The 72,089-nt window shown below is 37.2% G+C and overlaps 1 protein-coding gene across 1 annotated transcript; it reads right to left on the bottom strand.

Moving 5' to 3' along the window:
- Window positions 1-18,466: 18,466 nt before the first annotated feature.
- On the bottom strand, window positions 18,467-48,873 carry LOC5570648 (cystathionine beta-synthase). The gene is made up of 5 exons (XM_001659192.2): window positions 48,514-48,873; window positions 20,410-20,516; window positions 19,443-20,343; window positions 19,053-19,381; window positions 18,467-18,991 (listed from the first exon to the last, which is right to left on the bottom strand). Exons 1-5 carry the CDS (start codon window positions 48,687-48,689, stop codon window positions 18,867-18,869), a joined length of 1,638 nt encoding a protein of 545 aa, XP_001659242.1. The 5' UTR covers window positions 48,690-48,873; the 3' UTR covers window positions 18,467-18,866.
- Window positions 48,874-72,089: the final 23,216 nt, after the last annotated feature.

The following is a 72,089-nucleotide window of genomic DNA, read 5'->3' as shown; positions in this document are numbered from 1 at the left end:
CATATTGCAGAAGAGTCAAAGGTTTCTACTACATTAAATTGTTGAGTAGACTCGGAGTGGGAATGTATCGCCAAGAAGATGGTTGTGGCACTATCAGAGTATTGTTGTCGTATGCCTTTAGGGGAATCATTTGCATTGTAAGTTCTAATATTTCCCTTCTTTAGAATTAACTCAATTATGTAAGAGAAATATAACAAAAATGTCATATAGGGAACCGGATAAATTCTTGGCACTTTTCATTCGCTTTGGCAGTGGTTTTTTTTTTAAAGCTACTGATCTCATATTTGGCCAGAATAGGGGCGATCCATTAATTACGTAAGACAATTTTCGGGGTTTTTCAAGCCCCCCTCCCCCCCTCGGTAAGATTTTTTGTATGAAAATAAAAAATAAATTGTATGGCACGTAACAAATCAACATGTTTTTATGCGTAACGTCCATTATGCCTAACGTCCTTATGCCTAAAGTATTTATGTCTAATGTGGTATACTTTTACCATCTATGCTGAAAGGTAGCTGTAAAATTATTTCCAAAGTATTCGGAAAATAAAAAGGGAATGTCCAAATTATATACACTTAACGGTCTGTCCAAATTACTTTGAATACCCTACATGAGAATGTTTCACATAATACGTTTGACATTATAGACGTTTAACATGAAGTGAAATACACAAGTAACCACTAGCCAGGGCTGCCATATATACAGATTTATCTGTATTACACAGATTTTTTTATTCTGACACAGATTCAATTTGTATGGAACACAGATTTTCTTTCAACAATTTTTGTATGGACACAGATTTTTTTGTATGGGACACAGATTTTCTAACATGGTAGATACAGATTTTCTATCAAATCATCTGGCAGCTCTGCCACTAGCCCTCTAATTCTCCTTTTAGAACATAGGGCTGTCCATTAATTACGTAGGACTATTTTCGGAGTTTTGTTTTCAATCACCTGCCCCCCCCCCATGGTAAGATTTTTTGTATGAAAATACAAAATAAATTGCATGGCACTTAAGAAATCTCAAACCCTTACGTAATTATTGTAATGTTAAGAAAGCTAATGCTAGCTGTATAATAGCAAACAGGGTGAATTGAAATGTTATTAGGTTACTTGAGTGGTTGGCTGAATAGCTAAAACATGTCCACCAAATTGCAAACTAAACCTTACATAACAACAATTATATGTGAAATACGTGGACATATGTTGGAAATTGGATCATCTTTGCAAAAAACACCTAGAAAGTCACATTGCTGTCCTCAGTAAATTATGAATAACTCTAAAACGCGTGAAATTAGGGGTATCATGTCTTCGGCAAAGTTTTTCCTTACAAAATTCCTCATCTTTCCGTAAATAGAGTATAATACAAGCGTCAAGTTTGGTACGCAATAGTCAATCTACCTATCTATCTATATAAATGAAAACCCTAATGGACAAGCACAAGAGATCAAAAATCTGTCTTTCATACAGTATTATACAACACATTTACAACTTTTTCGGTTTCCTATATAAAATGGTCAACTTTGGAGGCTTAGATCTGATTTTTTTATGGGCTGATTTGAATGAAACATTCCCATTTTCATTTCATAACTTGAATTAGAACTAACTATAACTTATTAACAACGCATATTTTTAAGTGATTTTTCTAATCACGAGTTCAAAACCAATGGCGGTTTGCCTAAACTGAAATTTTTGATTAACTCTACAAAATTTGAAGAAATAACTTTATGATAGCTTCAGCAAAAATGTAGATTTTCCTTAGCCTAGTGGTTAGAGTCCGCTGAAGGTGTCTGGGTTCGATTCCCGCTGGGTCCAGGATCTTTTCGTAATGGAAATTTCCTTGACTTTCTTGGGCATAGAGTATCATCGTTCCTGCCACACGATATACGAATGCGAAAATGGTAACTTTGGCAAAGAAGAAGAAGAAGAAACAAGTTTGTAATGTTTTCCTATTTCCAGATAAATCGTTTAACCTTTCGGACGTCGCGCGAATTTTTGTAACGCGAGTAGTCGCGCGTTTTACTTTGCTCAACACCCTTGGTTATGTGAGTATCCCAGGAGTCTGACCACTGACTACTTAGAAAGATGACATCTTCGGCAAAGTGGTTCGGTAACTCAAGGACTATCATTGTTCGAGCTATTTGATTCAAAATTTTGCCACTAGGCGGCGCTAGTGAGCATAAAACATTTGTTTTGCAAATATCTCAGGAGTCTGATCACTTAGAAAGATGGCGTCTTTGGCAGAGTTGTTCAGTAGCTCAAAATTTTCTTTGTCCTTGAAGCTAGAGATTTAGTAAAATGATGTCAAGTTCCTGCAGTATCCGCAAAACAAAAATTTCATGCTCACTTGCGCCGCCGGGTGGCAAAATATCCTATTACATGGCTCAAATAATGATAGCCCTGAATGAGCTACTGAACTTTGCCGAAGGCGCTATCTTTCTAAGTGGACAGGCTCCTGACATATCTGCAAATGAAAGTTTCATGCCTAGTGGAAAAATTTTGAATCAACTAGCTCGAGCAATGATAATCCTTAACTTACTAAACAACTTTGCCGAAGACGCCATCCTTCTAAAGATTCTAGCCCATTACCCCGAATTCCATTTCCCCGAATGCCATCACCCCGAATTCCATTACCCCGAATGTACCATTCCCCCGAGTTCCATAACCCCGAATGCTATTTCCCCGAATTTACAATTATCTTGACATGATGATATTGATCACATTTCCCCATGATATTGGAATTTGGGATAATGTCATTCGGGGTGATGGGTCGTTCGGGGTTTTGGAATTCGCGGTAATGGCGTTCGGGTTAATGGCATTCTGGGTAGAATCGCGACTTCCATGTACATTTGTTCTTAAGAAGATTCTTGAGGAATACATTTTGGTTTGGTGACGATAGATATCTTTGTTGTAAAATAATAACATAAATCATTATAATGAAAACTTCAGTGTCTAATGTTAAACTCTGATCTAAGCCTCCAAAGTTGATCATTTTGCATGGATAATCTTGCAAATGTATTCTGTAGTACTGTACAAAGTTGCAAATGTATTGTCCAATACTCTGCCCATAGCTGCAAAACAGTCACATTCGACGTTTTTGACAAATTGGAGTTAATACCATGGAGAGTAGACTGGCCCTTAAACAAAAAAGTTGTAAAAATTAACGGGGCACCCCCTAGATATGAGCCTCTGGGTAAGAAAAACGCTCTCTCAAAATTTCAACTCAATTGGTTTCTCCACCAGCTGGCGCAATCGTTATGAAGTTTATATGGGATATTAGTCTCAAATATATTGAAAATTGACCCTATGTCACTGTTTCGTTCCGTATACTAATTGTTCGCGTTCAAATAAGCCCAGAATGACAAATACACTAGTTGATACCCTAATGAACATAATTGCAGAAGGTTGTATCTGGATTTAATCTCATTTTCATTACTTTTTCAGTTGTTGAAAGTTAGGCTTAGATCAGCACTCCCGTACAGTCACTTATATGTATGCATGCGACATGTGCCTCAGCTCGCCCAGCGTCATAGGTGGCTATGATGCGCTAAGTGGTTACCTCCAAGCTTATGTTGAAGAAATACAAGCAGTATTGCATGATATACTTCAGATGGTTAAAACACCAACTTCATTAATTTTGATCGTGGTACAATCTTCTACAATATTCTTCGCTATTATATCAAGTAGTGTTTTTGACATTCTGGGACCAATTGAACGCGATCATCAATTTTCCTGAACCAAACAGTGGGTGAGGCGCTGGTGCTCATATGTTTGAGCTGAAAATCCCATATTAACTTCAATTCAAATGCGCCAGCTCATGGAACGACCAAATGAGCTGAATTTTTCAGAAAGGCTTCCTCTTACCCCAAGAAATAATCCTGAGGGGTGTCCCGTGGAATCATACAACTTTATTTTTCTCCCATACTGAGCTGGGCCAGTCTAATGGAGAGCCATCAAATGACAAATACTTTCGATCAACTTACTGATTGATTCATTGATTGACTGATTGATTGATGATTAAGTTGATCGAAGGTATTTGTCATTTGATGACTCTCCATGGTATTAACTCCAAAATGTCGAATGTGACTATTTTGCAGTTATAGGCAGTAACTGTACTGACATTACTTTTCAATCACAAAAAATATTCTTAACCCCCTAACAGAACATTTTTTAAGCACCAAATGAATGTATTGTGAGTTCGACTATGCTTAGACCGTTTTTGCCTTTGTTTGATTGAATTCCGATTGAATATCGCATACCTTTAGTGCTGTGCTGCCTCTCGTATTGCGTCCGTTGAGCGTTGAGTGGTATATCGCATGGGATATTGGCTCGTTCGGAGGGGGTTTTGTGGGTGATCTGATCGACTCTATCTTATCAGCGCTCAGTAGTGTTGAGGGTGGCATACCAACGCCAAGACAAGCCCATTGCCACGCCACTGCGCGCCGGTGGTAGAAATGGTTTTAACGGATATGAAGATGGATTAGTTTGTTAACGTTGCTTTGCTAGTGTTTCTTGTGATGTCGTTTGTTTTTCACCAATGTCGGATGATGCAATTCTGCAGCTTTGTGATCTATTCTAGATCATAAAATCTTTTAGATTCCATCGATGAACGTTGAGAAAATTATTCAAAAGTATAATTTTAACAATTGTTAGTTCAATGTTTGGTACCATTAGGGCCTTCCCATGTATTATGATATCGTCCGTGAAATAACGCCAAGTCATGCTGAGAGTGTCTTTCTTCGTTTTCCGTTACTTTCTTCGGATTGAAGCATTATTCACATTCGATTCAAATAATGTTAACTTTGGCAAACAAAACCAGTGATGAGTGAACTGAATAGTATTCCTGAGAAAGCCCTTTGCGACGAATGTCAGATTGGGTTCTGTTTTTCATAATGATTTGAATTGAAATCCAAGTATATCATTAATTCAATTTTTGATCTCTTCAGGTGACTTATTGTCTCTTGAGAGGCCTTTCAATACGACTTTAAAAAAAGTTCAGTTTTCTTGCCATAAGTAAAAAAATAAGCTTTTTCTCTTTGAGATGTTTGAGAAGTAGTTTGCGATGTTTATGAGTTTCCGGCAAAGCGCGGTAGTCTCCTTTCTTTGTGATTTGGAAGGAAACCTGGATTCCCCTAATGGAGTTCAAGTTCTCCTACATCAATCCTCAAAATTCGGAACAACCGACCACGATTGGCGGCAATCTTTGCTTCCTCATTTGAATCAAAGAGCCTGGACTAAAGGCTGCTTCAATTTTATTTCAAAAAATTGTCTAAGGCACCGCACTGATTGCTCATTAAGATGCAATTATCAACATTAACCAATTCAACTTTTGGAGGAAAGCTCACATTCCGGAGAAATGCCACCTTCCTTTCTCTGCCACTTTAAATCATTATTTGTTGTTACAGTCAACTCTCCTTAGTCGGGATGGAAAGGACTATCGAGCTTTAAGGGTTTTTTTTATTAACTATGAAATAGGCGATCACAGTAGCCGTAGCAAATCGAGTTTAAGTTAATCGATTCCATATCTGAGTCTCTTCTGCTGTAACAATTTTGGAACCAATATAGTCAAACTCTAATTCTGAATTAATTACGGGAAAGGAATTTTAATTCAGATATGATAAACAACCATAACTGACGAAATTATTAAGGTTCAATTCCATCTGCTTCGGTAACTCAACCAACGAACTTCTCTGCTGCGTATCTTAGCATGTGTTAATTTCTTCAATTCTGGATATCATAGTGACCTGGCAACATATAAAAGTAGAGTATGCATCGCCCGCTTGGATGCTATCGTAAACCACGAGCAGTTCACATGTTGCCATGGAGGTAATTCACCTGTCCGCGTTGCAGTGGTTGACATCCACAACACCGTGGCAGGAAGGCGGATTTTTTTTAAACAATCTTCGATTGAAGCGCTTCTAAGGGTTTTCTGCTGAGTCACGATGAAACGCCACACCTCCCGGTTGAGCATGTAAATGCACATTGGGTTGCGTTGGGTACACGTTCGCATGGAAGTGGTCGTTCAATGATGAATTTTGGGAGTAAATGTTGTTACCGCGTTGCGGTCGGCGGTGCACTGATACATGTTGTGATTATACAGGTGGCAACCACTGCCAAGGTCATGGTTAATGTATATTTATAGTACAGGGTATTTTAACTGTTTAATAGCATCGAATGTTGAATTAATATGTACTGATATGTGATAGCTTATCTTGTGCTTGACGACGTAACAACAAGAGAATCCAGTTTTTTTTGGCGTTGATAGGAATAGAATGGAGAATTAGGGTACTGATTAGAGTTAATAGTCAATGATAAATCTAAACGATGCTAGATGGAATAGACGTAAAACTGTGCGGTGAAATGGTCATAAGACAGTTTTTTTGAACACTAACTATGAGGCTATAGGAATGGAGGTGAAAGAGTCTCTTCATGTTTTCTGCTGACTCCGGATGATGGTGCAAATATTTTTTTCTCGTGTGCTGTAAAGAAAACACTTTTTATGTTCAGTTGCATAAGTTGTATAATTAGTGCGTTGAAATTCATGCTTCTTTCTTGATTAATTATTGTCTTTTTTATGGTACATACCTATTGAGCTATCACTGAAGGCGTTGATGCTATATCTTTGCACAGTCGGAAAAATAATTCACAGTTGCACAGTGGTCCAGAGCTAGGAAGTAATGGAAGAATTACGCATCCTTATATTTTATTATTTTTTTTTTTCCATGAAAAATGTCGTGGACCATGATTTAAAGTTGCACCTTTAGAGATGCCCAACTTTTTCAAACAATCGGTGTGCGAAACTTTCTCCCTAGTCTTAAACTAGTATTTAGCGATATCTCCGCGAGAAATGATTTGTATGGTGCAGTAAAATGTAAAAATGTGCTTGATCTACTTGAAATAACGTAAAACGGGGTTAACTTGATAGTTTTCCGAAGAAAATTTGATTATTTATGTATACTGTATAATATTTAATATTGAATAGCCCTATAATTTTTCATATAATCAAAAGTTAGATTTATGTGTTTGGGTAACTTTTATAGTGGATATAGAACACATGAAAATTCATATCCAAATTTCTGCTTGCAATCATTGCTGTTGGAACTGGACTGGAAAAGTTTAATTGGGAACGTGGATTAGATGTTATTATTATTATGTTATTATTCTATAAAGATATCAAATTGTTTACAAACATTACCTACACCATTATAATTCTAAACAAATACTTAGAATTAAAAATTAAATTTCTTATCCTTTCAGAAATTTAATTTTTAATTCTAAGTATTTGTTTGTATGCTTGATTGATTTGTATGCTTTGACATTAAGGTGATTATAAAAGGAAGCCAAACTTTGAATTTTCAAGTGCACAAGAATGGAGAATCTGACAGCAGCTCGCGTTGAAAATAAATCAAATTGCTTGCTTGCTGGTGGTGACCAATAGGATACATTTTCAACGCGGAGCGCTGTTTGGTTCTTAAGTCTTGTGCTCTTGAAAATTTGAGGTGTCTTCGTGGCTTCGTTCTATAATCACCTTAATAACAATAATAGGAGCAGGTATCGGTCGTGATTGTTTTATATTATTTTTGTTATGACTATAGCGGTTATGCAACTCAAAGGTAAAGGGAGTCTATAGAAGATTTTTGCAAATGATGGAAATGAATAGGTGGATAGGCGTCATAAGGGAGCGACAAGATTGAAATTTTATTAGCTGGTGAAAATGGAGTAAGCCATTTTAAAGTCAGTAAGCATCGAAGCGTCCTGTATTCTACCTAGCTTCTCTACTGGAGAAGGGTTGGCTCAAAGCTTTGAGCTTTGCTACCAGCAGTGTGGAGACTGGCGGGAAGAGCACACATGATAGAGACAAACAATCTCTGATTACGTGTTAATTCCCAATGTCAGTCATCGATCGATAGAACCGTTGAGCTTTGAGTAAAGGAGCTCCAGTAAAGGAGCTAGGTAGACTACAGGACGCTTCGATGCTTACTGACTTTAAAATGGCTTGCTCTATTTTCACCACCTAATAAAATTTCAATCTTGTCGCTCCCTTGCGACGCGTATCCATCTATTCACTTCCATCATTTGCAAAAATCTTCTATAGACTCCCTTTACCTTTGAGTCGCATGACCGCTATATCCATAACAAAAATAATATTACTTACTTGATACTTAATGGGCTACAATCCGCTACGATGAGTCTACGTCAAATGGATAATTCTTCTCCACTGGACTCGGTCCTGAGCCAATCGCTTCCAGTCGCCCTGAACGTTAAGTGGCCTCAAGTCCTCTTCAACTGCAAAAATCCAACGTGCGCGCCCTACCACGAAGCCGACGGCCTCGTCCGGGTTCTCTACTGAATATTATTTTTGCTTGTCGTTCTTCCGGCATTCGTACCACGTGACCAGCCCAGTGCAGCTTGCCATGTTTTATGAGCTTGATAATATCCACTTCTTTATATACTTGGTACAACTCACGGTTCATGCGACGCCGTCATCATCATTTTATTGTTTACCGCCGAGTATTGTTCGCAACACTTTACGCTTAAAAGTCCAAACGCTTTCTGGTCGACTTCTTTTAACGTCCAGGATTCATGGCCGTATAGAGCAACCGGAAGGATTAGTGTCCTATATAGAGCGGATTTCTTTTTTGGCTGCTGGCTACGGGACTTAAGCTGGTTACGGATCCCGTAAGAAGCCCAATTCGCAGCTGCAAGACGCCTTTTCACCTCGTGGATAACTTCATTATCGCACATCACTAAAGCACCAAGATACACAAATTCTTCCACTACTTCAAATTTTTCACCACCCAACACCACTTCACTACCAACGTCAACGATTAGAACCACGCTGTCTACCAGCGTTATGTACTTTGTTTTGCTGGTGTTGACGGTAAGTCCAATCCTCGCTGTCTCCCTTTTAAAAGGCACGAATACCTATTCTATGCAGGGATGCCAAGTAAATTTTTCAAAAATCTGGAAGATTTTGAAAATTTGTCTGGAAAAGTCTGGATCGTTTATGTCGTACATGGAGAACCTTACAAATTATTTACAAAACCTTACAAATTCATTTAAAATTTTATCTGGATCTTCCAGATTTTTGTAAAATGGGGCCTCAAATATCTGGAATATCCAGACAAATCTGGAAGGTTGGCAACGCTGCTTCTACGGCTCGACGATCAATTCCGATTATATCGATATTGTCCGCCAAACCGAGGAGCATATGCGACCGGGTGACGATGGTACCGCTTCTTTGCACGCTCGCTCTCCTAATAGCTTCTTCAAGAGCAATGTTGAACAAAAGGCTCGAAAGCGCATCTCCTAGCTTCAATCCATCTAAGGTTACGAAGGAGGTTGAAGTCTCTCTCATCCGCAACCCGCACACTTGATTTCGATTGGATAGATTGCACGATTCAGTCTAATCAGTTTCGCCGGAAAACCGTGTTCTATCATTATGTGCCATAACTCATTTCTCTTTACTGAATCGTACGCTGCCTTGAAATCAATGAACTGATGGTGGGTCTGTAAGTTGAATTCCCGAAACTTATCAAGGACTTGTCGCAAGGTAAACATTTGATCCGTCGTTGATCGGCCCTCACGTAGACCAGCTTGGTATTCACCGACGAAGGCCTCCTCCAGCGGTCTCAATTTTTTGAACAGAATATGCGACATTATTTTGTATGCCGAATTGAGGAGCCGTTATTCCTCGGTAATTGGCGCACTCCAATCTGCGCCCCTTCTTATACAGAGGGCAGATGAGGCCCTCCAGCCAGCTGGCAGGCAATTCTTCTTCCTCCCATATCCTTAACCCGTATAGGCCTGGGTGAAAGCAAAAATTCTAAAACCCTCGACGCTCAGCGAATTCTCAATGGATTCAAATGATTTTTTGTCAGTATACTGGCACACATATCTAATCTCTAGAAGTGGACAGAAGAACGCGGATATATTCCTGTGGATCACTGGGTCAGGTCGGGTGAGAAGGGTACTGTGCGTTTGTGCCCCTGGAGGTAGGTAAATTTCAAGTCACAGATTTTTTTCAGAATCGGCTATAATGTGGCCACTACATGACGGAATTTTAAGGAAATTGCATCAGTGTAAACCTTTTGAGAAACGATTGAATTGGATAACTATGGGTATTGCACTAAATTTATTCTACAAATGGCCATTTTCGGGTCCCGGGACTCCTCAAACTTACGATAAAGTGGCCAATTTGTATCTGAACATCTGTGCCAAGCTCATGGGAATGCATTTTAGTGCACAATTATGTTTGATTTCTACTTTTCGAGAATTGAAACGAATTAGTATCCAACAAATCTATAGCCGATTCTTCCAGACATTACGTCCGAATGGCCACATCCGGTATATTTTAAACGGTGCAAAATTCTTAATTTATAATGTTGAATGTCAGATCTTAATGATTTATGCAAATTAAAATGATTGTAATTGCAAATAAATAAAGGTAACTTGGCATGTCCCAAAAAATAGCCCTTTTTTACCCGACTTGACCCAGTGACCCACCGGAATAACTCCGGCCACAGGATTATTTCCGAGTTCCTCTGGCCACTTCTAGAAACTAGATATGTGGGCCAGTGAACTGACAAAAAATCATCTGAATCCATTAAGAATTCTCTGAGCGGTGAGGGATTCAGTATTTTTGCTCTCACTCAGGCCTATACGGGTTAACAGAGTACGGTGCAGTATCCCAAGCAGCACAGATGGTTTCAACTCAAGAATAAAATAATTTCTTGAAACTAATCCAAGTTGTCAATGGTTGAAAATATGACTTTCAATTGCACTGAACAGCAACGCAAAAAGCGCAAGAGGTGAGTCTGTTTGCAACATATTTAAGTAATATCGAAATTGCATATTTGTGGCAAAATACTTGAGAGAAAAAAAATGAAAACAAAAATATGAACGAGAACCAAACTTCCGACCTCAAGATCACCAAACTTCTCCTCTACTCACTACTCCAACAGCTCTTCGAACAATTGCTTCGCCAATGCACTATAAAAACGACCACATGGCCCATTAATCAAAGCTTGTTGCTTTTAACTTTACTGCACCCTTCGGAATACAAGTTCATTACTGTCGAAATTAGACCACGCCTGAAATAATCTAAACTTTTTGCAGAAACTTCCGCGCAACATATGAGAAACACCATTCAAACAAACAAACTGTTGCTAGACCATGTTTTCGTTGTTAGATGATACGTAAAGTGCAACTCAACCATATTGTAACTTGATTCAAACAAACAAACTTCTAGCTGTCATACACGTAGTTTAGTGCAACTTGGTCGCAACTGGGATGAATCTTCTTGAGTTGTGGGTATGGAAACGAAAATTGAATGCTAGTTGCGGATGCTTAAAATGAAAGTAATTTGAAACATAACATTAAAACTGGCATTTTGGGAGAAGTTTCAAGAGTTTGTTTGAAAAGTTGCTGGAAACATCTTGACAAACTTGACTTCATTGCTATTTGCAAAAGACATTTGCAGCAAATCTTGTCGTTTCAAAAATGTTGAACGTCAAACAAGAAGTGAAATGCATATTTATTGGAACGGAAATGAAACTTTATGAGCTTTGATATTAATATGCAACCGAACTAGAACCATGTAAGTTACAGATGCTTTTATTGATACGCGGTTGAAACCATTTTTTGAAAAGCATCTCTTTGGAAGATGTTTCGTGTGCTACTTGGGATTTCATATATATATATGTATATATATATATATATATATATATATATATATATATATATATATATTATATATATATATATATATATATATATATATATATATATATATATATATATATATATATATATATATATATATATATATATATATATATATATATATATATATATATATATATATATATATATATATATATATATATATATATATATATATATATATATATATATATATATATATATATATATATATAGATTTCTGTATACAGCTGCTCAAAGTTCGGCTGGGAGCTCGTCTTTTCCAGCAGCGTTCGTGTTCACTGAGACAGAGCCTGCATCTCAGCTTAGTGTTCTTTTGAGCACTTCCACAGTTATTAACTGAGAGCTTTTTTTTTGCCAACGTTGCCATTTTCATATTCGTATATCGTGTGGCAGGTACGATTCTACTCTATGCCCAGGGAAGTCAAGGAAATTTCCATTACGAAAAGATCCTGCACCGACCGCGATTCGAACCCAGACACCTTCAGCATGGCTTTGCTTTGTAGCCGCGAACTCTAACCACTCGACTAAGGAAGGCCCTTACAGTTCTTCAATTCCTTGATGGCTCTTCTAACCTCATCTAGCATCGGGGGCTCCACAGCTTGTCCATCGTTGCTGATGATTTATCTGTTCTCAGACGCGCTCGTGTTCTTTCCGTTCAACAGTTGCTCGAATTGTTCTTTCCACCTGGCAGCCACCAAGATTTTGTCTGTCAGCAAGTTACCTTCACGGTCATTGCACATGACGGGATACGGCGCTGTTTTTCTTCGTACGCCATTGACAGTTTCGTAAAATCTCCGCATATCATTTTGGTCCATGCTGTTTTGCGCCTCAGTAATGGTATCTTCTTCATACTGCTTTTTCTTTCTGCGGTGAATTCGTTTCTCGGCTGCTCTAGCTTCCTTATACCGCTCTCTATTCTGTCGGGTACCAGACACTAACATCCGGCTTCTGGCAACTTTCTTCTCATCCGTCACATTCTGGCACTCCTCATCAAACCAACCATTTCTGGATCGTCTCTGAGCAGTACCTATCCCAAGGAACACACATGTTATAATTGATGCAGATTAACTCTAATAAGACTATATGACTATTGGTCATATATCAGTTGACATGCCTTAATTATAACATGTGTGTTACTCGGGATCACCTCTTGCGCTGCTGTACTCATCGCACCGTGGATAGACTCTCACAGATTGTTGAGGTTGTCGCCTACGTTGCATCCGCCCATCAAGCTTCTGGCGGTACTCGTCTGCTACACCTTCTGTTGATAAGCGTTGGATATTGAAACGCAACGGTCGCTGTGTTCTTGTGTTCGCCACGGTAGACAACCGTGCACGAATTTTACTAACAACGAGAAAGTGATCAGAGTCGATGTTTGGATTGGACCTCTGAAATTTCCTTCGCATCCTTCGTGTCGTCGGGTTTATCGTTTGTCGGTGCATAGATGTTGATCAGACTGTAGTTGTAGAATTTTCCCCGTATCCTCAATACGCAGATTCGTTCATTATTCGGTTTCCACCTCATAACTCGCTCCATCTGAGCGAAAGCTGCTGCCCGTGCATGTCATCGAGTCAATTGGATTAAGAACATAAATAATTGAAGCATGAAGTGAACAGAGGCATAAATATTTTAAATTAATAAATTGCAATCACAAAATTATTGTTTTATTTTGATGTTGATGACAGTTAAGTAGCAATGGTGAGAAGTACCATATCACACCATAAACTTTCGTCAATTTCACCATATTACTCATCAATATGAACTTGGTAAACCTAACTATTCTGAGGTCGCTTGTTAAAAAATAGTAACGTTCACAATGTTATAGTTTTCCCAATACCGGAACATTTTCCGTTGAAATCAAGTGGTAAACTATGTTTAAGTTCACCCTCGGTATGGTGGCTGTTACTATGTTTTTCATTTCAGTGTAGTCCTTATTTCGTTGCCAGGTCGGTTGCCAAAAATATCGTTCGTTTTTTTTTTTAATTTTCTTTATTAGTATCATTCCAAACATTATATTCATTTCTTATATCTAGGTGTTCTGTGTTATTAGACAACACTATCATCCTAATTTGGTAAAACAAATTTAAGATTTTATTAACATTTTGTTAACAACATATTACATTTCATTTGCCGTAGCAGTTCAGATTGTTTACAGGTGAGTTGATTTCACCTGCTTATAAGAGAAAAAAGACGCTTTGAATATACTTAACCTAACTTAACCTAAACATATAACGCATTAATCGTGGCAATAGAAGATTGTAACGATTTTTTCCTGAAATTATTATTTATTTTATTTGACATTTGTTCCAATGTTTCAACATTGGATATTCTATGTAATTCATTGGTACTATACCAGGGAGGAAGCTTCAGAATCATTTTCAAAATTTTATTTTGAATTCTCTGCAGAGCTTTCTTCCTGGTATTACAACAGCTGGTCCATATTGGTACAGCATACAACATGGCTGGCCTGAAAATTTGTTTGAATATCAAAAGCTTGTTCTTAAGACAAAGTTTTGATTTTCTATTAATAAGGGGATAAAGACATTTTACATATTTATTACATTTGGCTTGAATGCCCTCAATGTGATTTTTGAAAGTTAAATTCTTATCAAGCATGAGCCCTAGATACTTAACTTCATCTGACCAATTTATTGGAATCCCTCTCATCGTGACAACATGTCTACTTGAAGGTTTCAAATAAAGAGCTTTTGGTTTATGTGGGAATATTATTAGTTGAGTTTTGCAAGCATTAGGAGAAATCTTCCATTTCTGCAAGTATGAAGAAAATATATCCAAACTTTTTTGCAATCGACTACAGATGACACGCAGGCTTCGTCCTTTGGTAACTCAGGTAAGTCAGATATGAAAATATTGTATAATATTGGTCTCAAAATGCTGCCTTGGGGAACACCAGCTCTTACAGGAAGTCTTTCAGACCTGGAGTTCTGATAATTAACCTAAAGTGTACGTTTTGACAGATAACTTTGAATTCTAACAATGTGTGTTGGAAAATTAAAGTTTTTTAATTTTACAATCAAACCTTCATGCCAAACACTTTCGAATGCTTTTTCTATGTCTAGAAGAGCAAGACCAGTAGAGTAGCCTTCAGTTTTGTTGGAACGGATCAAAATTGTTACACGTAAAAGTTGATGAGTGGTCGAATGTCCATGGCGGAATCCGAACTGTCCATTGGCAAAAAATGAATTTTCGTTGATGTACGCCATCATTCTGTTCAAAATAACATTTTCAAAAAGTGTATTGATGGAGGAAAGCAAACTGATTGGACGATAGCTAGAAGCTTCTGCAGGATTTTTGTCTGGTTTTCAAATTGGAACAACCTTAGCATTTTTCCATTTGTCAGGAAAATACGCTAATTGAAAACATAAAATATATCAACTAAAAATGATAAGCTACTTCTGGAAGTTTCTTGATGAGGATGTAGAAAATTCCACCATCGCCAGGAGCTTTCATATTTTTGAATTTTTTAATAATAGTTCTCACTTCTTCCAAATCAGTCTCCCAGGCATTTTCGAAAACGTTCTCTGGATTGAGAATATTTTCGAACTCCTGAGTAACTTGATTTTCGATTGGACTAGTAAGTCCTAAATTAAAATTGTGCGCACTTTCAAACTGCATAGCAAGTTTTTGAGCTTTTTCGCAATTAGTTAGTAATAATTTGTTTTCCTCTTTCAATGCCGGTATTGGCTTCTGAGGTTTTTTTCAAGATTTTAGATAATTTCCAAAAGGGCTTAGAACCAGGGTCCAATTGAGAAATTTTATTTTCAAAATTTTTGTTTCTTAATTGAGAAAACGTTTTTTGATTTCTTTCTGCAAATCCTGCCATAAAATTTTCATAGCAAAATCGCGAGTGCGTTGAAATTGCCTTCTCCTCACGTTTTCAAGACGGATCAAGAGTTTAAGATCATCGTCTATAATCACGGATTCAAATTTTACTTCACATTTTGGAATTGCAATGCTCCTGGCTTCAACAATGGAATTTGTTAAAGTTTCAAGAGCATAGTCAATATCAAGTTTAGTTTCTAAAGAAATGTTAACATTAAGATTAGAGTCAACATACGTTTCATATATATTCCAGACGGCGCGTAAATAATTGAAAGTGGAGCTGATAGGATTGAGAATCGCTCCTTGGGATATTTGAAATGTAACAGGGACATGATCAGAATCAAAATCAGCATGAGTAATCAGTTGGCTACAAAGATGACTAGAGTCGGTTAAGACCAAATCAATCGTAGATGGATTTCTAGAAGAGGAAAAACATGTGGGGCTATCAGGGTATTGAATTGAGAAATATCCTGAAGAGCACTCATCAAATAAAATTCTGCCGTTGGAATTACTTTGAGAATTATTCCATGACCGATGTTTGGCATTAAAGTCACCAATGACAAAAAATTTTGACTTATTGCGAGTCAATTTTTGCAAGTCAGTTTGGAGCAAATTAACTTGCTGTCCAGAGCATTGAAAAGGCAAATAGGCAGCTATGAAAATATATTTACCAAACTGTGTTTCAACAGAAACACCTAAAGTTTCAAAAACTTTAGTTTCAAATGATGAAAACAGTTGATGTTTTATACGCCTATGAATGATGATTGCAACTCCCCCATATGCCCCATCAAGTCTATCATTACGATAAACAAAAAAGTTAGGATCTCTTTTGAGTTTAGATCCAGGTTTTAAATACGTTTCGGTAATAACTGCTATATGCACGTTATTAACCGTAAGAAAATTAAACAGCTCGTCCTCTTTACCATTCAGAGAACGAGCATTCCAATTTAAAATATTTAAATTATTATTTGGATCCATTAGAAAAACGTAATCCAATAACAATTTGATTTGTAAATATTACACCTACTTGGACTGCTTCAGTCATAGTGGTGGCTTTGAACATTGCATCAATCATTAGATTCAATTGTTCAGTTAGAAATTTAAAATCAGAGGCAGACATGTCATGTGATTTCCCATTGGAATTTCCGGTAGACGAAGAAGCGGAGTTACCTGTGGCGGTAGGGATTTTTCCATTTGATTTGAAACAAGTAGAATGGGTACCCATGGATCGAACAGGGGAGGAGTTCGAATTTCCTGCTACGATATCGGCAAAGGATTTACCGTGGGTAGATACATTCGAAATAGAAAGATTCGAAAGGCTACCCGACGGATTAAAAATAGTTTGTGAATGAGCATGATTATGATCTTCCTGATGGGTATGATTCATGATCAAGCGATCGTTAACTGAAAAATGAGCATTGTTCGATACTCTACCAGGCAAATTCCGGAAACGACCGTTATCGTAACGGATATTATCCTTCATCTGCCTGGCACGAGCCTCAATGACCTTTTTGCGTGAAGGACAATTCCAAAAATTGGACTTATGGTTAGCCCCGCAATTACAACATATGAATTTGGTGGTATCTTCCTTCACTGGACAGACGTCTTTGGCGTGAGAAGAACCTCCGCAAATCATGCATTTAGCATCCATGCGACAATTTTTTGTACCATGACCCCACTTTTGGCACCGACGGCACTGAGTGGGGTTCTGGTAATTTCCTCCAGGTTTCTGGAAATGTTCCCATGTCACACGGACATCAAACAAAAGTTTTGCTTTTTCTAAAGCTTTAATATTATTTAGTTCTTTTTTGTTAAAGTGAACTAAATAAAATTCTTGAGAAAGCCCTTTCCGAACAATGCCAGATTGGGTTCTCTTTTTCATAATGATTACTTGGACTGGGGAAAATCCAAGTACATCATTTATTCCATTTTTGATTTCTTCAGGTGATTTATAGTCACTTGAGAGACCTTTCAAGACAACTTTGAACAAACGTTCAGTTTTGTCGTCATAAGTAAAAAATTTGTGCTTCTTCTCTTCAAGATGTTTGAGAAGAAGCTCACGATCTTTAAGAGTTTCCGGCAAAACGCGACAGTCTCCTTTCTTTGCGATTTGGAAGGAAACCTTGATTCCCCTAATGGAGTTCAAGATCTCCTGCCTAAATCCCCCAAATTCGGAACAACTGACCACGATAGGCGGCACTCTTTGCTTCCTCACTTGAATCAAAGAGCCTGGGCTAGAGGCTGCTTCGATTTGGTGTTCGGAAAATTTGTCTAGAGCATCGAACTGATTGCTCATTTCGATACAATTATGAACGTTATTCATTTCACCCTTGGAAGAAAGTTCGCATTCCGGGGAAACGTCCTTTCTTCCATTCTTGCCACGTGTAGTGACAGTTTTAAAACCCACTTTTTTGGAAGGAAGTAGTGAATTCAGAGATTCACCCTTCCTTTTGTTAGTTGTTGATACCATGTTTAATTAATAAACGAAAGAAGACGTGACCTTCGAAAGGTTTTTTCCCAAGACGGTGTCCAAGAAGGATTACCACCGCTAGCTTTCGCCAACGGGTCCAACGAAAAATCGAAGGCACGGGTCCAAACAAGGATCGTAAAGGGATCAATAGTAGAAAAAATAGTACTGAAAAGTACTGTTTTAGTAGCACTGAAAAGTACCGTTTTTAATTTTAGCACTGAAAAGTACTGTTTTTGTAGCACTGAAAAGTACTGTTTTATTGCTTTAGGTAGTTTTTAAGAAAACTTCCAAGAGCAGAGAGAAATCGTGTACGCACAGCACGAAGGTACGATGCGCACTGAAATTGTTTACATTCTCATCACGAATGCTCTACTTATGAGCAGCGTGCTTAACTTAAGTTCATAAACAGTTCAATAAACAATTCAACTTGCATTGTGCTTCATGACTGAGGCCAGTTTATTTCATTAGTTTGGTTTAAAATCTGTCAAAATACGATGTACATTTTATTTATTTTTAATCACACAATTAATTTAGAAAAAAAATGCTGGATTCTGTTTCTGCATGGTAGATACTAGATCCCAAAACTGTAAGTAGATACTCGATACTGTATATTTTGTTGATTTATCTAGCAGATATATTAGTCTGTCATGCAGTTTCACTCACATACTTGTATGTTTAAAAAAATATTTTCCTAAAAAATATTGTAATCGTTAAATCCTAAACCTATCGTCAAATATTTGAACTAAAACAGCCTGAAGTAGGCAGATTCGTTAAATGCATGCACTCCACAAAACAGTTGTAGCACGTCACTGGATTAGGCAGAATCGTTACAATTTCAGTTTTTCAACGTCATTAACCAAGTTCTCCGCCGTGGTCAGGTAGTCCAGGAGATCCCGTTGGGTGATGATTCCAACGACTGTTTCCCTTAGCTCGAAGTTGGCACCATCGGTAACTGAAATTTCGCAAGAATTAGCAAACATTTGGGCAAACATAACTAGTATTTCCATCCTTACATTTCTTCTCCTGCTGCACCACCAGAACGAACGGATCCTGCTCGAGGATGCGCGACACGTGTCCCAAGCCATCGTTGCGATCGACTCGGACGAACTTCTTGAAGACGGCCCGTGCTACGGGATCGCTCGGTTTGGCCAGACGGTTCAGCAGTTTGCTCATGATGTTGGGCAGGAAGGCCATACCCTTGATCGTGCCGTCGCGATCGATCACCGGCAGCTGGTTGATCGAGTTGGTCTTCATGATGTTCATGACTTCCTGCAGGCACACGTCGACTCCGACGGTGATCGGGGTCTTGAGGTTCAGCGTCGAGATGCTGTTGTTCCACCATCTAGAGTTGTGAGGAAATTGTTAGATTTTGTGAATGTTCAGGAAATTACGATCGATCTTACGAGTGATTGTGCACATTTTCAGAAGCCTTGAAGTTGCGAGCCTCCATCCAGCTGTCCGAGACAAACTTGGTCAAGTAGTTACGAATGTTATCCGGCATAATGACGACACAGTTTTGACCTTCCTTGAGCTCCTTGGCGGCCTTCAAAGCGACGATCAAGTTGCCACCGCTGCTTCCTCCGCATAGCAGACCTTCTTCGGCAATCAAGCGCCTAGCCATTGGTAGAGCTTCCTTGTCGTTGAACTTCACCCAACGATCAACTACGCTGCGATCCAGAACCGTAGGGATGAAGTCGTACCCAACGCCTTCCACTTCGTAGAAGTTGACGTCCGTCTTGTTGAGTTCTTCCGGTTCGGCCAGGATCGATCCTTCGGGATCGCCTCCCACCACAACGCAGTGCGGGTGGGTTTCCTTGATCTTGCGTCCGATACCGCACACAGTGCCTCCGGTACCGGCTCCGACGACGACCATATCGACCTTTCCCTCCAGTTGATCGATGATCTCCGAACCGGTTCCGTCGTAATGGGCCAAGGGATTGCCTTCATTGGTGTATTGGTTGAGCACGATCGAGTTCGGAATCTCACGCTCCAGACGCTGAGCAACCGCGATCAGGCCTTCGGGTGAATCGAACGACGCCTCGGTCGGCGTACGGATGACCTTGGCACCGAGGGCCTTCAGCGTATCGACCTTCTCGTTGGACATCTTCTCCGGCATGACGATGATGCACTTGTAGCCTTTGACGGCCGCTCCCAGTGCCAGCCCGATACCGGTGTTGCCCGAGGTGGGCTCGATGATGGTGTAGCCTGCTTTCAGCATGCCCTTGCGTTCGGCTTCCTCGATCATGCGTAGACCGATGCGGTCCTTGACCGATCCACCAGCGCTGAGGAATTCGCATTTCACGTCTGGAAAGGGTCAGTGGATGAGTTTGCTGTGCTCCCGGAAGAACTATGTTTGAGTACAATACTTACACACATTACACTTCAGTCCCTCTGACTGTGGAATCTTGTTCAGCTTGACCAGGGGTGTGTTACCGACAGCTTCCAAGATGGTTTGCATGACCTTCGGACGAGGCATCCTTAAAAGTCGAATCACAGACAAAAGAAACGGTGGTTAATATTGAAGTTATATCTTTAAGGAATCTTTGAGTTACATTTGTTCCGTTCTGTGAACAAGAACTTTATTAAATATTTCGAGACGTTTCTTATTATAAGAATTAATTAAACTTTTAGGATTTCTGTTAAGAACTGACTATTTGGTTTATTTGGGCTTCCTTTTTATACACATTGGTGTCACATACATTTACAGTACTGAACAGTTTGCTCGTGGTAGTTCAATCAGAATCCGTTGAGGTATCTGCGGATTTACCGAACCGGGAATACTTAACAATCCTTCCCTCTCTGGAAAACAATTTATCATAATTTCATATTGACAAAATTCTACTTAATGATAATAGTTCATTATTGTATTTTTATCTACTTATACTACATCTCACATGTTCGCGAGCGACTTCTTGTAATTATTGGACTTCTACTGCGCTTCAGTCTCTTAGGTTTGTTTGATCCCTTGATCTTTCTAGATTATCCATAAACATGCTGAATGATCGATCCTTAGGCTCTACTTCAAAGCCCATACAAACACTATTTTCGTCTGTCATTTCTCTACTACTGCGCTTCCGAGATTGTTTTGACGGGACTAGCAGTGCAGAACCTCTCGTAGACTTCAGCAACTTAAGTTGATTTCTGTGCGCCGATAAAACGTTCCTATGAAGAGATATTTGAAAAATATTTTTGGAAAGTTGTTTAATGAATTTAGCCTCGATCCAACGCTGCGGATCAGTTTTCCTAAATTTTTTATAGAATATCTTATCCCCCACTACCAGCTTACTAAACGGATCTGGGTCTTGCTCTGCCGGGATGTTGGCATTGTCCATTGGTTTTGGGTTCTCTAAGTATTGCTTGTATTGTGTATTTGGATTAAGCAAATCCATCAAAATTTTGGGTTTATAACTAAACATTTTGCTGGAAGGTATAAACCATCTGTTGTAGTGATTTGGTTCCTGTAGTTGAATAGGAAGTAATTCAATTAAGGCCTTTTGGTGCGTCATCACAAAATGGCTTCTTCCAAAATCATTAACATATTGTTATGATAGTATTGGTATTTGCAACATCGTTGAAATATAACTGCTTATCACCTGATTTAATGGATAATTTATGCGAAGAAAAATGCTTCAGGTGGTATTGCAATATTTAATCAACACTTTCAGGTACAGCATTATCAATTTAGCGACAATATACATGAGATTTATATTCTCAAAAAAAAATCTCCGATTTCATGCCGCATTTCATTGCCTCACACAACTACACTTGTAAATAGAAGGTGCTTACCTTTTCCATTGTAATTCTGCAGCAAGCATTTGTGTTTTGGATTCCATATTGCGTTCACTACACTTCCACTAAACAAATCTTTCATTCACTTTCCTTAAAGGAACACATTTCAAACGGGAATCAAATATTTATAAAGTTTTATCAACCGCATCACTCAAAACTATTATGGCGATGGTTTTCACTTGCTGCGAATCGACGCCGCCACCGCACACTGAGACATGCCTGTGTTTATAGTCTAAAATATCCAACTTTTTTTTTCTGTTGTATTAATTTTCAGTGCGGAAAGGTTGGGCAAAGCATAGAAACTTGAAACTCATACGTTGTTTGTTTTTCGATTCTCTAATATTACAGAAACCATCTCTACGAAGCATAAAATCATACCAAGTGTTTATCAATTTGGACCACCCAAAATAATTGAAAAGCTCCACAGTGCGATGCGTCGGGACGCGTCTATCGTGTGTGCACAATCATCGCGATCGTTGAGCGCAGTGATGTCAGAGTTGCTATCTGTAAAATCATAGCATTTAATGTGGATTGATCACAAAAATCATTGAAATTTTATTACATCAGTGATCTTGTGATGGAAAACTAATTGCAAAATGACAAGTTTTTAAAATATGCAGCAAATGTTCCGAAAACAAGCATATAACAATTGCTAGAAAAATCTGTCACCAATCACCTGGCAACACCGTCATCCCTTGCAAACATAAACCGTACCGATGCGTAACAAAAATATGCGATAAATCCAATAAAAAACAGAGAAATTCCGTTGCCCATCATTAAATTGTAATGTTTTCTTTTGATATGTACGATTGAACAGCTGATTTTGATTTTCAATACTCGTCAATCTACAAAATTTCCCATATGTTTACATAAAAATATGCCTAACACAAATGTTATATTTTTTGTTTGTTTGTTTTGAAAATATACATGGAAAGGCGACACTACTACTATTACATCAATGATGATTCTAATGATTCTTTGAGTTACACGCCGCTTCACCTTAACTCACCATGTCTAACCTTCGTAACTCTGGATCTAAAAGATGTTTCTTCAAAGCATCCTTCACAACCCTAACAAGTCGTTCGGCCTGACCGTTGCTACTTGGGTTGTAAGGAGGGCTTTTCAAAGGTTTTATTCCATGATTCACAAGAAATGAAAAGAACTCCTTTGAATTAAATGGGGGGCCACCATCGGTAACCACAACGTCAGGAAGCCCAAATCTAGCAAAAACGGCCATGAATTTGTCAATTACTCGTTTTGCATCTGTACCGTTTTGCATTAATTCTACTTCCACCCATTTAGAGTGACTGTCCACTATTAATAGAAACATTTTCCTATCAAAATAGAAAAACTCGGCATGAATTCGACTGAAAGGTCTAGTCGTAGGAATCCATTTATTCTCCGTAGGCTTACAAGGCGCTGGAGATGATTTTATACAGGTTTCACAACCATTGAGGAAATCTTCTATATCCATATTAATTCGAGGCCAAAATACTGTCTCTCGGGCCAATTGTTTCATCTTAACTATGCCTATGTGGTTAGCATGCAGCATTTTAAGTATTTTGGGTCTCAAATTCACAGGAATAATAACTCTTCCTCGATACATGACACAATTTTCTGTGACTTCTAGATCGGCTCGTAAAGAATACATAGATTTGTATCGTTCATTTATCGACATTGGCCAACCTTCTTTTACAAAACGCCGGATTTCTGCTAAATAAGGATCTGTTGTAGTTCCTTCTGCAATCTTTCGGTTATCTATTGGTAGGGAATTTGAAAAGTTCAAACTTTTAACATGCTCCGTGTCCAAACTTTTAGGGACCATTTGATCCAAAGGGAATCGCGAGCAAAAGTCTGCGTTTCCCATTAGTGATGAAGGTCTGTAAGCGATCTTAAAATCATAAATCGATAACTCCATAATGTATCTTTGGAGTCGTGTCACAAAAACTGAGTTAGCTCCGCTCTTGCCGAAAATTCCTAATAATGGCTTGTGGTCTGTGAAAACCTTAAATTTTTGCCCAAAGAGAAATTTATGGAACTTCTTGATGGTGCAAACTAACGCCAGAGCTTCAAGGTGTAGTATTGGATACTTTTTCTGGGCAGAGTTTAGAGAGAACGATGTAAAACATATCGGCTTTTCTTTTCCATTGATTTCATGCGCTAAAACTCCTCCTAAACCATACGAACTAGCATCCGATACAACAACGAGTGGTTTGTTCGGGTCATAATATTCCAAAATATCTGCCTTTAAAAGGGCAATCTTACTGTCTTTGAACGCATTATCACATATTTCAGTCCATTCAAAATGTTTGTCATTTTTCAACAGAGCATGCAAACTGCTCAGCTTAGTTGAAAGGTGCGGTACAAACCTGTGGTAATAATTAATCAGGCCAAGATAAGCCCTTAATTCACTAACATTTTTAGGAGGTTTAGCTTGTTCAATTGTTGATAACTTTTCTGGAGATGGCATTAACCCTTTGTCTGTCACTACGTGACCTAAATATGGTAATTTGTTTACAAAAAATTTACATTTTGAAAAATTAACCTTTACATTTGCTTTACATAAACGTTCTAAAACTAATTCCAAATTTTTCAAACATTCAGCCAAATCTTTCCCTGCAATCAGGACGTCATCTAAATAAACACTTATGTTTTTCAAACCATGTAGAATTTGATCCATAATTTGTTGGAATATTGCTGCGCTACTAGAAGCACCCTGTGAGAGCCGATTATACGTGTACAAACCCTTGGATGTATTTATCACCATAAATTTTCTAGAACGCTCAGAGAGTTGCACTTGGGTATATGCCCCCGCCAAATCCAAACAGCAAAAAACCGTACATCCAGCCAGAGAAGCAAATATATCCTGAGCTAATGGTAACGGATAAGTATTTGGTATAATAACTTGATTAATAGATACCTTGCAATCAATCACCATGCGGATGTCTTGATCTTTTTTTACAACTACGATAACCGGTGAAGCCCATTCGCTGGCCTTAATGGATGTTATTACATTTTGCTGCTCAAGCATATTAAGATGACGATCCAACTTGTCTTTGAGTTTGTAGGGCACAGTGTACGCTTTCTTAAAAATCGGTTGGTCATGTTTTAGTTGCAACTCTCCTTCATATCCCTCAATTGGTTCTGAAAAATCTTTATTGAAAATTTTTGAATATTTTTGCTTCAAACTTGCAACAATTTTATCTGTACCTTTGCTTTGAACCAAATTGTTAACCGAAGCTTTCTGCATAAAGCCTGATCTCCATTCAGGATAGTAGAAATCAAACCAGGTACGACCGACAAGGGGCGTGAAATTCTTTTCACATTCTAAGATGACCAACTTTTGATAGCTCTTTATTCCATTCAAGACAACCCTAACTTTGATCTCTCCCACAATATATAAACTATCACCGTTTACAACAGCTAATTGTCTATTACAGGCGTCAATAGGAACTTTCCCAAAGAACTCCAAGTAATCGATATCGCTTATTACAGACACTGCCGCTCCCGAATCGATTTCCATACGCATTTTGTTTCCTTCTACAACAACCTCAACCATGCAGGGCTCACTAATTTTGTTTACAGCGGTTATCAGCATGCATTCCATACCATCAGATTCAACTTCAGATGAACTATTTTCTTTGTCGCGTTTGAAGCTATATGATGTGTCAGTTTTTGAACCTTGCCCAACAAACCTAACTGAATTTCTGTTACGATAAGAATAACATTGTCGTCTTAAGTGGCCCTTCTTTTTACAGTAGTTACAGACTGCATTTGTATATGGATTCACGTCCCTGTTATTTGAAGTAGACCTCTCACGAAAGCTCACATGTTTTCTCTCACTAGTGCTTCGGCTATGATCTCTGGGTTGCCTGTAAAACTCTCTGGATCTCCTCCCATAATCTCTGGGTTCTCGCTCGTATTCCCTGGGGTTTCCATCATACTCTTTTCTCCCTAACCGGTTCTTAATTGAGCTAATCTCAGATGATTCACGTCTCTCCGGCCCGAAAATAGAATTCGCTTGGTTTCCTGCTACTTCGCTACTGATAATCTCCTTCTCGACCGCTGCTAAACTCAATTCCTCATCCATCAACAACTTTTTCTGTAATTCTTTGTCAAAAAGTCCCATAATAAGCCTATCTCGAATTGCGGTTTCTTTAAATTGCTTGAAATTACAATTTTCAGCTTGTAATTTAACAGCAAGAATGTAGCTCTCAGCTGTTTCATCAGGGCGTTGATATCGATTATAAAATCGATATCTTTGCATCATGTCTGGTTCGACTTTATCGAAACGTTCTTTCAACTTTTTTATCATGTCATCGTATCTCAATGTTTGAAGTTCGACGCCAGGAAACATTAATTTTAATTCATCGTATACAACCGAACCAGACAGAGCAATTAGAATACATTTCTTATTCTCTTCGTCCCATTTGTTAAACCGGCTAAGGCTCTCCAGTCTCTCAACGTAATTAGTGAAAGGAGTACCTGCCACATAGTGGTCCAGCGTTCCCATAGCAGACATTTTCTGAGAGAGCTTCGAGAAAGAGAAAAAATTAGATAAAATGCACTTACGGTTTTCTCTGGATATACCCACTCAATGATCTCGTCCTGGGTTACTGAGCTCTTATTCGTCCACTCACAGCAATTGAGTTATCTTTTGCGCGCCTTTCACTGCTCACTGTTTTAATGATTCACTAAGTATTCCTCGCACACGGTCTTGTAAATTTGCTAATTTCACTTACCGCTTCGAATATGTTTTCTGTTAATTCGCACCGTAATTTACGCGCTACTACGTTTCAGCATTCAGTTGCCTACGCTAGGTCTGGCTCACAGCCGGCGCTGGAAACAAAAGTTTTCTATTCCGCTGTAGCACTATAGTGTAGAACAAAGCAGCCTTGATCACTTATGATATATCCGATCACTAACACTTCACAAGGTGGTAATTAATTTTATCTCGTCGCCACTGTTCCGTTCTGTGAACAAGAACTTTATTAAATATTTTGAGACGTTTCTTATTATAAGAATTAATTTAACTTTTAGGATTTCTGTTAAGAACTGACTATTTGGTTTATTTGGGCTTCCTTTTTATACACATTGGTGTCACATACATTTACAGTACTGAACAGTTTGCTCGTGGTAGTTCAATCAGAATCCGTTGAGGTATCTGCGGATTTACCGAACCGGGAATACTTAACAACATTGAGTTAAATAATATATGTCGAAGAGATGCAACACTTTCTTTTGTGTATAACTTTTAGTTACTTTTGAAAAATATATGAAATTTTGGGTGAAATTAGTTTAGAGTGTGATGCTCACATGTGTGACAATAGTTGTATTATGTATCCGGTAGAAATCAAGACCAACATTTTTTTTATAATTATTGTTTTCTCGGGCCCCGTGCGTCGCAGCTAATATGTGAATAGTGCGCTGTATTCATAAAAATCGTAAGAATGTAGCGCCACACTAAAAAAACTGATTTCAAAATCGCGCGAGTTGAGGCGCGTCGCGAGTCTCACTGGCGCGATCCGGTTTGGTGGCGGTGCGACAATAATCAATCAAGTGTTTATCAAGACAGCTTTCAAGCAAGAAGTGCTCCGGCAATAAAGTTTGAGCGAAATCGTAGAAAATCCAGCCCAGTCCCAAAGTCGCGAAACAGCTGGAAATCGACAATTTGACCACGTTCGAGGAGACGAAGCCAGCAGAGGAAGAAAAGCGAATTCATGCGGCTCCGTGAAGGGAAGGAAGGTTAGGGATTACTTCAAACGCAATTCGAACCTTTCAACACGGAACGTGACCAACAAGGTCAATTCTTCCGTCTGGTTCGGTCCAGCAGACAATGAAACAAGCCGGACTTGAATGTATCCAAGGTAAGGAAGGCGTCTAACCAAATCGATAAACAGAATACGGAGGAGCTGTATCGTGAGTGGTTGGTGTAGTCAGAGAGCATCGTAATGGACGACGAGACGTACATCAAAGCGTACGCAAAGCAGATTCCCGACCTGGAGAATCGCCTGAATGTTTTGGATAAGTTCCGGAAAAAGGGTCGACAAATTGGAAAGAGGTTCATGTAGTGGCAAGCGAACTGTGGGTGCGGCAAACTCAGCAAGCCGTGCATAAGAACCGGATTCATCTACGGCTATATAAAGTCTCCGCCTACTGCCTTTCCTCCGGTCTCACGATGGAGAAAGTCTGTTTTGACCGTACACTGAAGAAACTCCATACGTTCCATCTATATTCTTTTCAACGTGGATCTGTCATGTCAAATGGCAAGGTGAAATAACGTGTAAAACTTGTAATTCTATTAAGGTTTGACTTTGGTTCGATAGCAAAGGCTTTTACCACAAACAAACAGACGTAACACTTAGAAGAAATTTCTTCAAAATCCATCGCCCAGTTTACACTATCATCATCTGGTGAGCATGTTGCACGAAAAGGTGTTTCGTGCAACAAGGCCGCCAGATGGCGGTAGTGTGAAACGTCAAACGCGAAGAAAAACGATGCGCGCGCCTCTGGTTGTCAGATTTGTAACATAGCGAATTTGAAATGAACGTTAAATGGGTGGTCGATGGAAATTTCGTCAGTGTTACGTCTGTTTGTCTGTGCTTTCACATACAATTTCAACGTGTTTTACAATTGCGATATCAATCACTAGGAGAACTAGATTGCCTAACATGACAACACAGGTGACAAGGACTTATATTTGCAATCCTCGCGTGACATGTTTATTAACATGTTATTTTTTGGTAAACTGTGCTCCCGTAATGGGTGCCTGAAATTCAAGAAATTGCATATAAATTCTACAGCAAACTATTCAAAAATTTGTAAATTAACGTGTTTTACATTTGAATTCGGATTGCCGATAGCGACTGGTTTTACACCATCGATTGATGTGTTTTACAATTAGTGAAAATTCACATGAGAAACACGTTGATCGAGCTTGTGGAATGTTTTCAGTGTTACGAAGCCAACGATGTTGTTTTTGCGCCGAAGAAAACAAATTCGCCGAATTCACCAGAACTTTGCCCAAGTAAAAATTCTTGGCGATTATGAAGCGCAGGCTCCAGCAAATAGGGATGGTTTTCATAAACGGCAAGGATTTGAAGAAAATGTTCATCAAAGTGTGTAAAAAAGATGACGTATAGGTGTTGCACATGGTATTGCAGCCCACAGACGCTCAGACGGTTTGACCAATATTGACTCCGACCTCAGGATGGTGTGATGTCAGACCGTTTGTGATGCTGTTTGACGAACCAATTTGACAGTTTGTGAAACCAGGAAGTCCTACAAGGTATCTCTTAGGAATTTCGCCAGAAATTCCTCCAGGCAAAGCTGCGGGAATTTCTTCAGGAATTCTACCAAAATTCCTTCATGAATTTCATCGGTAATTCCTTCAGGTGTTCCTCCAGAAATTAAATCGAGATTTTGTCCAGTGGTTTAACAAGGAATTTCTGTTATAATTCCTTTAGTAATTCCTTCCAAAAGCTCAGCTGGAATTTCTCATGGGATTCCAGCAGGAGTTCCTCAATGATTTTCATCAGAATTTTCCATCAGAATTCATTCATTTGATTAATTCAAAACTTTCCATGTTGTCAGGATTCCACCAGGAATTCCTTCAGAGATTCCAACAGGAATCCCTTCAAAATTTTCTCTAAGGATTCCATCAGGAGTTTCTACAGGGATACCATCAGTAGTTCTTCTAGGGATCAGGAATTATTGTAGGGAATTAAACACGAGTTCGTTCAAGAATTCCTTCAGGAGTACTTCTAAAGATTCAATCATGAATTCCGTGATGGATTCCATCAGGAGTTCCTACAGGGTTCCCATCTGGAGTCCCTTTATGGATTCCATCGGAAGTTCCTCTAGGGATTTCATCAAGAGTTCTTCTGGGGATTCCATCAGGAATTCCAATGATTCCATCAGGAATTCCTCAAGGGATTCCATCAGGAGTTCTTTTAGAGATTCCATCTGGCATTCCTCCAGAGATTCTATCAGGAGTTACTCCAGAGATTATATCAGGAGGTCCTCGAGAAATTCCTTCTAGGGATCTCATAAGGAGTTCCTCTAGGGATTCTATCAGGAGTTCCATCAGGAATCTTATCAGGAATCCCTCCAGTGATTTCATCAGGAGTTCATAAAGGCATTCTATCAGGAGTTCTTCTAGGGATTTCATAAGGAGTTCCTCCAATAAATCCCTCAGGAGTTCCTGCAAGAATATGCTTAGGAATTCCTAAATCAGGAGTTCCTTCGAATTCCATCAGGAGTTTCTCTAGGCATTCTATCAGAAATACCTTTAGGGCTTCCATCAGAGTTCTTCTGGGGGATTTCATCAGGAGTTCTCCCAGTGATTCCATCAAGAGTTCCTTCAGAGATTTTACCTGGATTTCTTCCAAGGATTTCATCAGGAGTTCCTTCAGAGATAATACCAGAAGTTCCTCAAGGAATTGTATCAGGATTCCTTCTACGGATATCATAAGGAATTCCTACAGGGATTTCATCAGAAGTTCCTTTAGGGTTTCCATCAGGAGTTCTTCAACGGATTTCATCAGGAGTTCCTCCAATGATTCCATCTGAAGTTCCTTCAAGAACTTCTTTAGGAATTCCTACATAGCTTCCATCAGAAGTTTCCCTAGGAATTCTATCAGGAGTATCTTCAGGGCTTCCATAAGTGTTCCTCTGAGGATTTCATCAGGAGTTTCTTCAGGGATGCCATCAAAGTTCCTCCAGGGATTCCATCAGAAGTTCCTATAGGGTTTTTATCTAGATTCTATTAGAGTTCTTCTGGGGATTTGATCAGGAGTTCCTTTAGGGTTTCCAGAGATTCAGAGATTCAATCTGGCATTCCTCCGGAGATTCTATCAGGAGTTCCTCCAGAGATTATATCAGGTGTTCCTCGAGGAATGTCATCAGTTTTTCTTCTAGGGATTCTATCAGGAATTCTTCTAAAGATTCTACCAGGAGTGCCATCATGAATCTTATCAGGAATTCCTCCAGGGATTTCATCCAGAGTTACCATAGGGATTCCATCAGGAGTTCCTCTAGAGATTTCATCAGAAATTCCTTTAGAGATCCCACCTGGAATTCCTCCAGAGAATATATCAGGAGTTCCTCAAGGAAATGCATCAGGATTTTTTTTTAGGAATTGTAGAAAAAGTTCCTCCAGGGATTTCATCAGGAATTCCTTCAGGAATCTTATCAATGATTTCTCCAGAAATTTCAACATGAGTTCCTATAGAGATTCCATCAGGAGTTCCTATAGGGTTTTTATCTAGATTCTATTAGAGTTCTTCTGGGGATTTGATCAGGAGTTCCTCTAGGGTTTCCAGAGATTCAGAGATTCAATCTGGCATTCCTCCGAAGATTCTATCAGGAGTTCCTCCAGATATTATATCAGGTGTTCATCGAGGAATACCATCAGCTTTTCTTCTATGGATTCTATCAGGAATTCTTCTAAAGAATCTACCAGGAGTGTCATCATGAATCTTATCAGGAATTCCTCCAGAAATTTCATCAATAGTTCCCATATGGATTCCATCAGGAGTTCCTCTAGAGATTTCATCAGAAGTTCCTTCAGAGATCCCACCTGGAATTCCTCCAGAGAATATATCAGGAGTTCCTCAAGGAAATGCAACAGGATTTTTTTAGGAATTGTAGAAAAAGTTCCTCCAGGGATTCCATCAGGAATTCCATCAGGAATCTTATCAATGATTTCTCCAGAAATTTCAACATGAGTTCCTATGCAGATTCCATCAGGAGTTCCTATAGGGTTTTTATCTAGATTCTATTAGAGTTCTTCTGGGGATTTGATCAGGAGTTCCTCTAGGGTTTCCAGAGATTCAGAGATTCAATCTGGCATTCCTCCGAAGATTCTATCAGGAGTTCCTCCAGAGATTATATCAGGTGTTCATCGAGGAATACCATCAGCTTTTCTTCTATGGATTCTATCAGGAATTCTTCTAAAGATTCTACCAGGAGTGTCATCATGAATCTTATCAGGAATTCCTCTAGAAATTTCATCAATAGTTCCCATATGGATTCCATCAGGAGTTCCTCTAGAGATTTCATCAGAAGTTCCTTCAGAGATCCCACCTGGAATTCCTCCAGAGAATATATCAGGAGCTCCTCAAGGAAATGCATCAGGATTTTTTTTAGGAATTGTAGAAAAAGTTCCTCCAGGGATTCCATCAGGAATTCCTTCAGGAATCTTATCAATGATTTCTCCAGAAATTTCAACATGAGTTCCTATGAAGATTTCATCAGGAGTTCCTCTGAAAATAACATCAGAAGTTTCTTCAGAGATTCCACCTGGAACTCCTCCAGGTATTACATCAGAAGTTCTTCTAGGGATTACATCAGGAGTTTTTTTTTTTGGAATTTCATCAGCAGTTACTTCAGGGATTTCATTAGCATTTTCTTTAGATATTCCACCTGGAATACCTCCAGGGATTCTATCGAAAGCTTCTGTAGGAATTTCATCAGGAGTTATCCTAAGTCTTTCAACAGGAGATCTTGTTGGGATTTCATCAGGAGTTTCTATAGGAATTCAATTAGAGGAAATTCCATCAGGAGTTTCTTTAGAGATTCCACCTGGAATTCCTACAAGGTTAGATTGGAATTTTCTCTAGGGAATGCATCAGGAGTTCCTTCGGAGGTTGCACCTGGAATTCCTTTAGAGATTATATCAGGGGTTCCTCAAGGAATTCCATAAGGATTTTTTCTTGGGATTTCATAGGGAGTTCCGCCAGGCATATTATCAGGAATCCCTCCAAGGATTTCATCAGGAGATCCTACAGGGATTCCATCAGGAGTTCCATCAGATATTCCATAAGGAGTTTCTCTAGGGATTCCGTCAGGAGTTCCTCTAGGGATTTTATCATGAGTTCCTCCAGGGTTTTCATTAGGAGTTTCTTTTGAAATTCTACCTGAAATTCCTACAGGACTTCTATCAAGACTTTCTCTAATGATTCCATCAGAAATTCCTCCAGGTATTACATCAGAAGTTCTTCTAAGGATTCCATCAGAAGTTTCTTCAGGAATTTTATCGAGAGTTCTTCAATAGATTTCATTGGGAGTTTCTGCAGGGGTTCTAACTTCTTTCATGGCTGCCATTATAAATACTCCTAAGACTTCATTATCAAATCATCCTGGGATTCCAACAGAAGTTCTGTAAGGAATTCTATTAGGAATTCTTCTAAAGGTTCCTTCAGTAATTCCTCTATGGTGATGCTGGGTTTCATCAGGCTATTTATTACGGGTTCCTCCCGGAATTTATTGAGGGACTTCTTCCAGGGGTTTCTCTTCAAGAGATTCCTCCAGGAACTCTTCGAAGGGAGTCATCCTAGAATTCCTCAAGGGATTCCTCCCGGAATCCTCGGAGAAATTTATGGTGGATTCTTGAAGTAATTCCTGCAGAAATACCAGGACGAATGCCTCGTAGGGTCCCTTCAGAGGTACAATGAAAAATTTTTTGAAGGAAACACTGGTGGAATTTATAAAATAATTTATTGAAGACTCCCTAGAAGAATACCGGAGGATAACTTGGGGGAACCTCTTAAAAAATTGAAGACGGAATCTCTAAATATGATATCCCGTGTAGGAAGTTTTGATGAATTCTTTTGCAGTATTTCTAGTGGAATTTCTGACGGTTTCTTGGTGGAATTCCTGGAAAAATTGTGGGTAGAATTATTGTTAAAGTTCCTGGAATAATTTTCAGATAAACCTTCGAAGGAATCTTCGGAAAAATGCCACCTGAAGGTATGCCTGAAGGATTTGCCCCAGATGAATTTCTAGTTGAATCTGTGGATCAATTTTTAAAGGAGTTATTGATAAAAATCATGGAAAAGAAGAATGGAAAATTCCCATATCGATGACTGTACTAAATAATCTCCGACAGAATTCCCTCATAATTTTAGAATTTTGCCGGAATATTTCGTGCGAATGATAACTGAAATTCCTAAGACTACCGTTTTGACTCATTGACAACACTTAAGGCCAACAGTGACTTCATATGCATCTGATAGGCATGAATAAGCTGACATTTGTGAATATTTCAATTTCTTTGCAAAGTCTAACTGTTAACTGTTGAGTGTGTCAATAAAATTATGAAAAATTTAGCTTGTTTAGTATTGTTTTTACATGGAAGTATGGAACAACATTTTGATTCAAATGCCGAACACTGTGTCCGAACAGCACGAATAAATCTTATAAGAATGAAAAATTTCGTTAATACATTTATCTGAGCTAGTTTTACTGGTCTCGAACTAGAGAATTATCACTACTCTAGAGGATAAAACGAATTGGAAGACGATAAAATTGAATTGAAATTGACTGCCATTTCCTTGTAATTAGATGCCATATTTCAGCGAAACATTTCAACGAAATCGCCACACAAAAACCGAGTGTTCGGAATATGAGTCTGTTCGGAATTTGAGACAAAACGGTACTTCGCCTTAAAATAATTCAAGCTTGTGCTAGAATAAGGGCGTAAGTCGCATGATCGATTTCTCTTCATCGATCCTCTCTTCTGTGAATAGAGGTGACAAGATGCTGATTTGTTAGCATTTTTTCACTTTAGGACGCTAGGCAGCGATGCAATCTTGCGTCCTGAGGTGAAAAAATGCTGTCAAACCCGCGTCTTGTCACCTTTATTCACAGAAGAGAGGATCAACGAAGAGAAATCGATCATGCGACTTACGCCCTTATTCTAGCACACGCTTGAATTCTGTTATTTTAATACAGTCGCCTCTCCATATCTCGATATCGATGGGACCATCGAGATAGGGAGAGATCGAGACAAAGAACACATTTCTGATGAATACTAGATTGGAAAACACTCCGTTGCCAAGAAAGTAATACACAAACAGACGTCATTTTGCGCTCCCAATTTGTTTTGATTACCAAAACTTTCGTCTAGTTACCTTCGATATTGGTCATATCGACATACGGAGAGAAAATTCAGAACGAACAATCAACAGAAACACATCGAGATATGGAGATATCGAGATAAGGAGGATATCGAGATATGGAGAGTGAAAATGTATGCAGACTGAAGGGACTTCTGAAATCATCGACATAGGGAGAGATATCGAGATGTAGAACATCGAGATGTGGAGAGTCGACTGTATTCCCATAAAAATGCAAAGAAGTTATTAACCGGCAGCTAGCGCACAAGCCCCTCGCGCGATCGATAACCCTAGGTCAAGGCTTGCTTGACCATCCCCCGGTTGCAACCATGTGCTGCGGCAATGCAAAATATCTTCCCCGTTGGGGAAATACCTGTTACCGTGTCGTCATTCTCTGATCCCAATGTCATCGTGTGGCGCGCGCCATCACATCGCAGAGTAATCGCGTTTGCTTCGCGTGTGGTGGTGGTAGGTAACCCGAGCAACGGCCGATAATCCAATGACGCAATCGGACCCGCGAAATCAATCGCGCTAAATTTCGGCCGCTTGGATGCGCGCCGTTCTTGCGCACCACCACCGTGCGACGGTGATAACGAAACGTCGCGCACCCAGTGGCAAGTGGTTTTGTTTTGCGCTGTTTACCGCTTCGTTTACATTTCGGTCGGTTGGTGATAAGCTTTCGGTCGCTTGTTATTTTGCGCGTTGATTAGGACACCACGCGGAAGAGGACGGAAATCGAAAGTTTTTTGTTTTGTGGTCAGGTTATCTTATCTGAAGGTGGAAACTATTTGGCGCGCATGATTGATTGGGAAACTGAGTTGATAGCAACATAGCTTCTTGTTTTTGATAGGGAACAGAGGGTTCACTGAACCAAATTTTGAAGCATTAGTTTTGGTAACTGTCGTATATGTTTCAACGCCTTCCTTTTGTGTATACGTTCTTCTAAGTAGCGTATCGTCAAGCAACAGATCTATTCATTCTATATTTGGTTTACCACCAGGTGAACCAAAAGCGAAGATCGAATAGAACTAAGCGATAAACCAAGGGAAAACGAAAGAGATGCAACTGGAAAGAAGAGCATGTTTGTCTTAAAATAAAAAAAAAAAAAAGAACAGAATGAGTTTATCTTTCTAAACGCTGCTGTGACGTTGGGTACGCCTCTCGTCGTTTGGGATGTGATAGATCTATTGTATTTTCGGAAGAGGCTCTTGTACAGCAGTTGATGAATTTTATGACCCGGTTTCATGTATTGTTTTGTTTTCTCTTTTTGCAGGTAATGCCTTTTCTTCGTCAACGCAGGCTTCTTATATTGTACTGATAGCAGGTAAGAATTAGGAAGAATTATTTGTGCTTAAATATTGATTAGGGCAGCAAATTTAATAGAAAATCATCAACTTGCAATTGAACTCTAGTGGAAATTGACATATTGGTAAGTACTATATAACCAGGTCCGTCACACTCGAGCACAGATTGGGTACCACTTCTAGTACTGCATTTGGTCCCTCGGTAGTGCAAAAGGTACCCAAGTTTGACAGATCGCAGTACACTTTTCACGGCATTCTAGATTACCTTATGAGCCATATAATTTTGGGCAACTACAAGGGACATGGAGGTCTTTAATTTGTCTTTGATATAACTAGATGATATATTTTTCACATTTTTAAATAATGTTTTGGAAAAGACTGCAGATGTTATGTGAATGGTGATGAAAAATTCCACAATTGAAATAATTATACTTTAATTACATTGCCTTGATCACGCTCATGATCATGCTGTTCGAAGTACGATGTTGTATAACATGACCTGCAAAAGTCAAGCATGAAGAAAAGCGATGTACACGCCTCTGGTTGACAGCGACAATTTAAAAAAGTTCAATGTGTGGTCGATGGAAAATCAAGGACGTACTTCTGTGCCAAAAATTTCGAAAGGAAGCTGAAGTTTCTTAAAGAAAAAAAAAACGTTATTCGCAACAAAGTTACGATTTCTTGAGAAAGCTAAGATTTTGAAAGAACAATAGGTGCTTACAATCATCTACAAACTGATCATCATAAACACGTTAAGTTTTCTGCCCACAAAATTATCAGTTGGTGGCGTTTGTGTGCATACGTTGGCTAGGAATATTAAGCGATGGAAGCGTAACGAGAGTTGTTTTGGTGATTTTTCAAAAAGACGTTTCAATTCCAAACGCGTAGTTTCTAAATCCTCTGCCAATTACAATTCCCACTGAGATTTTACAAAACGTGTCTTCAATAGTTTTCGGTATAGAAATGAAAATTTATAAAATTGTTGGATTTTATATTTAGCTAAATCCAGCCATCACGCCGTTTACTTGGCAGACAATGAATCAAAATGAAAAGAAATGTTATCAAAAGTATGCTAGCAAACTTGACGCAGGATTTTGTCAAGAGTCTTCTTACTTTTTAGTGCCAAATACCATTCAAATAATGAGTGGAGTACTCAAAGTATCTTCCCAAGAGTTCGTTTAATTTCCCATGTAAGTCATTAAAAGTGTTCTCTAACAGTCCTCGAAGGTTTTACCAAAAATGCTTCGATATATTGTCAAGAATGATTCAAAGATCATGCCCTGAGTTCCGTAATGGTCACTTTTGATATTTGCCAATTCACAAAGAATCTCAGGAGAAAGGGGTCCATTTGAAATTTCAAATATCATCGGAGATTCGCCGGAGGAATCCTTTAGAGATTATTACATGTATCTCTTAAAAATGATCCAAGCAATCCGCAGAGTCATAGCATCTGATGATCTATAAAGCGCACTACTTCCAACATTATGTTCAACATACAGGAAAGGCAGCGCTAATAAAAAAGTGGAAAGCGCTATTCGATTTAGTGCTTGAACGACGATACAAAACCCAAGCTTTGAACCCAAAAGTTTGAAGAAAAGGGCATGTTTTGGCTTAATTAGCGCACTTTTTAAGTAATTAACTGAACTTTACAGTTTACATAAAGTTCGTTTAAGTTAGTTTAAGTTACCTTCAAGTAGAGAAGCAGTTCAATTCATGCTTGTTCTGCACTTTGTAGTTGTTTACAAGTTTACGAGTAACTCTTTCGAGAAACAAGTTCCGTTAATACCCTTAGTGTTCTTTTAGTCAGCGAAAAAGATTCACTGGAACTAGATTTGTACCAAAAGTTATTTTTGGAGTTCACTGCTTAAATACAATCCGAACTGTTGGTTGATTGGGACTCTAGTGGAATTAAATGGTGCTGTAACAGAAATGTACTAAATTCTGTTTTCATTTACATACAGGTATTCCACTCAACAGGCCGATCATTTATTATCAAATATAATCTTTTCGCATGTCCCAAAGATCAAAAAATGTGTATCCGAAAAATCATAAACAGCTCGGAGGAATCCATGAATCGACAGAGGACTTGCTGGACAAATTTGAGGTGCATGTGCATATAGTAACAATTACAGGTAGAATCACTGAAATAAACAGCAGATATTTGTGTAAGAATATCTGGAAAAAATGTGCAGATGTGTAAATAAATGTCCCGGATAAATGTCTGGAGGTATCCCGGAAAAGATTTCTCGAAGAAACCCTTTGAAGTTTCTTAGGTGTGATTATTAAAAGATGGTAGTTATTTTTCTGGCGAGATTCCTGGCAGCAATCTTTTTAGTTAGTATTGTATATTGTATAGAAGTCATTGATGATCTCTTCCAAGATCTGCTGTGGACTGTTGATGGTTCCTGCGAATAAGTTTTTGTGAGATCGGTGACAGAAAAATGCTTGTTTGGTGGACTTCGAGAATTATCTTAGGAATTTATCATGATGCAATTTAAATTCTTCTATTTTCATCGGCTAAGGAGGGAGGGAAAGCATCCCGAGTCTTCCTCTGTTTATGTCCATGGAATTCAAGCTGTAATTTTTGCATACTCAAGGTGTATAATTAAAAACAATTAGGTTTTGGAATATCAACTCTTCGAACATAAAGTTACACAAAAGCGTGCTCATTTGGACTAAGTTTCAACCCAGGCAAATTGACAAATAGCCTAAAAATTACTTGCATAGTGAAAGAGAAGCAGATACAAAAAAGTCTTTCCTAAAATTGAACGTAATGTAACGGATAGGGAATTGACATTTTCGAACACTTATTCTGAGGAATGATATATTTTGAATCATGTTCCTCCTACATGAAGCCGATAATATGAGATGTCGATATCAGAATAAGATTGTTTTCACTGTTTTTGCATAAGTGTTTGCATAAGTGTTTTGCTTACTGACTGGTACTGTATAACGAAGACAACCGGGTAACATTATTGATCGGAATGATCCTCTTCGCCAAAAGTTCTAATTACCATTTTTCATTTAAACATTCTTATATTTATGAGCTTATAAAAATCAAGATTTTTGCTGTTCTGTTTTCTGTTGTCCGGAATCGCATTAAAAAGGAAAATTCCTGTTTAATAACCTGGATTTATAACTAATAAAGCTGAGTATCAGACTCGGTTCCAGTAGGGACGTAACGTCAGTAAAATGAAGAATAATAAGAAGAAGAGTATACGTAACCTTTTTTTATTGGTAGCCTCTAAATTCGACATGCTGAGTGCTAACAAGATGAAAAATTAATTCTACTACCTAAAATCAAGATGGCGTCAAAATCCAAGATGGCCGCCAGATTTGTTCACTCAAATTAATACTCCTATTCTTCATCTGTCTCAAATAATACACCAACGATTGAAAACTTGTTTCTTTGTTGTACAAAAAATGATGTTTGCATTGATTGCACTCGCCATATACGTCAAAATAGTAGAACATGATTTAGAAAATCGTTAATATCATAGGGTAAATACCTTTGCTCACCTAGTTTTTGTAGCCTATCTTACGCAATTTTTCCTCAGCTTTCTGATGATGATCTCAGAATTCAAAACTAGCGGTGCGCTAATGGTGAAAAATCGATTTTTCTAACAAAATTCAAAATGGCCGCCAAAATTTTTTCAAGTTTAAATGAAAGCTATATCCTTTCTCTATACGATGCCACTAAGTTTGCTATGTGTTCCAAGCGAAATATGAGACATATCCCGTGAAGAATACCCAAGATTTATCAAAAAATGGGCTTTTTCGCAAACTGTTCAGCTAGCTGGCGTACGAGGGGTCCACCAATTTGAGAAAACAGAAAGGACCACCCTTCAGTTTTATAGAAAACTAGCGATCAGTGACATAAAATTGGAATTCTAACGATGGGTGCCGATGGCGGCCTGGTTTCAGCGAGAATTGCTCTATACAATATTTGAACAATTCCTCAAAATGTATTTACAAAAAAAAAATCCAGGTGTTACAAACTGGATAAGCGTCAAATTTGACGGTAATTTCAAAATAGCTCTTCAAAATTATGTTTCTTGCATAGTAATACATCTCATATCAAATTAATGACTACAGCCAAAAGGGCACACAGAAACAGCTGAAATCGCTGTACATGAAAGCTTTAAGACTTTTCATAACAGAATATTTACTAAGCATTCAATTACATTTTCCATAGAAATATCAAATAAAAAAACTCTAGAAATAATTACATAATGGTATAGAACAGTGATGCTCTCCATGCGCCCCGCAAAACACATGAGCACCACAAGATCCATCACTATGGCTCATAATTTCGTAGAATATACAAATAGGCTGCCTATCACTGCAATTTGAAATGAGTTCAAATTGTGTTTTATAAGTTGAGCTTGTTTGTTAATAGTCAACCACAAGAATTTAACAGAAAATCGCAGCATCCCGCGGGGAAACCCCATGAGCCCGGTAAGAAACTTAAGCTGTCCGTTGATAATCCACAGAAGCCTGCTAGAACTCTGAAGTAGTCCGCTAGGTATCCACTGGATCTTGCTGAGATTAGGAATTAGCATCTACCCCAGAGGAGTTCTGAGGATATCGTTTATAAGATTCCACTGTGATATTGCTGAATGTTCTCAAGTATCTGATGAAAACTCTCGAAAAATCTTGAGGACTTTCTAAACTACCATGGGCAATCTCCAAATTCCGCTGGAAACCTATTCATAATCAAGATTTTGACAGAAATATTCAAATCACAACTAGAAATCCACAGCACTCCGTTAGGAATTCACAGGACGTCTTAGACATCTTACGAGACAACAAGTAATCGAAAGATCTCGCACTAATTTTACATTCTCAAGATCCCACAAGAAACCGTTAATGTCCGATAGGAATACTAAGATTTCTTGCAATATTTTCAAGAATCCGCTGAAAATTCTCAGAAGCTCACTATTGGAACATAGAATCCCGTAAGGGTACTCCAGAATGCAGTAAGAGAGCTCATAGACCCAGATTGGGATCACCAGGATCTCGTAAGGATTTATTGCTTATTTCATGCTGCCCACATCCTTAATAAAAATCTTTCTATGGCACGCCTACTCCTCAGCCCATATTTGCATAGTCGACGTAAGCGCCAATATGACCAAAATGCATTTTTTAATTTACGTGTATTCTTTACCTAATCATTCACACATGCGAACAGCGCTTATTTGTTCTAAAATATATGAAGTATGAGAGGAAAACGGATTGACATGAGCACATACACCAACTCATCCGAAGAAACTACGAAAAAACTAACTAAACTATTTGAATAGTTTAGCGAATAAACCAGGTTGCTATGACAGTGACCTGGTTTTTACATTAATTCATCCATAGAATCGTCCATCAAACTCACTAATCAGACGGATAAGACTACATATGCGTTTGCAGATGACAAAAGTTAAAAAATATTCAAAAAGTCTCCCCCAGTCAACTTTTGAATTTCAATCTTTAGCAAATGCACAGATTGATCGACCGAAATTGTTGAAATATTCAAGAATGCAGCTGGGAATACAAAAACGCATTTTTCCAGCAAAGGTAGTGCTGGTAGTTACGTCGACCATGCAAATATGGGAAGTCTAGCCTGAGCAATACTGGTATGTTGGATCGTTACTTAAAACGTTGAACGTCATACAAAGAAGAAGAAGAAGCTGGTGGACATTTACTTATCAAGGTATTGTCAAAGTTATGGATAATTTTTTTACATTTCTAAAATTTACTTTAATGTGAATTTACTTGAAATACGCTATTTATTTAATGAAAATTTACAAATTGTTAAGAGACACGGTTTTTTGTTTGGTTTGCTACTGTTGTTATGGTATGTTTTTACATACGCAATGCATGTAAATCCACAATAAAAAGAACATTGATCTGAAGAGACGAGTCGAAATTTATCCAGCTTTTTGCGCTAGCCTTCTATAATTTTTGAATCGCCCCTTTCTGACATTTCTTGTCAACACCATAATTTTTATAACTGGATCAAAGTAAACCTGACACAAAACAAACAAGTAATGTACCGTCAAACGGGGTAACTTGCAACAATTTTCAACTTCAAAACTATATGGATGAAAAATTTTAGGATTCAGATGGGACAAAAACCATCTAGTACCCTAATCGCCTCGAAGCCACTAAAACGTTTTAATGCAACTTTTGTATTTGTATACAGTTGTATTTTAGGTTATGCTTCACATAATTTATTTTTATGCACATTCAAATCAAAGCGGCGTATCACATATTGAATTATATGTTTTAAAATGATCTCTGTTGGTGCTCTGATACAACATTTATCATACTTCATGAAGAAAGTTCCCAATGGCAGATCTGCAACTTAGTTTTTATACAATAGATGAATTTGTATATTTAGCGCTTTTGCAATTCAGCTTACATAACCCACCAAAAATTTTGTTTGCTTCAAGGCAGATTAATTAAATAATCTATAATTTTTCAATTGAATTCACTTGAATTTAACGTGATTATGTACCATTAATTTGAATTTAACGTGATTATATGCCATTAGTGCACGTGTAGTACCAGTTTGACAGTAGTAGTGTAAACGAGAGAATATAACCTAAACCGAAGCAATGGTGCACACTGAGAAAAATCCACACGTTTGATCCGTGTGTTTAAAATTATGGATCGATTCATGAACGTCTATATCGATTTGTTGTGATTTTCTTACAAACCTCGTGTGTGTTACACATTCAATTCTTTAGTTTTGCTTCATGGACGGATTTATGAACCGAAAACATGAATTCCATTATTTTCCACATAAGATCCTGAAGTTTTCCATCTCAAATTCGTGTGTGTCAACCTATGGGTGCATAGATCATCACCCAACATGGATTCAGTGTGTTTAACTTATGGCTATCTTGTGTCATGCTCATCATGTTTAAGTTGGTCGATTTGAAATCGATGAGCTTGCTGTCGATTTCCGTGTTCCAAATTGCTAAATTGTTAGTGATCAACCCATAGTGAACTAAATTGCGGTCGGACCTCGTGTCGAACGACAGTCATCATCATGTTCCAAAGAGAAGAAGCAAATTCTGAAGCTGAAAGTGTTAGAGGAAAATTTGCGGATTCGTTTTTCTTTCAATTATTGAAGATATCCAAGTGAAGATGATGAGGTCATTCTAATTTTCTATAAATGAAATGCATTACTTCCAGCATTGGATATAATGTATGGTGTTAGAGAATCGGATTCCACTAACAGATTTTCCTTGCTTTCAGCTTCGAATAAAATGACATATGCTAATCCCGGGCTTCCCAAAATATGGATTTGCGGCGCCACGCTTGTTGCTGACTCACTTGCTTGAAAAAAAAAAAAAAACATTCAAGTGAGCTTGCGACAAGCAGAGGAGCCTCGAATTCATATTTTGGGGAGCAAGAGTTCTTCTACCAAATTTCTTTTTTCAGTCTCATGACATTCATGTTCAATCACACATAACTATCTAAAGCCACTACATTTCGAATTCAATAAGCAAATCAGTTGGTTTTCATGATTTAATATTTAGACATTCATGTTTGTTTCACATGACAACCTAATGTTGATACACATGTTATTATACCGTGAAATCAATTACGAGACCTCTCAATCTGTTCGAATTCACTATCATTGGATTGCATGTGGAAAGTTATTCAAGATCCCACGGTAGTGATCACCTGCCTATCAGAATCTCAGTTACCAATAACTCGCGTCAGACACACCAGATCGATGTTGCCTATGACCTTACGAAGCATATCGACTGGAAACTTTATGCCGAAACGATTTCCGTAGGTGTACAATCGGCTTGTACACTTCCTCCGCAGGAAGAATACCAGTTTTGGTCCGCGTTGATCATAAACAGTGCTCTACAAGCGCAGCGTAAACCGGTCCCGGGGTCTTCGGTACGAAGACGATCTCCTACTCTGTGGTGGGATGATGAATGCACTAGAGTCTATCACGAACGATCCATCGCGTTTAAAGATTACAGAAAACGCGGCACGCGGGATAATTTCGAGCGGTATTCTTTTCTTGATCGCAAGTTCAAGAATCTCGTGAAAGCGAAAAAACGCGGATATTGGAGAAATTTTGTCAACGGGCTATCACGAGAAACCTCGATGCGAACCCTTTGGACGGTTGGCCGAAGAATGCGGAACGCGGTACCGGTAAATGAAGATCGCGAAAACTCTTCTCGATGGATATTCGATTTCGCGAAGAAAGTTTGCCCGGATTCCGTCCAAGTGCAACCGATAATTCGTGACTATCCACTCGAACGAAACGAAATGGACCTACCCTTTTCGATGGCAGAATTCTCACTTGCTCTCCTTTCATGTAACAATTCTGCCCCAGGATTGGATAGGATTAAGTTCAACTTGCTCAAAAACCTCCCAGACGTCGCGAAGAGGCACCTGTTGAACTTATTCAATGTTTTCTTGGAGAGCAATATTGTTCCGGATGATTGGAGACAAGTGAGAGTTATTGCTATCCAAAAGCCAGGAAAGCCTGCATCGGACCACAACTCGTACCGTCCAATTGCGATGTTGTCGTGTCTCCGAAAGTTGTTAGAGAAGATGATTCTCTTTCGACTGGACAAATGGGTTGAATCGAATGGCCTTCTTTCAGATACGCAATTTGGTTTCCGCAGAGGCAAGGGAACGAACGACTGTCTTGCGCTGCTTTCTACAGAAATTCAACTGACCTACGCTCGAAAGGAACAAATGGGTTCAGTTTTCTTGGATATTAAGGGGGCTTTTGATGCAGTTTGCGTAGATGTCCTTTCAGACAAACTCCACCAATGTGGTCTTTCCCCGATTCTTAATAACTATTTGTATAACTTGTTGTCTGAGAAACACATGAATTTCTCTCATGGAACCTCAACAACTTCACGAATTAGTTACATGGGTCTCCCCCAGGGCTCGTGCTTAAGCCCCCTCCTTTACAACTTTTACGTTAGAGATATCGATGATTGTCTCATGGGAAATTGCTCGCTAAGACAGCTTGCGGATGACGCCGTTGTTTCTGTTTCAGGACCAGAGGCGGACGATCTGCAAGGACCATTGCAAGAGACTCTGGACAATTTGTCCACTTGGGCTGTAAAGCTGGGTATCGAATTCTCTCCGGAGAAAACTGAGTTGGTTGTCTTTTCTAGGAAGCGTGATCCTGCAGAGATCGAGCTTCAATTCATGGGTAAGGAACTCACTCAAAGCCTTTCACATATGTATCTAGGGGTCTGGTTCGACTCTAAATCCACCTGGGGAAAGCACATCAAGTATCTGTACCAGAAGTGCCAGCAACGAATCAACTTCATGCGTACACTCACAGGAACATGGTGGGGAGCCCATCCGGAAGATCTGATAAAGCTTTATCGAACAACGATTCTGTCGGTTCTTGAATACGGTAGTTTTTGTTTTCAATCCGCCGCGAATACACACATCCTGAAGCTACAGCGTATCCAATACCGCTGTCTCCGGGTAGCACTAGGGTGCATGAACTCGACTCATACCATGAGTTTAGAGGTATTAGCAGGAGTAATGCCTTTATCAGATCGTTTCGTGGAGTTGTCGTTGAGGTTCCTCATTCGCTGTGAAGTGTCAAACCCATTGGTAATTGAGAATTTTGAAAAGCTAATCGAACGTAATCCTCAAACAAGATTTATGACTCTGTACTATTCGTACATGACTCTGGAGGTTAACCCTTCTTCGAATGTTTCCAATCGTTGTTGTTTCCCAGCCTCCATGAATAACACTGTAGTTTTTGATCTGTCCATGAGGCAAGACATCCGTGGAATTCCAGATCTGCTTCGCTCGGAGCACATACCAAAAATTTTTGCAAGCAAATTTGGTCATGTTAGTTGCGATAAAAGGTTTTTCACCGACGGGTCAAAAACAAATGATTCCACTGGTTTCGGTGTATTTAATGAGGTTCATAGCGCCGCCCATAAACTTCAACACCCTTGTTCCGTATATGTCGCAGAATTAGCGGCTATACATTACGCATTAGAGCGAATTGCCTCTCTTCCCTCTGATCAATACTTCATTTTTACTGATAGCCTCAGTTCCATAGAGGCTATTCGTTCAATGAGGCCGGTAAAGCACTCTCCGTATTTCCTTAGTGAAATACGAACTATTCTGAGTGCTTTATCGAATCAATCATATACTATCACTTTGGCTTGGGTCCCCTCTCATTGCTCGATTCCGGGCAATGAGAAAGCGGACTCGCTCGCCAAAGTGGGCGCTATGGAAGGTGACATTTATGACAGACAAATCGCCTTCAATGATTTTTTTACAATTGCTCGTCAGCACTCTTTGATCAGTTGGCAACAAAAATGGGATGCAGGAGACATGGGCAGATGGTTACATTCCATTCTCCCGCAGGTATCGAAGAAACCGTGGTTTAATGACTTGGACATAAGCCGAGATTTTATCAAGGTAATGTGTCGTCTTATGTCCAATCACTATTCACTAGGCTCGCATCTCTATAGAATAGGGCTCATAGACAGCAATCACTGCAGCTGTGGTGCAGGCTATCAAGATGCCAATCATGTGGTTTGGGATTGCCCTGAACACGGTGTTGCCAGATCCAAATTACGTGTATCCCTCAGGGCCCAAGGGAAACCAGAAAAGGAAGACATTAGAGATGTGTTGGGTAGACTTGACCTAGAGTATATGAAGCTTGTGTATGTTTTTATCAAGCAAGCTGAAATTAGTGTTTAATTTCTTGTCTTGTCGTTCCACTTGTCCACCTTGTGTCCCCTTTGAAAATTGTTTTTCTTCTGCATCGTTACAGGTTGTACAGTCCACCCATCGTTAGGCCAGCAGCAAATACGCCTCAACTTCATGCTGCTGACTGCCAACGCCAAGCCCTATTACCCTATCCCTTCCTATATATTATTGTTACCCCTAACCTCGACCAAACCGCGAGTTTTACGGTTCCCCAAAGCTAACACTATACTTAAGAAGCAAGCTTGAAATTGTAAATATATTTCAAAAAATTCGGCTCCGTAATGCCTAATGGCGCATGAGCCTATTAAATAAATGATCAAATAAATCAAAATAAAATCAATTACGAAATCCATATGGCTACCACACTCAAGTCATGTGGTTTTCCTCTTTGCGCAAATCTATAAGTAAAACACACGACCTTGACGTGTAGATTTTTCTCAGTGTGCGAAACATTCAAAATATTTTAGTATTTACACTAATTTTGGAAAAATGGTCCGATTACCCCGCTGGTACAACTCTCCACTATATCTTATATAAATAAAGTGATAGATTATAACATCGACATATGGAGTGGTACATGAGATTTGCTTCTTCAAATGGATAAGTTGATTGTAATGACTTCCAGTGCAGCCTTAAACTGTTTTGATTGTTTTAATCACATTTGCACATCACATTTCCAAATCTGTAATTTATGTCGAAATCAATACATTGTAGTTTGAATTCGTGTCACTATCCACAATCGAACTGAATCAATTGCTCTGTAACTTGTTACATCGATTCCACTCGTAAGCATTCGAATGATAAGCAAAAAATATGCACACTCATGTAACATGAGACATCGTCGAAAACCCCGCTGTTCTGCAAACTCAACATAGTAGGATCATCGACACCTTTGAAAAAATCGATTTCTCACTGTACTTTACACCGATTTGGTTTCTTGCCCTCTTCTCATCTCCCCCTATTTTCTTTCCCCTTTTTGTATGCTCAATCGTCCCATCATTCTTACTAGGGTGAGCCAAAAAATTCTTCCAAAGTTTGAGCTCATATGGATGAAAACTGAGACTGCACAATCCGTTCAAAGTTTGTATGAGAATTGCTATGGGAAAACTGTGCGAATCGGTTATAGCTTATACTCATGTGCTATTGAGAGTTGGTATTTTGCTGATACTTAGATCAGCTTCAACTTTGTCAAATACAACTTTGTCGTTTGCAGTGAAACATTGCTGCTTTGGTTTGTGTGTGCTATCTTTCGCGCCATGTGTTTAGATGAAAAATGAGCACTGTTCAAGATTTTCTATTTGGTTAGAAATGTATCACTTAAGGTGAAGATGAATCGAAGCCAAAGTTTAAATTTTCAAAAGCACGGATCTGGAGAACCAAACGTCCGTTTGAGCTGAAAACCTAATCGATTGGTCACCACCAGCTTGTGACCAATCGATTAGGGTTTCAGCTTAAACGGAAGTTTGGTTCTCCAGATCCGTGCTCTTGAAAGTTTGAAGTTTCCCTTCGATTCATCTTCACCTTAAGACGTCCGATTTGAAAATGTTCTTCGACAAAGCTGTAGCCGAAGAATGTATCTAACAGTTTTAGTACAGTACTAACCATCAATGGCATATAGGTAAAAGATATACACAGTACAGTCACAGTTTTCATCCAAATAAACTCGAATTTTATGAAAACACTCAGAATCCTGAACTAAAATCGAATGAGCGATGTAAACGAAAAACTATATTTTGAACCACCTTAATACTTACAGTGGCTTGTGATGGTGCGGGCTGGGTTCGGTGGTACCAACGGCCCACGTACACCTCGACGGCAGATCAGGTCGCTTGAAGTGAGCCAGGAATTCCTCCCGGCTTTCGACGGCAGCTCCATTGCCGTGGCCATTGGCCATTGGGCACACTCGATTACTACCCTGATCGGCTGACATGGCTTCTGATTTGCGCACTTGCACGTGGAAAGTTACAATCTGCGATGCTCGCTAATTAACAATTGTGGCTCGATTCAGCACCGTGTAAACAGCTCCAAACAACACTATCTTCTCTGCTGGCTTCAACACTCGTCAACCGTACGGAACGGCAAGCCAAATTCGACTGAACCCTCGTTCAATAGAATCAATCAATTTAAATTGGGTGCTCGCTCAATTACGTTGGCCTAGCTTGTGCTCAGATACTCAGAGTAGGCGATGCGCGGGTTGATAAGGGAGACAAAAAAAAAATGACTATGTGATGGCAGAGAGTGTGGCACAACGTGGACGAAAATAGAATGCAGCATAAATTTAAGAACGGAAACTTTGTCTCGAAAGCATAGCATGGAAGTGGAAATTTTTATCCTTCTTTGCTTATGTGCACTCGGATCTTGCTGCATAAAAAGCAATGTTTCTTATCTTCGTCATGTTGTGTGGTTTTGGTGGTCTTCAGATGGCTGCTTCTTCATCAAGATTTGTTGAACGAAAACCACGAGCCTGCGATTTATTGTGAGAGTGTGGTGATTTTGCTCTCGTTAGCAGCGCTTCGCTCACAGACTCTCCGGTGTTACCCTTTCGGAACTGATTATTTGAAATATGTTGGTTGAAGAGAAGGTGTCAGCAGTTTTCGACAGCGTGAAGTAAAAAAAGTGCAGAAATTGTATAACAATACACTACGTGGTATAATTGTTTTTATTTTTTTAATAAGTACTTGAAATGATGTATCCCACAACTGATGTGCTTTCAAAGAAGCTCCCTTTATTTAAAATTTCAAATTGTACCGTTTCTTAATAAATGAAACCCTAACGTCTGATGGGATTTCTGGTGATAGCCAAAGAGAAATTTTTGGTTGAATTCTTGGAGAAGCCCTACACGAAAAACTTGGAGTAAATGCTTGGAAGATTAAGCACTTTCTTGAGTGAAACTTGAAGAAATCTCGGTTTCATGCGAAAGAAGCACCATTCAAAATTGCTCATATTCCAGAATAAGCGGTTTGAAAATGTCCAATTCAAATCATTGAGTCTACTTGAGCCATATCTACCGCAGCGATTGACAATAGACTGGATGGCTCGAACCCGATCCATCTGAAAAGCCAATCGGACCTTCTGTCACCATAGAAGATGGTGTCTCCATCCATGTCGATAGTCTGACTTGAGTATTATGTATCTCATAATTTTTATTGACATTATTGATATTGTGTTTTTTTAATAACCTGTTGTATATGAGCACTCATAATTAGCCCCACAGCAGCATCATAGATGTATATAGGTTTTATAATAGCGCTACAAATGCCGAAAAGTCTAATATCAGCACTTCCGCCGCCTAGAAACCGCATTACTGCATCATTGATGCTTCTAAGACTGATGCATACATGCTTTGAATAAGCTTTATATAGACTATATTTGTGATATATCTTCTTCTTGGCATTAACGTCCCCACTGGGACTGAGCCTGCTTCTCAGCTAGTGTTCTTATGAGCACTTCCACAGTTATTAAATGAAAGCTTTCTATGCCAAAGTTGCCATTTTCGCATTCGTATATCGTGTGGCAGGTACGATGATACTCCACATACTTTCCAGTTCTATGACAGATATACCACGTGCTTAGGGTTTGCATGAAGTGGAAACAGGAAATACAACATGAATCTTCCCACTATCACAATCGCAGATTTAAATGACGGAGAAAAGTGATTGCTTAAGGGGGCTGGATCCGTAATTGATTTTGGAATTTTCAAAAGCAGTTTTTTCGTTCAAAATCAAGAGAAATCACAGGAAAATATGTTCTTTCTTTTCTTTTTTTCCTACCGAAACACAGTGAACATATTTTCATCGAATAATTTGTAGTTTTGAGCAGAAAACCTGCTTCTGAAGTTTCGATGATGACGATGATTACGATGACGGAGCGTTGAACGTTAAAAGAGAACAGTAGTCTTCTCCGTTGGGGCCCAGATAGCCGTAGCGGTAAACGCGCAGCTATTCAGCATGACCAAGCTGAGGGTCGTGGGTTCGAATCCCACCGGTCGAGGATCTTTTCGGGTTGGAAATTTTCTCGACTTCCCAGGGCATAGAGTATCTTCGTACCTGCCACACGATATACACATGCAAAAATGGTCATTGGCATAGTAAGCTCTCAGTTAATAACTGTGGAAGTGCTCATAAGAACACTAAGCTGAGAAGCAGGCTCTGTCCCAGTGGGGACGTAACGCCAGAAAGAAGAAGTCTTCTCCGTTCCGTAGTTTCAGTAGCAGCTTGTTGAATCCTACGACGTCGGTCTAGCGTGTTCAACTACAGTCAAACCTCCTTCAGTCGATAGATCAATTTTCTAAAATATTTATCTATGTGTATGTTCTTTATATTACCAATAGAAAAACACGCAATCTGCAATGTGATATTACCAAAAAAATACTAAATGTCGTGTGAAAATCAATGGTTATAATTAAAACAATGCGTTTTTAATCACTGCAAATGCAAATGAGAGAATCAAAGGTATTAAATTTGTGGTTCGATATATTTTATTCCTTAAGTCGACTCTCGATTTCGAAGGAACCATCGAAATAGGAAGAGATCGAAACAAGGAAAAAAATTTTAATGCATACTAGATGGAAAATCGCACCGTTACCAGGAAAATATTAAACAAACAGACGTCATGTCGTTTTGCAAATTGTTTTGAATCACTTAAATCCAGTCTAGTAACCTTTGATAAGGGGAATATCCACATATGGAGAAAAAATCGGGAACGAAAATCACATCGAGATAAAGAGAAATCGAGATATGGAGGGTAAAAATAAAATTACCCTGCCATAAGTCTCTTGCTCGATTGGAACGCGGATTTGTATGGAAATGACAGTTCGACACTATTCTAATTTTGACATTGACGTCACTCTTATCAAAATCCACTCTGGATATTCAATGAAAATTGCAAATTAAAGTTTGTTGGTGGGAAATGTATCTTTCAATCCAGTTGAAAATCATAAAAAGGCCCAACTAACATTCACTCATTTATCAAACACCATTATGGCAGTTTTATTCAGCATCATGTTAAATAACATTTTAATTATTTTCATGGCCAACCTTTGTTCAGGCGTTGTTCACACAAATTTGGAGAAACTTTAAAGCATGTCGTCGAATTCCAGCTTTATTTTTCAGCTTTTAAAACGTTTTACAAGCATTTAGTTCAGCTTTTATACGACTGGTTCAAAAATAATTAAAAACAAAAACATATTTTTTAGACGCTTCAAATGTAGTGTACACAAATATCATGATATAACAACCATATTTAAAAATCGCCTGGATACTGGATTCGAACTCGAGACCTTTCAATCGTCAGCGGTATGCCTTGCCATCTGCGCCGTCCTAGAACTGATGAATAAATTGTCCAGCGCAAAATATAAACCTCTCATAGCTGAATATTGATCATGTTTGAGCTTCTATTCGACATCGTCTAATCAACACATGGTACGCTAATCAACAACTGAACAAGCATATTATTCAGCTGCTGTTTAGTGCTGATCCAAGCTGAGTTCAGTCGGCTATTTTTAGCGCACAGTGAGAAATTTTATGTCAATGATGGTCAAAAATAAAGTTTATATACACAAAGTGAAATCAGTCTGAAATGATTAAGATGAATATGCATCGAAGCCAAACCTCAAATTTTCAAGAGCACATTAATCTAATTTCATAATAAGTTTTAATTTGTTCAAAACTTCAATTTGAAGGATTCATTAACTTAAATTTAATTTCATTTATTTTATAAATTATATTTGTATTATATTATATTAATTATATTATTGATTTGTTTTTTTCCGTCGATTAGAACGTGTTATTATGCATTAAAGAAATAGTCCTCTGTATGAATATATTTAAATTATTTGAAGTATTCTGAGGACTATGCGCCTGACTAAAAATATGTTCAAATATCTTGACGCGTGGGATTTTTTTTTCAGAAATGGCCAAGTAAATCATTTTATCATTATATTGCACTATTCAGTTGTGAAGAAATGTCATTTCAAATGTAGCTCGCTATAGAAATTTATTTAGTCAATTCTGTCAACCAAATTTCCACTTTTCTTGTACGGAACAACATCCCGAGCAGGCGAAAAGAGCTAAGCAATTGCAAATTATAATATGGATAGCTAAAAGTGATATTAACCAGATAGATATAATATATAAAAGATCTGGAAACGACATCTGAAATTAACTTCATACAAAAAAACAAACAAAATTTGGATGTTGTATTTAGATCCTTTATGTCAATCAAGTCAATATTACGCTCTGTTTGTTAGTACTTTGCTCCTACTAGGAATACTTAGCTCAAATGTTTGTTTTTGTTTTTCAAAATAATTCTACATTTATGGAGGCTGACCATGTTTATTTTCTGAACGACTATTTAAAAAGTTTTGAGAAAGCATAAGTTATAAGCTTTGAAACGCATTCCGAACTCAACACGAATTTCGGATATTTTGTCCATTTTATGAAATTTAGTTATAATGTGATCGCTTTTACAAGGCTTATTTATTGATGAACAATGTGTTTGTTAATCGTCATTTTGGCCTCTATTGGATCAACTGTTCTTATAATATACTGAAGCTGAATTAGGATTTTATAAGATACTTATTCAGCTCTTATTCATGCTTATGTAAAACATGTGGAAATAGCTGAAGTGCGACGCAAGTAAAACGTTAGTTCGTCTTCTGAATATCCTTTTATACACATACATTTGTTTAGTGGAATATTGGTTTTTTAATTGGGGGAAACATGCCTTGTTCAGCTCATTAGTAAAACAATGTTGACTAGTCGAATGAGAATCGTTGGAAACGTTTAATAAGTGGCGATTCAACTTTTGTTCATTCTTATGCATGACGTTGAACATTGACCTAAGTTTGTGTTAAAAAAGCACCTTCTCAGCTCTGTATAGAGCAATATTTTTATTCAGCTGTCATTACCATTATTGAACAATAATTAAACATGCATGCTTATTTGTGGCTCTGAATTGTTAGTTGGGGGGTGTCTATTACCTGAAAAAAAGACCTGGTATTATCAGGGAGTTTTATTCAACTAGGGAAAAAACTGGAAATCTTAGGGAATTTCAGTCACGATCTGGGATATTATTGTGATGCAGTAATTGGGTCCTCAAATTTTTAATGAAATCTTGTTTTTATTCAATAACACGAAAGAGCATTTTACTGCAACTACTTTAGCAATATTTCCCGCAAAAGATAACGGCTATATCATGTTTAAACTTTGATTTAAAAATTGGGTTCATAAATGAACCTTGACACTTAGGATCATGCTTGACGTTCGCTTAGTCGACAAAAACACCACAGGGTTTTAGTTTTACCACTGAGGTTGTTCCTATCTGACATTTCGGAAGGGACACGGAAAACAAAATACACCCAAAATTTGAGTTTAAGCAAAGGAGTGTGACAAAATCTAAAAAAATGTTTTTTGGACTCAAACCAACGGAAAACATTAGAAAATCGAGTAAATATGTGTTATTGGCCTAAACTTAAGCGTTTGGCACTGAAATTGGGACAGGGCTTTGGGACCCTATTCATGGTAGAACATGTTCAAAACAATGGATTTTTGCGTCAAAACCCAGAGCAACCATTATTTGTCAGAAAATTCTCTTCAATGGAAAAAAAATTCAGCTGCGATCCTTCCGATCCTTCTGAGTATGAAATTTGATTGACATGAAAACATGACGTTTTCAATATCTCTACATTTAATCACTAAAGGATTAACATATCTAGGACCGATCTTTTTTTTCCTTAACTTTCGGGCAGATAATAATGATGCAAAATTCCTTCTCATATTTCTCAAGAACAGCTTCAGGAATTACCCTAAACGTTTCTCCAGGAATTTCATCTACACTACTATCAGGAACTAATACAGGGTTCTCTTCAAGAAATTCCTCTACCAATTCTTTCAGTAATTTTTCAAAAGATGCTTAAAGGAACTTCTGCAGAATTTGCTTCCGAAAATCCCTGGGCACTTCAACTGCTTCCAGTAATTTTCTCAGGGATTACTTTGTACAATTTTCCAAAGACTATCCTAGAACTTCCTCCAGATATGTTTTCACTAACTTGTCAACCGAATTCTCCAGTCGTTACTCTAAGAAATCTTCCAAAGATTAATAGTTACACAGCGTAACAAAAATGACATGTTTGCGTGTCTCAAGAACCAAATTATGTGTCTCTAGTAGATTTGGGGCTGCTGAATCTGATGCCGTTCTCAGAAATGTTCCAGCACGTCACAATTTTTAGCTAGAGGTCGCCAAAGTTGTACAAAACACTGCTTTTATTAATGTTTACATGAAATTTAAAGTACAATTTATCATACTTTTTTGTAATCTAATCCACCAAACATGCAAAATAGAACTTGAACTTTCATTTCAGACATAATTTGATTGAAATTGCGCGATTAAATTTCGATTAAATCGATTTTTTTTAACATGCTTGCAGTCTCCATACAAAATTCTTTGTTTCTTCTATATGGCAAAATACAACAATTCTCTAAACCATCAAAAAATAACTTTTCCGTATTGAAAATAATACAAACTTTGATGATAAGTATTGTTATACACATAAAGTTTGAATTCAGTGGCAAATTAAGCCAATATATTACCTTACAAGCTGGGAAACTTGCATGCAAGTTGGCTGAAATAGTCATTTTTTGCATTTTCAACAGTCAATATCTCAAAAACTGGACGTGCTATGATATTTCTGAAAACGGCAATGGATTCAGCAACCCTTAATTAAGTGAATAGCGGTATTTTGGTTCTGGAGACAAAAACGTGTTCCGCAGTGTTATTGGAGAGTTATATTGTTTTATCTAGAGTATTTATTCTAGAGGTTTGGTTTGAATTGGTTATTCTAATAATTTGATATTCTAAATGATTTGCCACTTGCTCCTCAGGGTCTATCCGGGAGAAGTTGAACATTGAGCGGACTCACTACCCAAGCTTTTTGCACCAGTCGAACAACGAAAAATGGAGAATGTGGTCATAAAAAACAATCTAATTCAACACAGTCTTAAAATTTCCTTTTTTTATTGCAATAGGAGGGATTAATACGGAAAAGTGGAATTGACACACCTTTTTACTCGGGTATCGACGATCCTTGGTGGTAGCTGACGATGCGACGCCGCGCCTCAATTTTAGATGCGCACTCGGGATGGCGCAATTTCTGCCGCCTTTCGACTTCGACGCACTCAATTGGTTGTCTTCGGGACGCCCACTCGTTGCCTTCGATAGTCGCACCCACTAACTTTGTCGACATGGTTCGCTTGGTTCACACACGTGGCACAAACGTTGAGCTAACTCGGCACTTCACTGACGGGCTCATAGGGTGTCAATGCCGGGTTGGTTCGTATTGCACTCACGCTGACTCTAGCCTTACTAAACTGTCTGTTACACTGTGAGATGGGGATAAAATGTTCTAAAAAACCACGAACTACTTTTACTTTAGAGCAACTGTAACCAAATAAGAGCTCGATCCATCGATGTATGAGGTTTTTATATCAGTTGAATTACTGATTCTGGAATTCATATGAGCTTCTGTACGTGCCATAAATTCTTTTGTTCTTTTGACTTTTACTGCTCGCCTTGTGTTGGTTCTGTCTCGCTCTCTCTCACGGACAACTTGAAAACAGGGCGCACAGTAAAGGTCAAACGTTTTATAGCAAGCATACACACAAAATTTTGAGTTTTCCTTCCAGCAAAATGAAATGCTGGAAGGAGTTCAGCAATTCTTATTTTACTGATAATAGGGCGATATTCAAAACTGAAAAGGCAATACCTAGATGGCTCTTTTTCAGTGGTAGTAAAAACGAATTTCTAAAGCAAAGAAAGCACCACGAAAGATGAACTAAACACAAAAAGTTATGTATTCACTTTACACTTGATTTCTAATCACTACTTTTTTGATCCACCTTCCTAATTGCAAGTAATTAACGTTTTTCATTATTTTCCATATGTTTTGACAGTTCTCCGACTACCATTCTTCCATGCGCTTGTGTTGAAAGTTTGAGAAATTTGAGAATCCAGCGAAGCGCGATCAGTCGGAGGAATACAAACAACAGTGTCGTCCAAGGTATCTAGAAGGGAGGTAGCCCAATGTATCAGATTTCCCATTCCGCCATTTTTAAATGCCAAGTGACAGCTGGCGAGTTTGTTTTGGTTGTTTGGATATCAGATGCATGGCGTGACAAAGTAGGTATAGAATGTTTCTTTTACACCCACATCTGTGTGGTATTTGCGGCAAAGTATCTGAATTTACTTCACTGTGTAATGCACTGATAGTAGAATGACTTAACTTACGAGATAAAGTTATTTAAAAGAATACAACCGTCATCGTCAGACGGCGACACCGTGGTGCATCCTCACTTTCATCGGTAGACCATCGGTGGTGGGTGGCTCTAACCCGCTGCACTATTCGAAATTTCCACATTTACATGCATCACATGCAATTGTAAACCAATTTTTCAAATAATCTGCTTCTTTTCGACACAAAACACCGGAATACTACATTAAAGATGAAAATTTGATTCGCGACAAAATGCTGGAGAAAATTTTCACTTCACTGTGTTTATGTTTGTTGGAATAAACATTCCCTAACAACCCCATAGAAACGGTTGAGTACACAAACCCGCCAGCTAGCCCACTCGCCAGCTGTCCCTTCCACCTTCCCCGCAGCTAACCACACCGCGCACCCACTGACTCCTAAGATCGGTAAACCTGTCATTATAATAATGACGAATTCCATCCAGAATGAGTCGAAAAAAATAAAAATCGTGCTCGATAGTCTTCGATTTGGATTAAATTTTGCACATGTTTTTGGTATGGTAGAATAAGTGTTTTCCATAGAAAAAATGATCATTTTGACTCAAGCTTAACTTTCGAAAATGGCCTATAATTTTTTACATGCAACTTATTTGAAAAAACCTAACTCCGAAACTGTTGATTTTAGAGAAAAATGTTCTATGAAGAAGTTGTAGTGAACCGTTTGGACTATGAGAAAAAAATATACACTGAAGAAATATTTAATTTATTTTCATAGAAAAATCAAAAATAAAACTTGAATTTTAAATTACACAAAAATCCCATTTTTAATATTTTTTAAATTTTTACCATAGAATCTTGATAGTACAGAGATGTTTGGGACAAAGTTTCATGATGGAGAAATTTTTAATAAAAAAGTTTTTCTAAGAACAACTTTTGACAGATTTTCAAAATTTTGATTTTTTTTTCAAAATAAATACGTTTTGATGATACAGTAAGCATCTTGAAATGATTGTAAGCCATAATGAAGATATGAATAATTTCTCTAGAACTAGCCATTTTCGAATTATATCGAGTTTATTGCAAAAAATATTAAAATAGGCCATTTTCATAAGTTATTCGCGATTCTCCATCAAGGAAAATAAGTAAATGGAAAGAAATATGGTCTTTACTCTCGAAATGGAGAAACGCGAATAACTTATAAAAATGGCCTATTTTAATTTTTAAACAATATTTTTTGCAATAAACTCGATATAATTTTAAAATGGCTAGAGAACTTATTAATATAATCATTATGGCTTACAATCATTTCAAGATGCTTACTATATCATCAAAACGTATTTATTTTGACAAAAAATCAAAATTTTGAAAATCGACCAAAAGTTGTTCTTAGAAAAACTTTTTTATTAAAAATTTCTCCATCATGAAACTTTGTCCCAAACATCTCTTTACTATCAAGATTCTATGGTGAAAATTTAAAAAATATTAAAAATGGGGTTTTTGTGTAATTTAAAATTTAAGTTTTATTTTTGATTTTTATATGGAAATAAATAAAATATTTTTTCAGTGTGTATTTTTTTCTTATAGTCCAAACGGTTCACTACAACTTCTTCATAGAACATTTTTCTCTAAAATCAACAGTTTCGGAGTTAGAATTTTTCAAATAAGTTGCATATAAAAATTATAGGCCATTTTCAAAAGTTAAGCTTGAGTCAAAATGATCAATTTTTCTATGGAAAACACTTATTCTACCATACCAAAAACATGTGCAAAATTTAATCCAAATCGAAGATGGTCGAGTTCAGTGACTGACCGATTTGACATGGAATCCGTCTAATCTTGGTGTCGTCGCTCGGCGGCCAGTGAAAGAAGCTGAATGTTCGAAAGGTTTTTGCCTGTACTTTTTGCCGCTGGCGCCAACTGTTAGCGTTTAAGAACGAAATAAACAGTCGTTACCCTATTCAGTAAAGGGAATATCTATTGCTGCATATTCAGCAAACTGAAAATATCAGCAAGACATCTGTCAAAAACTTGTAGCTTTTCATCTAGCTAAATAAATGGTTCTTCCATTTAACAACCATGTCCATTCAACAGCCATGTCTGAAAAATGAAATAAATTTCTCGGATTTTATACTTTAAAAAGATTTTGCATACTTACACACACACCAAAAACTGACTGACAATTGGTCGGCGTTAAGTCAGAGTGGACCAAGTACAAAACTTGGGAAAATTAGATGATTCTCTCATTAGATGCGGAATTATCTTACCTCCGTTTCACTTTGACCAGATTTGATGAATGCTGTAAATTGCGAGAGATATGTAACAAATTTACATCCAAAGTAAATCAACAAATTTACATCCAAAGTAAATCAATAAAAATCGATAAAAGTGTGCAGTCAGAGTGGACCAAGTGCTTATTACCAAAATAGCGAAAATAATCAGCGCGCTGAGGAATGCGAGGAAATAAAAACATTTCAGGAGATTTGTCAGATATTTCAACATGGAATGATTCTTGTACTTATCCATTAATAGAAATTTATATCTATTAATTAATTCGATGCGTTTGATTTTGATTTTTGACCATTTACCATATTTGGATCGGTGGTCAGAAATTCAACAATTTCTGTGCAGACAGAGCGGACCAAGTGTAGAAAAGCAATAAACTGATTGATTATTGCATTTTTTGAGTCAATTTCAGGGTCCGATAGAAGTTTATGGAAGTTCTATGGTGTATGTATGAAATGTGCTAGAACCCGCTAATTGGACCAGTATATTTTGGTCGGTACTCAAGGTTTTCACTTGGTCCACTCTGACCGAACACATATTTGAATATTTCTGGTCTGCAATGCCCTGACCCTGCAAAACCTTAATTTTCAAGCTATCGTAATGCAACTGATTTCAGTATTGACAAATGAATTATTGAAGAATTTACGATACTGGTGTCGAAGGGTCTTGATAATCTGCTTATCTTGAAGATATACTCCCAGTTTGACCATACTATTATTAAATGATTGTTATTTTCCTAGAAATTGTTTAGTCAGAGTAAACCAACTCACTGAACGGTGGTCTTTAGTTCAGTCAGAGTGAACCAAGTACACATAGTCCATCAAAAAATCTTTCTATCAGAATTTTGGATTATGATTTTTCATGATTATTACTTCACATTAAATTGTTTGAAAGTAACACAAAGATATGTAGTAATATTGAATCAAAATTTAAACGAGTTCAAAAATTACAGAGCGTTAGACTTTAAGGCGAAACTGGAGGCTTTTCCGTTGGGATTAACATAGCCAGCTTTCAAATTCAAATTTTCTTAGTAGTAGTGAGCTCATCCAAGTACCGCTATGGGGAGTATTGTAATCGCGTGTAATTCAGATAATGGAAATTATAAGAATGCCATAATCGGGTGGACATTAACAAAACAATTACTCAAGAAACTGAAATAACTTACTTTGGGCTGAACGACCTTGGTAGCCTGTCACAGTGGAGCAAAATATCATAATTTTCAGTCAATTTCTCTATAGTCATAGATATGAGTTTTTGAGAATTGTTGTCTCCGACGAACTATATAGCATAGATATAAACTATATTTTGTGGATCGAAAATTCGATCTACCTGGCTTTGAAATCATATAGGCTAGTTTTCCATTTCAATAGTATCAAAGAAATTGTAAGAAGTATTGCAAAACGTTTGATAAAAATTGAAAAAAAAACGATAACAATTTGTCGGCAAACAAAATGTGAGCAACATTTTTTTATATCTAGGGTTAGTGTTCCCTTAGTGGACAGTCCCCTATAGTCACACTAGTGGCTTTTTGCTGCAGTTTAGCTATAAACCTTTTCAAAAAAATTTTGACTTGAAGGTCAGGAGCTATTTATCTAAGTACCATTGATACACAGCTTGATATTGTTCAAAAAATGATCGAAATAATTAGTTTTGCTTAAAATTTGAGCTCCCTTGCGCCTATAGTAAACCTATTGTTCCTATAGTAGCACTACTGAGAGAAACTATTTTTTATTTCACAAAATAATTGAAGAATTAACAACTTTTTTTTCATCAAACGAAAGCTTTTGATCCACACTTTGTAGGAAAAATATAAAAGTTTTGTAAAAATACGGTTTTGATAAGTATTTTGACAAAGCCGTGATGCTAGTGCTATAGGAAAAGAAATTAGAAATAGAGCTACTATAGGCACATGTATTCCTATAGTGGCACACGCGATAATAAATGCAAACATTTGAATTTTCGTAGTTTTCATATTTTTCCCGCAAATCCAAGATAAAAAGCTTTCAGATATTGAAAAAATAATGACGGTAGCGTTATTTGTCGATTTTATACGATTTTGACGTTGGATAACGTCTTACGGCAACATACTGGGGTACAATTTCGAAAAACGAAAAATCGCTCGCGTCACGAAAAGTGGTTAGATTTTGACTGTTAATAACTTACTAACGCCCGCATAAATTTTCAAGATTCTTGTACCAATCGATTGCAAATCTTTCTACGAATCTACTCAAATAATGAAAACTATTGATTTTCATGACTAAACTATTGAAAAATAGGTAAATATCGAGGCATGTCTTATTTTTCATAGAAAAGCACATTTTTCTTGCTGTTATAAGGTTTTGACGTTTTGAAGTTTACATGTGCCGTAATTTCGGGTGAAATTGATCATTTTTCATGGTTTTTCGTGTCTGTTTTCAATCATGTTGAAAATGCCAAACAACTGAATACAAGTACGAAGGTCAACCTCTTTGGCTCATGTGCCAAAATGTTATAACAAATGTGGTTTTAGTGCTAAAAATCATCCTTTAAATAGAAAATCGGGGAATCCCATTTCGGGGTGAAATTGATCACTTGTCAATGCGATTATTGTTATTTTTTGAAACGACTCTTCATAATGAATATGAGCAACCTGAATTCGAATATTCTTGCAAAATGCTTAATAATGCAATATGTAAAGAAATAATGAATAGTTAATTTCAAGAATTGTGATAAAAACGCCTAGATGTAGGCAATTTCTTAAGGAAAAACCTGATATCCAACAGAAATTTAATTATTTCAACCGTATGAGCTAATTGGTACCAGTTTAGAAGATGAAATCGGGCTCGGGGATATATTTTAAGCATCCTTACAAACTTTACTTACAGTGACCCCACAGTTATGGATCAACTAAGGGTCATTTTTCAGAACAAAATATGATTAAAACACATGGTGATATTGTACAAATTAAAATTACCTTCCTGACCATGCAGAAAATAGTTGTTTTCGAGAATACAGCTCAAAATTCTCGGTTATTTACCAAAAAGTGTCGATTTCAATAGAAATTCCAAACGATGTCCACCCCACAGATGTGGATCAGTGGGAGAGGAGGATTCTATTATGGATCAAATCGACTCATATTATGGATCAAAACACTATAACAGCAATTTATCTGCGAAGTAAACGAATGGTGTGTTAGTGAAAGCATACGTTTTGGCGTTTCTTTCGGAATCGTCATATCTTTGATTCATAACTGTGGTATGGGTTTCAATGCCCCAAAGATATGAATCAACGCTTCTGGGAATACGGTTGACATTTTATTTCATACGGACGGAAAAAATATACTTGAGCATATTATGATTGATTACGATGCTGTACAGATTTATGGTTAACGTAGGTAAAATGTGTTCTGCTAAATTGCACCTGTATTTGATGAGATATTCCCGTTTTATTCCAACTCTGATCCATACCTGTGTGCTATCCATAATTGTGGGGTGACTGTACTTTGAAAAATTCCGTTGTCATCGTCGCTACCTACATGCAAATGCATGCTAGAGCGATCAGAGTATCAATTTGTCAAACAAAGAGCTAAACCTAATCAGCAACAGCTAACTAGAAAACTAATCAACCAACATTATAATTGATAAATAAATTAATAAATCAATTAATAGTTATAGATGAAGTGTCTCTGGTTGTAACTCTTTTACATCGAATGACCCGTTTTGTTTGAAATTGTGCTGCAATTCAATTTAAGCGCGTTCTCCACGGATACGACGAGTCAGTTGGATGTCCTTCGGTATGATGCTGACACGCTTGGCTTGGATCGCGCACAGGTTGGTAATACTAAACAAACCGATCAGATAGACCATTCGCTTCCTGCAGGACCATGACGGCCGAGCTCTGGAATCGCAGATTTGTCTCTACATTTCTCCGATACCATTACGAAGCAGAAAAAGTTCTTCATGGTGCGGAACTTCTTCGAGTATAACGGTCTATCGGTGTTGAAGTGTTATCCGAACCAAACTTACACGACAGATTTTCTGTGCTAACACACAATGTCCACAATAGGACGGAATTGACATGCAACAAATAATATGAAAATTGATTGGATTTTTATCAGTAGAAATCTCTCATATGTTTGTGCCGGTCTCGAGCCAGGAAATAGATGAAGCTAACGTTATCCAACGTCAACTTGGCGGTTGTATCTCGGAAACAACCTCTTACTTTTTTTTTTGTTCTAAGCTATGCGGCTATTGGTACATCGACCCTATTGCAAAAAAATTTAGTGATCATGGGTTCGATTTTCAGCACCTCCACAAAAAACTTCGTTTTGTCATCGAAAGAAACCACATAGCGGGGAAGTCCATTCATTCTCCATCAGTATCAGATTGTTGAAGCATAAAATGAATTAATTGAGAACCAAAGACAACTCTCAGATTATTTTTGCATTGTTGGTGAATGCTTTGCTATTCTGGGAGATTGCCTGGACATATTGGAAATATGTGATATTTCTTAACCTCAATTTGTTCTGATTTTTCAAAGCAGATTTCGTTGAGTATTTCTGAAATATTGGCAAATGCTTAGGAAATCTGAGAGAATTTGTGGACATATTTGAATGTTGGAGGATAGTAAGAAAGGGAAGAAAAGCTCTGAACTTCACAGAGCACTATAAGATTATTTTCGATTCAAGAGGAAGAAATTGATAAGTATTTTTTAATGACTTGATAAATCATAAACCTAGATTTGAATTAGCCTGTAAGTGATTCATGTATAATTTTGTATTTCAATCGTTATTCAATGGAAACAATTAAGAAATCGTGCGAAATTGCATTTGGTCGTATTTTAGGAGCAAACATCGGTCAATCGATTCGACATGTTGAATTTGAATCGATTCAGTAACATCGATGTTGAGATCATATTTGCCCTTAGCTTCTTACAACCCATATTTATCAATTTCATGTACACACACGCGCGTAGAGGGAGTGGGATTTGCTTACCGAACACCTCAATATATATGACAATATATTTCTAAGTTGTTTCTCAATACTTACTTTTGATGCATTAGTGAAAAGTTTGGAATTCTGAAAAAATGTCTGGACTAATTTGGAATGATGACGCATAACGAGGGATTCTTAGGTTATTTCTGAACTAATTTAGGATTACAGAGAACTTTTAGGTCATATTTGATTTTTATTAATGTTTCATATTTGTTGATGTATACTCTGGAATACTGAGAGAATCTCAGAATGAATTGGGGATGTTAAAGAATAACCAGAAATTGATAGATTAGTTCGTTACCAAATGAAGATCACATTAAACTCTTCGAATATTTCTGAATCGTTGGTAAATACTTTTGAATTTTATGATAATTCCTACACAAATTGAGTATGCGGATAATGACAAGAAATCCTGAGGATCGCCAAGAATTATAAAAATATGTTTGAATTGTTGTTGAATACCTGGTATTCTTAGAGAAAGTCTCAAAAAAAAATTGGATGTAGCCAGGTAACGACCAATTCCTGGAATATATCAGAAACGAACATAGATCACGAAAATATTCTCTCTGAAAGTATTTCTAAATATAAAGACGGATAAACAGCGGCTGAAAGCTTTTTTTCCTAAAGATAATCAGTTTATTGTTATTTATTTTATTTCTGAATAGATGGTGAATAATTTAAAATTCTTATAGATTGTCTGAGTAATTTGGAAGTGTTGATTGCAACGAGAAATTTCTTGAAAATTTATTAACTAATTGAGAACCACAGAGAATTGGTAAATTATTTCAGAATTGATGTTGTATATTTTGGTATTCTGAGAGAATGTCTGGACAACTTTGGAATGGTAACGATAACAGAGAGAATCCTAGGTTGTTTCTCAACAAATTTTGGAGTACAGAATACTCTAAGATCAGTATTGAATTAACAAGATTATTTTAGAGATCAACAATTTACTTTCGAAATCCTGGGAGAATGTTTCAACGAATTAGAAATTTTCAAAGATAACCAGAAATACCTGGAATATTGCTCAATTTATTGAGCACCATAGACATCTATAGGAGTATTTCTGAATTGTTTGTAATACTTTGAAATTCCCGAAGAATGCCCAGGCAAATCGGGATTGTTGATGATAACGAAAAATTGCTTCTTGACGACCTCAGAGAACAATAAAATTATTTTTGCATTATCCACATAATGTTTTAATTGAGAATGTTGAAGGATAACGATCAATTCATAGAATATTTCTGAACTGTTTGAAGATCACCGAGATCCCTGAGAGTATTTCTGAATTGTCGGAAAATACATTAAAATTATGAGAGAATGTCTGGACAAATTGGAAATGTTGAAGGGTAACCTGAAGGTTAACATAGACCTCTAAGATCTTTTATAAAAAGTTGGTAAATACTCTGATAAGAATAACGAGAACTTTGAACTTTCTCAAAATATTTCTTAATATTTTCTTCTAAATTGTTGAAAAATAATTTGTAACTCTCGCTCTGGACTAATCTTAAATGTTGAAAAATAACAAGAATTACCTAGAATATTTATGAACTAAATGAAAATCACAGAAAATGCAAAGATTATTTCTGAATTTTAAGTGAATAATTTGGAATTCATGAAGAATGCCTGTACACATTTTGAATTATCGCGGATTCAAGAGATCTCTAGGATATTTCTTAGCTAGTTGAGGATTACAGGAAACTTTAAAATTATGTTTAAAAATGCAATATTGATTTTAGCCCTGGGCTAGTTCATCTCGGGACCAACGGCTTTACTTCCCTTCCGAAGGAAGTCGTCACTATAACTTTTTACGTCATAAGTGACTATGTCGGGGATGGGATTCGATCCCAGGCCGAGGACCTGGGATCGAATCCCATCCCCGACATAGTCACTTATGACGTAAAAAGTTATAGTGACGACTTCCTTCGGAAGGGAAGTAAAGCCGTTGGTCCCGAGATGAACTAGCCCAGGGCTAAAAATCTCGTTAATAAAGTCAAACCAACCAAACCAATATTGATTTTGGCTTGTTCGTAAATACTTTGGAGGATTGAGAGAACGTCTGAAAAATTGAGAATGTCGAAACATAACCAGAAATTCATAGAATATTTCTGAAATTATTGGGGATGCGTAACTCTGAAATGTTGGTAAATATCTTAAAATTATGGGAGAATGTCTGCGTCATTTGGTAAAGTTGGAAGATATTAAAAAAAAAAAAACAGAATATGTTTAAGTTAATTGAGAACCACATAGATCTTTGAGTATTTATGAATTGTTGGTTAATACTTTGGAATTCATACAAATTTAAAATGTTAGATTCTTAGGTTATTTCAGAACAAAATATAAAAACAAAGAATTTCAGGGATATTTTTGAATATTTAAGATGATTGTTTAAATGCTGATATATACTTTGGAATTCTGAGAGAATGTCTGAACTTATTTGGAAAGTTGTACATAACGATATTCTAAGAATATTTCTTAACCAATCAAGGATTGCAGAAATGTTCAAGCATATTTCTGAATTGTGTTTACAAACTTTGGCAATCTGAGAGAATATCCGTACAAAATGGGAATGCTGAGAGGAAATTGTTTTGAACATTTTTGTTCCTATTGAGGATTTTAGAGAACCCTGAGTGTATATTTGAATTGTAGTTGAACGCTTTGGTTTTATGTGAAAATGTCAAGACAAATTTAGAATATTTATGATAACGAGAAATTCGTAGAATATATTCAAACTAATAACGTAACATAGTGATCTCTAAGAGTGTATCTAAATTGTTAATTAATAATTATTATGAAATACTGAAATAATGTCTGGGCACTTAGGGAATGTTGAGAATAACGAAAACTTTGTAGTATATTTCTGAATGTATTAAGCATCACAAAGAACTCTTGGATTATTTCTGAATTGTTGCTCAATATTTTGGAATCCTGGAAGAAAAACAAAGGCTGATGATAACTCACCAAGGATTTCAGAGAATTCCAGGATTATTATTAAATTGTTGTTGAATACTTTGAGTATCTAAGAAGGCGTCTGGAAGCAAATGTTATACGGAAAGATAACGAGGGATTCTCATGTAGATTCTGAACTCATTGAAAATAACAAAGATTGCTAAGATTATTTTTGAATTTGTAAGATGATTTTTCAATTGTTGATGAATACCTTGGAATTCTGAGAGGATATCTGAAAAAATTAGGAGTATTGAAGTATAACGAAAAAATCCTAAAATATTTTTTAATTAATTAGCACGCAGAAAAACCTCATAGAGTATTTCTGAGTTGTTGATGAATGCTTTGAATTACCAGAAATACTTAGAATATATCTGAACTAATTGAGGACCACAGAAACCTCTAAGCGAATTTTGGAATTGTTGTTGAATACATTAAAATTCTGAAAACATGTCTGGGAACATGGGAAATACTGATGATGACGAGAAATTTCTAGTATCATACTGAACTTATTCAAAATCATAAAGAACTGTTGGACTGTTTCTAAATTGCTGGTCAATTCCTTAGGAACTCTGAATGAAATTTTGGACAATTTGGAAATGTTGATGATCCTAGACTATTTGTAAATTTATAATGGATTTCTGATAATGCTGAATTATTTTCAAATTGTTGTTGAATACTTTGATTATCACAGAAATAAATTAAAGTATTTCTGAATTGTTGATGAATAATTTGGAATCCTGGGAAAATGTCTGAATAAATTTGGAATATATAAGCATTATCAGAAATACCTAGAATACTTCTTAGCTTATTTAGTATCACATAACCCTCTGAGAGAATTTCAAGAAAAATTGTTGGTATGTCTGGGCACGTATGGATCTTTCATGGTAATATATCTGAACAAATTAGGATCACACAGATCTCTGAGAATATTTCTTAGTTGTATTCTTAGTATTTGAATACTTTGAAATTTAGGGAAAATATCTGATTAAATTTTAAGTGTGAAAGGATAACCAAAAAATTTCAGAATATGTATGATTTATTTTAGGCTTACAGAGAGCAACAAAATTACTTCTGAATTGATGATATATAGTTAGGAATTTTGAAACAATGTCTGAATAATTTGAAAATGTTGATTTCTCCTGGAAATTCTAGAAATATTTCTGAACCAATTGAGGATAATAGAGATCTGAGGCTATAGATAATTTTTGTCAAATATTTTGAGATTATGAGAGAATTTGTGGACAAATGTTAAACTTATTGTGCAACACAGAGATCTGTGAGAGTGTTTCTTAATTGTATTTGAATACTTTGGAATTCTGAGCGAATGTCTGAACAAATTTGAAATTTTGAAGGATTATAATGAATTCCTAGGATACTGCTTAACTAATTGAGGATCACAGAGAGCTATAAGAATAATTTGGAATTTTCAGATGGATGGATGGAATTTTTAGAACTTACAGATAAGTTCTCTTTGATTCTCAATAATTTTAAAAATAAACTAAGAATATCTCATCATCCATCATCATTGCAAATATGTCCCGACATTCTTTCAGAATTTCAAGCTATTCATCAATAAATCAGAAATAATTGAAGAAGTCTCTATAGATCTCAATTAGTTCAGAAATATTTTAAGTATTCCTTCAACAGTCCTAATTTGTTCAAACATTTCCTCTATATTCTTCCAACGTATTTACCAACAATTTATAAATTCTGTCAGAGTCTCTTTGACCATCTAGTTATTTGCAACTTTCCCAAATTGTCCAGATATTCTATCAGTAAAACAAAGAAACTACCAACAATTCATAAATACTCCCAGAGGTCTATGTGATCCTCAATTATTTTGAAATAAATTCTAGAAATTTCTGGACATCCTTCCACATTCCCAATTTGTCCATACATTTTCTCATAATTTCAAACTATTTTTCTAAAAATAATATATACCCTCAGAGATCACTGTGATACTCAATTGGGTAAAACAAATTTTATAATGCCTCAATTTGTTTTGATATATCTTGGAAGTTTCTCGTTATCCTTCTTAATACTAATTTTGGTTACGCATTCTCTCGAAAAGAAAAACAATCTTGAAAATACCAAAATATTCTTATAGTTCTCTGATCCTCAATTATTTAAGCAATATTCTAGGCATTCATGATATTCCTTCAAAATTTGAAATTCGTTCAGATATTCTTTCAGAATTCCAAAGTATTCAATAATAATTTAGAAATACTTTCACAGATCTCTGTGTTGCTCAATTAGTTTAACGTTTGGCCACAAATTTTGTCATAATTTCAAAATATTATTAAAAAAAATATTTAAAGACTAAGAGATTTTTGTTATCCTCAATTGTTTCAGAAATATTCCAAGAAATTCCAGGGGAATTCAACATTCTCAATTTATTCAGACATCGTTTCTAAATTCCAAACTATATACCAACAATTCAGAAGTATTTATGTTGCTCTCTGTAAGCTTCAAATAAATCAGATACATTCTAATTTTTTTGGTTATCTTTTATCACTTTAAATTTAATTAAGATATTCTCTCTAAATTCCAAAGTATTCATCAGCAACTAAGAAACATTCCCACAGATCTCTGTGATCCTATTTTGTTCAGATATATCGTAGGATTTTCTCGTTATCCTTCGACATTCAAATCGTTTTCATACATTCTCTCAGAATTCGGAAATATTCACAAACAATTCAATTACAATCTTGCGAACTCAAAGGTTATCTTGCAGAACTTTGTATTCTTCAATGATTTCAGAAACGAATTAGGAATCTCATTATTCGTAAAATTAAATGTGGGCTATATAATACCAGGTAATAAGCAGCTTCTCTGAAAAAATCATACAAATCGGTTCAGTATTCTCAGAGGTATCTGAAAATTACGATATGATGTTTTTTGAAGTTTTTAAGATCTGTATTTAGCCAGCGTGGTTCCAGAAATCAAAATGGTCATTTCTTAAAGACGGTTCCACCAAATTCCTTCATTTTTTCACAACATACTCTCATTAATGTATTTTTCTGAAGAGTGAATATCCGAATACGATTAAAATTCTGTAGCCTGAGAAATTAACGGGAGGTTCTAGTTACGGGTCGGTCCCCCAAGGAATTTTGGAATATCTTCAAAACCAGATGACCAATGTTCAATATCGACACAGATCCTAAAATTAGAAGAGTTTTTTGAGAGCTCGTGAAAAAATGGTGCAAAAATATTGAAAAAAAAAGTTATAACGATTTGAATTTGAATTTTGCTGCCGGTAGAAGGGTTAATAACTGTGAAAGTGCTCTTAGAACACTAAGCAGAGTAGCCGGATCTGCCCCAGTGGGGACGTTCATGCCAAGAAAAAGAATAAAAGATCTTTGGGGTCTATGTTAACACATTCTTTCATAATTTCAAAGTATTTTCAATTCAGAAATACTCTCAGGGATCTCGGTGATCCTCAAATGGTTCAGAAATATTCTATGAATTGATCGTTATCCTTCTACATTCTCAATTTGTTAAAAAAATTATCTCAAAATTCTACATTATTCAACAGCAATTGAAAAAATGTGGATAATGCAAAAATAATTTTATTGTTCTATGTGATCCTCAAGAAGCAATTTGTCGTTATCATCATATTCTTCTTCTTTCTGGCGTTACGTCCCAGCTGGGACAATTTCTGCTTCTCAGTTTAGTGTTCTAATGATCTTATGTTCTTATGTTTTTGCATTTATGTATCGTGTGGCAGGTACGATGATACTATATGCCATGAGAGTCGAGAAAAATTCCGATCCTCGACCGGTGGGATCCGAAACTACGACCCTCAGCTTGGTATTGCTGAATAGCTGCGCGTTTAACGTTACGGCTATCTGGGTCCCTTGTTATCGTCTACAATCCAGATTTGCCTGGGGGGGGGGGGGGGAATCTTTGGGAATTTCAAAGTATTACAAACAGTTCAGAAATCCTCCTACAAAAATAAACAGTTATCCTAGAAAATTTCTAATTCGTTGAAACATTCTCCCAGGATTTCCAAAGTAAATTGTTGATCTTAAAAATCTTGCAAATTCAATTTCTGTACTCCTAAATTAGTTGAGAAACAACCTAGGAATCTGGAAAGTTAATTTCTGAATTGCTAGTAAATAATTTAAAATTCTGCAAAAATGTCTGGGCACTTATGGAATGTTGCTGATAACGAAAAATTTTCAGTATATTTCTGAACTTATTGAGGATCACAAAGAACTCTTTGATTATTTCTGGAACTCTGGAAGAAATTTTGGACAAATTGGGAATGCAGTTGATAACGCGAAATTCCTAGAATATTTCTGAACTAATCGAAGATTTAAGGGAATTTTTAGATTATTTTTAAATATTTTAAGAATCTGAGAAAACGTCGGGACAAATTTGGAAGGATAACGAGATTTTCTTAAAAAAATCTAAACTTATTCAGCAGAGATCTATAAGAAGTTTTCTGTTTTTTTATTGAATACTATGGAATTCTGAGAGATTGTCTGAATAAATTTGGAGTGTTGAAGGATAACCAGAAATTCCTAGAATATTTCTGAACAATTTGAGGATCACAGAGAACTAATTGTTGGAAAATGTCTGGACAAATTTGTAAAATAAACGAATAATGAGATTCCTAATTCGTTTCTGAAATCATTGAAGAATACAGAGTTCTGCAAGATAACCTTTGAGTTCGCAAGATTGTAATTGAATTGTTTGTGAATATTTCCGAATTCTGAGAGAATGTATGAAAACGATTTGAATGTCGAAGGATAACGAGAAAATCCTACGATATATCTGAACAAATTAGGATCACAGAGATCTGTGGGAATATTTCTTAGTTGCTGATGAATACTTTGGAATTTAGAGGGAATATCTTAATTAAATTTAAAGTGATA

The sequence above is a fragment of the Aedes aegypti genome, chromosome 1 (assembly GCF_002204515.2).
Source record: "Aedes aegypti strain LVP_AGWG chromosome 1, AaegL5.0 Primary Assembly, whole genome shotgun sequence".
Lineage (NCBI taxonomy): Eukaryota > Metazoa > Arthropoda > Insecta > Diptera > Culicidae > Aedes > Aedes aegypti.
Note: the sequence above shows the minus strand (reverse complement) of the source record. Positions and strands in the feature narration are given on the sequence as shown.

Coding starts and splice junctions, on each gene's coding strand:
- LOC5570648 (XM_001659192.2), bottom strand. CDS start 48,689: ATGTCAGCCGATCAGGGTAGTAATCGAGTGTGCCCAATGGCCAATGGC. Junction 19,382..19,442: donor GAAAATGTGCACAATCACTC/GTAAGATCGATC, acceptor TCACAACTCTAG/ATGGTGGAACAACAGCATCT. Junction 18,992..19,052: donor GGTGCAGCAGGAGAAGAAAT/GTAAGGATGGAA, acceptor GCGAAATTTCAG/TTACCGATGGTGCCAACTTC.